The sequence below is a fragment of the Procambarus clarkii genome, chromosome 2, assembly GCF_040958095.1.
Source record: "Procambarus clarkii isolate CNS0578487 chromosome 2, FALCON_Pclarkii_2.0, whole genome shotgun sequence".
In the NCBI taxonomy this organism is placed as follows: Eukaryota; Metazoa; Arthropoda; class Malacostraca; order Decapoda; family Cambaridae; genus Procambarus; species Procambarus clarkii.
In genome coordinates this window covers 11,181,029-11,253,117 of record NC_091151.1, presented here as the reverse complement: position 1 = coordinate 11,253,117, position 72,089 = coordinate 11,181,029, and the positions used below count along the sequence as shown (strand labels likewise).

Sequence of the window (72,089 nt, the reverse complement as noted above, 5' to 3'; positions counted from 1 at the left end):
CCGCCCGCTGCCTCCACTGTCCGCCCGCCGCCTCCACTGTCCGCCCGCCGCCACCACTGTCCGCCCGCCGCCGCCACTGTTCGCCCGCCGCCGCCACTGTCCGCCCGCCGCCGCCACTGTCCGCCCGCCGCCGCCACTGTCCGTCCGCCGCCACTGTCCACCACCGCCGCCAAAGCCGCCACGGTCCGCCCGCCGCCACTATCCGCCACAGCCGCCACTGTCCGCCCGCCGCCACTCTCCGCCCGCCGCCACTGTCCGCCCGCCGCCACTATCCGCCACCGCCGCCACTGTCCGCCCGCCGCCACTATACGCCACCGCCGCCACTGTCCGCCACAGCCGCCACTCTCCGCCGTACAGCCTCCCCTCTCTCCGTTAGTACATAATTATAATTGTTAGTAAATAATAAAAGAAATATAAATTATTAGATTTTTTTTACCCTTAAATTGGTTTTAATATTTAAATTGAAAATAATAATACAATATAAAATATAATAAAAATAATATAATATAAAATATAATTTAATTTCAAGAAATTTAACTTTAAACACAAAGATGTGAAAAGGGTTCAGATTATTGGCTCAAACCTTTCATAAGAGATTCATATTGGTATATGAATGGATTATGAATGTCTCATGTTAGGAGTGTAAAGTTGCCACAACATCTCAAATTAGTGTTAGATACATATGTCTTGGTTATAAGTTTTGGAAACCTATTTAAGTCCACACACAATATCGTATCTGATACGATAAAACAAACGTTTCCAATACTTTCAAATACTTTCCAGATATGTTGTGGCAACCTAAAATTGTTTGCTGGGTAGTGACCTTACATGTAGCCCTAGTGACCATACAGGTATCCCTAGTGACCTTACATGTATCCCTTGTGACCATACAGGTATCCCTAGTGACCTTACATGAAGCCCTAGTGACCATACAGGTATCCCTAGTGACCATACATGTATCCCTAGTGACCATACATGTATCCCTAGTGACCATACAGGTATCCCTAGTGACCTTACATGTATCCCTAGTGACCATACAGGTATCCCTAGTGACCTTACATGTATCCCTAGTGACCTTCCGTGTACCCGTATAATAACCTCATAAGAGTGGGTCACTTTACTCGTGTAACAAAGACTTATATTCATGTTTGAAATTTTATTTCGGATATTTTGGGAATATTTTTCATAATTAAAGAACTTTTTGAGAAATATCGCGACCGTTATTGGCGAGACGGGGTGACGTAGTGGAGTACGATTGGTGGAATGTATTGGTACAGCGAATGCTGACCAATCAGCTCTCAGCAGCGTTTCTCTACAGGGTTGAAACCCGGAGGGAGAGCATCACACCCCGAGGGTCACTGAATTGATGTAATTGGCATCAGCGCTCTCTGTTGCATGCAATATTGAGGCGGTGGACCCGACTGCTGGTCCAAGTTATTCAAGATTTTCGGTCACTGAGGACCATGTCTGCGTTGTGAGAGGGGCGGCCAATAGGTATGACACCTGTCTGACCTTGTTGCTCTGGTCCGGGACGGCTCTTAACCCCACGTGTCTGACTCCCGTAACGGCTCTGTGTGAGCAGGAGAAGAGGCAGCCATAACTTTGTCTAAGCGAGGAGTCTGGCGGCGTTAGTGGCTCTAACAGTGCCGGGATGACGGCTTCCTGTCCCTTCTGTCACTACCAGAGTGGTAGTTACTGGGGCGATTCTACCAGCCTGAGAGTGCTGGTCCCTGAGTAACTCTACCAGCCCGAGAGTGCTGGTCCCTGAGTAACTCTACCAGCTGTAGAGTGCTGGTCCCTGAGCAACTCTACCAGCCTGAGAGTGCTGGTCCCTGAGTAACTCTACCAGCCCGAGAGTGCTGGTCCCTGAGTAACTCTACCAGCCCGAGAGTGCTGGTCCCTGAGCAACTCTACCAGCCCGAGAGTGCTGGTCCCTGAGTAACTCTACCAGCCTGAGAGTGCTGGTCCCCGAGTAACTCTACCAGCCCGAGAGTGCTGGTCCCTGAGTAACTCTACCAGCCCGAGAGTGCTGGTCCCTGAGCAACTCTACCAGCCCGAGAGTGCTGGTCCCTGAGTAACTCTACCAGCCCGAGAGTGCTGGTCCCTGAGCAACTCTACCAGCCCGAGAGTGCTGGTCCCTGAGTAACTCTACCAGCCCGAGAGTGCTGGTCCCTGAGCAACTCTACCAGCCCGAGAGTGCTGGTCCCTGAGTAACTCTACCAGCCCGAGAGTGCTGGTCCCTGAGTAACTCTACCAGCCCGAGAGTGCTGGTCCCTGAGCAACTCTACCAGCCCGAGAGTGCTGGTCCGCGTTAAAACTGTCACCTGCCTCTCTCGAGGAATTTGGCAGAAGGTTCCTTGAATAATAATTCAACATAATACAAAAATATATTTGCCTTCAGTAGAAATATATGTGTGGATGCATAGGAATGGTTTATGGTTTTAAGCTTCATTTTTTATCATTTCTTTATTTTTCATTATTTTCATTATTTATCGATGATTTCTGTGATGCTTTTTAAGATTTCTCTGGTGATGGTCTGAATGTGAGAAGAGATTATATGTTCCTTGATGGAGCCCTGTTGTTTGTACAAACAACAGGGCTCCATCAAGGAACATATAATCTCTTCTCACAACCAGACCATCACCAGAGAAATCTTAACAAACAACACAGAAATCATCGATTGGTACAGCGATAGCAGGAGACCCATCTGCGAGGCACTACACATCAAAAAGTCAACACCAGCAATCAACAGCCAATTAATGCACAACTATATTCTACCCACTTCAAGACCCCGAACCAACATAGAAGCAGCAAGAGGAAGTATGGGTCAATAGGCCTTCTGCAGTTACTACCAATTTTATGTTTTCATTTCCCAATTTATACCCATTGATTCGTGTTCTGGCATAGCTGTCACGTCACCCAAAACTTTTGTGCCATATCACCACCCAAAACGAGTATAGGTTTGCTGTATTTTATGTGTAAACTAAGTCTTTGAAAATGGCTACTGTAGGATGGTGAACATCTCAGAAAGTAGGTTAACCTGGGGTGGGACAGGCGTCTGGTGATGAGGTAGATTGCGTTATGAGCATCAGTATTCTCAATCCTCCCATCCATCCTCCTAAAGTCGGCGATTTTCTTATCAAGGACCTCATCGATGCCTTTCAACCCCAGGGGAGCTCCTAGGAGTGTACTGTCTTCAGGTTTAGTTATATGGATATTTGGCAGAAGACCCTCTATTCTCTCTATGATGCCCTGCTTGGAACATATTATTTCACATTTAGAAGGGTTCAGGGTGAGGGCCTAAAACTGCACCTTGCTCCTGGATTTTTCTGATGTCCTCCAGAAATATAGGTGTATTTGCGGCGGTCGGACACCATGGCCTACTCTGCCAAAGCAATCCACATCAAAAGAGACCAACCCACCATAAATACCCAAATTACGGAACCATTCACTCTACCCACCATGAGAGTAATACCAAGACCTGAACATGAAGATGCCAACATAGAAGACACTGCTCCACATGCTACGCCCACTACACCTGATTAATCTCTGTATGTGCTTCGTCCTCTACTTTCGCCTTTTTCCTTTACGTCTTACTTCCCTCCTCCCCCCCCCCCGTCCCCCTTCATGCATTATTCTTGTCCCATTTGTTTAGGTCTACTTGTCTTCACCTGACCCCTTAATGGTATAAATCAACACGCCTTGTATTTTCTTATCACTTGAGAATGAACCTTGTAGGTTCGAGACGTTGTGTAAATTTTATAATAAGTATTATACATTGCATTGATAAATTTAATTTTCATACATTTCGATTTATTTTAATTTTTATTTATTTATTTTTTATGACATTGCATTGGAACTGATCTATGTTGTTTACCATGCCGTTCATTTCGTGAGTATAAGTATAGATGCCATACATGTGACAGGTAAAAACATGATTTAAAAAAAAAGCGCCATCTGTAGCACGTAAGAGCAACTCACGCTATCTATATAAATAAAAATGGAAATAATCGTTTGTTCATAATCGCTAATCTCCGAAAGTTCTTCACCGATTGCTTTGAAATGTTCACACAACGTTTCATTGGTATCTGAGCGGGTTTTTATATACATACTATATAGATGTCGTGTCTGTGATGGGAAAAAGCTTGATTTTTTGGAAAATTGTGTTTTTCATGTGAAGGAAATCTCTCAAACCTCTTTACCGATTGCTTTGAATTTTGACACAACGTTGCATTCGAATAGGCGCGTGTTTTTATATACCTGCTATATACATGCCTCACCTGTAACAGGAAATTTTTTTTTTTTTTAAACAGCGCCATCTGTTGGACGTAAGAGCTACACAAGCTGTAATCTCCAAAATCTCTTCACCATTTGCTTTGAAATTGTGACACAATATTCCATTCGAAGACGCGCATGTTTTTATATACCTACTACATTGATGGCACACCAGTGATAGGTAAAAACATGTTTTTTTGAAAAACAGCTCTATCTGTTGCACATAATAGCCACATACACAAACACGATACTAAATATGCTACAATTTTATTTCAATGTTTCCGCTTGCATTGATAAATGAAATTTTCATAGAATACGATTTACTTTATTTTTATTTAATTTTTTCGTGTGACATTGTGTTTGAATTGAGTTGTGTTGTTTGACATGCCGTTTATTTCGTAGGTATAAGCATAGAGGCAACACCTGTGACAAGTAAAAACATTCTTTTTTTAAGAAACAACGCCATCTGTTGCACGTAAGAGCAACTCACGCTCTCCTAAATATCTTACGATTCCATTTCAATGTTTCCGATTGCACTGACAAATTTAATTTTCATAGATTTCGATTTATTTAATTTTTATTTCAATATTTTGTGTGACATTGCATTGGAATTGAGCTGTGTTGTTTACTGTAACGTTCATTTGGTGGGTATAATATTTTTTTTTTTATATTTTACCTGTTTTCATTAGTTTTTTTAACCTTTTTCCTTATATTTCAGTGATGGGAACATCAGATCATTTGATGTTCCCAATTCCCTGATACACTCATCAGGGAATTGAGAGGGGGAATGGTAGGGAGGACGAGGGGATGGTGGTGTGGGGAATAGTTAAGAAGACGAGAGGACGGAGGAGTGGGGGGATGGTGGGGAGGACAAAGGAACGTGGTAGGGGGAATAGTGGGAAGGACTGGGAGACCGGGGAAGGTTCCCGGGCCACAGCAACGCGTGGCTGGGTACAGCTAGTATATATGTATATATATAAATATATAATATATAATATTTAATATATATATATATATGTATATATATATATATATATATATATATATATATATATATATATATATATATATATATATATATATATATATATATGTGAACAAGCCTGAATGGTCCCCAGGACAATATGCAAATTCACTTCTGGGGTGTGAGTTTTCAGTTATATATATATATATATATATATATATATATATATATATATATATATATATATATATATATATATATATATATATGTATATGTATATATTATTAAATATGACCGAAAAGGTAAGATTAATAATTCTAACACGAATTTTCTCAATCTTTCGTACATTTCTTTTCACTGTTGGAGGTAAATCAAAAATCAATTCTCCAAAATTCATTTTTATTTCTAGTCTGACGCGACACGAGCGCGTTTCGTAAAACTTATTACATTTTCAAAGACTGTAGTTCACAAACACACAACTGAATAGAACTTACGCATCTCCGATTTTATATCTACATTTGAGTGAGGTGGAATGGGTGATGTGGCATTAACACTAGACAGAACAAGAGGTGGCATTAATAGGGTATTAATTTCATCAACACAAGACAGAACAAGAGGTGGTATTAATAGGGTATTAATTTCATCAACACAAGACAGAACACGAAACAATGGGTATTGAATAGAAGTGTTTGTAGAAAGCCTATTGGTCCATATTTCTTGATGCTTCTATATTGGAGCGGAGTCTAGAGGTGGGTAGAATATAGTCATATGGCAGTCAACAGCCAATTATTGCACAACTATATTCTACCCACCTCTAGACTCCGCTCCAATATAGAAGCATCAAGAAATATGGACCAATAGGCTTTCTACAAACACTTCTATTCAATACCCATTGTTTCGTGTTCTGTCTTGTGTTGATGAAATTAATACCCTATTAATACCACCTCTTGTTCTGTCTTGTGTTGATGAAATTAATACCCTATTAATGCCACCTCTTGTTCTGTCTTGTGTTAATGCCACATCACCCCTTCCACCTCACTCAAATGTAGATATAAAATCGGAGATGCGTAAGTTCTATTCAGTTGTGTATTTGTGAACTAAAGTCTTTGAAAATGTAATAAGTTTTATGAAACGCGCTCGTGTCGCGTCAGACTAGAAATAAAAATGAATTTTGGAGAATTGATTTTTGATTTACCTCCAACAGTGAAAAGAAATGTACGAAAGATTGAGAAAATTCGTGTTAGAATTATTAATCTTACTTTTTCGGTCATATTTAATAATATATGTCTACAGGAAAGACTGCTACCAAAATATACTAGTATATGTATATATATATATATATATATATATATATATATATATATATATATATATATATATATATATATATATATATATATATATATTATTAAATATGACCGAAAAAGTAAGATTAATAATTCTAACACGAATTTTCTCAATGTTTCTTATATTTCTTTTCACTGTTGATGGTAACTGAAAAATAAATTAATTTTTATTTCTAGTCTGACGCGACACTTGAACGCGTTTCGTAAAACTTATTACATTTTCAAAGACTTTAGTTTACACACACACAACTATGACTGAACAGAGTTTAAAACAGCTTCGATTTTATACATGAATTTGGGTGAGGTGATATGTTACAACAGTTTTGAATGAGGTGAAAACAAACTTTCAACACAACACAGAACACGATACAATGGGTATATTATTTTGTAAGTTAAAGGGAAGAATGGAAGTAAGTACAAAGGGCCTATTGGCCCATATTTCTTGATGCTTCTATATTGGTGCGGAGTCTTGAAGTAGGTAGAATATAGTTGTGCATTAATTGGCTGTTGATTGCTGGTGTCGACTTCTTAATGTGTAGTGCCTCGCAGATATCTAGCCGCCTGCTATTGCTGTATCTATCGATGATTTCCGTGTTTTTTGTTAAGACTTCTCTGGTGATGGTCTGGTTGTGGGAAGAGATTATATGTTCCTTAATAGAGCCCTGTTGCTTATGCATCGTTAATCGCCTGGAAAGAGATGTTGTTGTCTTCCCTGTATACTGAATTATTTGAGGCTTACAGTCCCTAAATGAGCATTTGAAGGCATAGACGACCTTGGTCTCTTTTAAAGCGTTCTGCTTCGTGTCTGGAGAGTGTCTCATGAGTAGGTTGGCAGTTTTCTTGGTTTTATAGTAAATTGTCAATTGTATCTTCTGATTTTTGTCTGTAGGGATAACATTTCTATTAACAATATCTTTCAGGACCCTTTCCTCCGTTTTATGAGCTGTGGAAAAGAAGTTCCTGTAAAATAGTCTAATAGGGGGTACAGGTGTTGTGTTAGTTGTCTCTTCAGAGGTTGCATGGCGTTTCACCTTCCTTCTTATGATGTCTTCAACGAAACCATTGGAGAAGCCGTTGTTGACTAGGACCTGCCTTACCCTACAGAGTTCTTCATCGACTTGCTTCCATTCTGAGCTGTGGCTGAGAGCACGGTCGACATAAGCGTTAACGACACTCCTCTTGTACCTGTCTGGGCAGTCACTGTTGGCATTCAGGCACATTCCTATGTTTGTTTTCTTAGTGTAGACTGCAGTGTGGAAACCTCCGCTCCTTTCCATGACTGTTACATCTAGAAAGGGCAGCTTCCCATCCTTCTCCATATCATAAGTGAAACGCAACACAGAATTTCGCTCAAATGCCTCCTTCAGCTCCTGCAGATGTCTGACATCAGGTACCTGTGTAAAAATGTCGTCAACATACCAGCAGCATATGGCCGGTTTCAAGTTCATGTCGACTAAGACTTTTTGCTCGATGGTACCCATGTAGAAGTTTGCAAACAGGACACCTAGGGGAGAACCCATGGCGACCCCATCTACTTGCTTATACATGTGTCCATCCGGGCTCAAGAAGGGTGCCTCTTTAGTACAAGCTTGGAGTAGTTTCCTCAGAATGTTTTCTGGTCTGTCAAGAGGAGTACAGGCCGGATCACGATACACTCTGTCAGCTATCATCCCGATTGTTTCATCCACAGGTACGTTGGTAAACAGTGATTCTACGTCCAACGAGGCCCTTATCCCTGTGGCCTGTGTTCCCCCCCAGTAAGTCAACAAATTTCTTTGGAGACTTCAGGCTGAAGGCACAAGGGACATAAGGAGTCAGCAAGCCATTGAGTCGTTTCGCCAGTCTGTTCGTGGGTGTGGGTATCTGGCTGATGATTGGCCGAAGTGGGTTTCCAGGCTTGTGTGTCTTGACATTTCCATACGCATATCCAGGTTTATATTCCCCAATAATCTTTGGCAGGTGGAGTCCGGATTTCTTGGCGTTCACAGTTTCGATCAATTTGTTGACCTTTGCTTTCAATTCGGCTGTAGTGTCCTTCGTTACCCTTTGGAATTTTGTATGGTCAGAGAGTATGAGATTCATTTTCGCCAGATATTCGTCTTTTTTAAGAATGACGTATATTGGCGACATGTCACCTCTCCTGATAACTATCTCCTTGTTCTCACGAAGGCTCTTAGCTGCCGTTTTGAGCTCGGCGGACAGTATGGTGCTTTTGTAGTTGGCAGGGACATGGCAGGGACCCCCCTACCCCAGAGACATGGCAGGGACCCCTACCCCAGAGATATGGCTGGGGACCTGCCTATCCCAGAAACATGGCATCGACCTCCCTACACCAGAGACATTTCAGAGACCCCCCTACCCCAGAGACATGGCAAGGACCCCCCACCCCAGAGACATGGCAGGGACCCCCACCCCACAGACATGGCAGGGACACCCTTCCCCAGAGACATGGCTGGGACCCCCCCTAGCCCAGAGACATGGCGGGGACCCGGCTACCCCAGAGACATGGCAGGGACCCCCCTACCCTAGAGACATGGCTTTGACCCCCCTACCCTAGAGACATTGCAGGGACCCGCCTATCCCAGAGACATGGCTGGGACTCCCCTACCCCCAGAGACATGGCTGGGACCCCGTACCCCAGAGACATGGCGGGGACCCCCCTACCCGAGAAACATGGCAGGGACCTCCTACCCCAGATCAACCCGTTCTCGCACTTTCTTACAGTCAATATTGACTTATTAAAACGTGCATATGTGACATACTAAACATACTAGTTTACCTTTGAAAAGCTTCTTCACATACTAAGAAGTTTAGGTAAGGTCGGTGTTTTCTATGAAACTTTTCAAGGTAAACTAGTACGTTTAGTATGTCACTTATGCACGTATTTAATAAGTCAATATTGACTATACGAAAGTGCGAGAACGGGTTGCCCAGAGACATGGCTGGGACCCCGTATCCCAGAGACATTGCGGGGACCCCCCTTACCCCAGAAACATGACAGGGACCCCCCTACCCCAGTGACATGACTGGGACCCCCTACCCCAGAGACATGGCAGGGACCCCCTCACCCCAGAGACATAGCGGGGACCCGCCTATCCCAGAGACATTGCTGGGACCCCCCTACTCCAGAGACATGGCTGGAATCCCTGTACCCCAGATATATGGCAGGGACCCCCCTACCCCTGTGACATGGCTGGGACCTCCTACCCCTGTGACATGGCCGGGACCCCCTACCCCAGAGACATAGCGGGGACCCCCTACCCCAGAGACACGGCAGGGACCCCTCTACCCCAGAGAAATGGCTGGGACTCCCTTACCCCAGAGACATGGCGAGGACTCCCCTACCCCAGAGACATGCCAGAGACCTCCCTACCCCAGCGACATGGCTAGGACCCCCCTACCCCAGAAATATGGCTGGCACCCCCCTATCCCAGAGACATGGCTAGGACCCCCTACCCCAGAAACATTGCGAGAACCCACTACCCCAGAGACATGGCAGGGACTTCCTACCCCAGAGACATGGCAGGGACTCCCTACCCCAGAGACATGGCTAGGATCCCCCCACCCCTGAATCATGGCAGGGACCCCCCACCCCAGAGACATGGCGGGGACCCCTTTACCCCAGAGACATAGCTGGGGACCCCCCTACCCCAGAAACAGGGCAGGGACCCTCCTACCCCAGAGACTTGCCTGGGCACCACCGAGTCAGTAATTGATTCAGTATAATTATTAGATTCTCACGACCAGAGACATTGTTACTCTGTGAGCACCACCAAGAGTGCCGGTAGCTGAGCGGACAGAACACTGGACTCGTGATCCTGTGGTCCAGGGTTCGATCCAGGGCGCCGACGAGAAATAATGGGCAGAATTTCTTTCACCCTGATGCACTTGTTACCTATCAGTAAATAGGTACCTGGGAGTTAGTCAGCTGTCACGGGCTGCTTCCTGGGGGTGGAGGCCTGGTCAAAGACCGGGCCGTGGGGACACTAAGCCCCGGAATCATCTCAAGATAACCACAAGACGAGCAGTACCCACAGACAAGACCCAACTCCAATAGTGTTGTCAGAGACTATACCCAATGCTCTTTTAATTACTTGTTATGTTGATTAGCGTAAACATCACTCATAATGGAGTTGATAACGTAGTGTGCAATTATAAATCACGAAAAATTAATATAGTCACAAATGTTTGGCTGACCATTTCGTTCATGCGTGGCGGCTCACCTTCATTTTCAATTATATTTTCGACTTATCCGGTGAAGTGTCCGTTATTGATGACTCGTTTCTACGGCACCCATTATTGCTTGATTGAGTTCCTTGTTAACCTTCTGTAAAATGGAGGTGTGTGTGTGTGTGTGTGTTTACTAGTTGTGTTTTTACGGGGGTTGAGCTTTGCTCTTTCGGCCCGCCTCTCAACTGTCAATCAACTGTTTTTTTTTACTAACTACTTTTTTTTTTTCCACACCACACACACACACACACACACCCCAGGAAGCAGCCCGTTACAGCTGACTAACTCCCAGGTACCTATTTACTGCTAGGTAACAGGGGCATTCAGGGTGAAAGAAACTTTGCCCATTTGTTTCTGCCTCGTGCGGGAATCGAACCCGCGCCACAGAATTACGAATCCTGCGCGCTATCCACCAGGCTACGAGGCCCCTGTGTGTGTGTGTGTGTGTGTGTGTGTGTGTGTGTGTGTAACTACCTAAGTGTAGTTACAGGATGAGAGCTACGCTCGTATTGTCCCGTCTTCCCAGCACTCTTTGTCATATAACGCTTTGAAACGGTCTTGGCCTCCACCACCTTCTCACCTAACTTGTTCCAACCGTCTACCACTCTGTTTGCGAAAGTGAAACTTCTTATATTTCTTCGGCATTTGTGCTTAGCTAGTTTAAATCTATGACCTCTTGTTCTTAAAGTGCCAAGTCTCAGGAAATCTTCCCTATCGATTTTATCAATTAATGTTACTATTTTGTATGTAGTGATCACATCACCTCTTTTTCTTCTGTCCTTTAGTTTTGGCATATTTAATGACTAACCTCTCCTCGTAGCTCTTGCCCTTCAGATCTGGGAGCCACTTAGTAGCATGTCTTTGCACCTTTTCCAGTTTGTTGATGTGTTTCTAAAGATATGGGCACCACACAACAGCTGCATATTCTAGCTTTGGCCTAACAAAAGTCGTAAACAATTTCTTTATTATATCGCCATCGATGTATTTAAAAGCAATTCTGAAGTTAGAAAGCGTGGCATAGGCTCTTCGTACAATATTCTTTATGTGGTCCTCAGGTGATAGTTTTCTATCTAGAACCATCCCTAGATCTCTTTCTTTATCAGAATTCTTTAAAGATTTCTCACATAATATATAGGTTGATTGGGGTCTATGTTCTCCTATTCCACATCCCATAACATGGCATTTATTAACATTAAATTCCATTTGCCAAGTGGTGCTCCATATACTTATTTTGTCCAGGTCATCTTGAAGGGCATGACAATCATCTAAGTTTCTTATCCTTCCTATTATCTTAGCATCATCAGCAAACATGTTCATATAATTCTGTATACCAACTGGTAGATCATTTATGTAGACAATAAACATCACTGGTGCAAGAACTGAACCCTGTGGTACTCCACTTGTGACATTTCACCAGTCCGATACATTGCCTCTGATCACTGCCCTCATTTTTCTATCAGTTAGAAAATTTTTCATCCATGTTAGAAGCTTACCTGTCACCTTTCCAATATCTTCCAGTTTCCAGAACAACCTTTTATGTGGAACTCTGTCGAAAGCCTTTTTTAGGTCCAGATAGATGCAGTCAACCCAACCATCTCTTTCCTGTAATATCTCTGTTGCTCGATCATGGAAACTGAGTAAATTCGATACACAGGATCTTCCAGATCGACTTGTGTGTGTGTGTGTGTGTGTGTGTGTGTGTGTGTGTGTGTGTGTGTGTGTGTGTGTGTGTGTGTGTGTGTGTGTGTGTGTACTCACCTATTTGTGCTTGCGGGGGTTTAGCTCTGGCTCTTTGGTCCCCCCTCACAACTTTGGCCCTAACATATCTACATTTAAAGCTGTGTATGGAGTCAGCCTCCACCACATCACTGCCTAATGCATTCCATCCGTTAACTACTCTGACATTGAAAAAGTTTTTTCTAACGTCCCTGTGGCTCATTTGGGTACTCAGTTTTCACCTGTGTCCCCTTGTTCGCGTTCCACCAGTGTTGAATAGTTTATCCTTGTCTAACCTGTCAATTCCCCTAAGGATTTTGTAGGTAGTGATCATGTCTCCCATTATTCTTCTGTCTTCCAGTGTCGTAAGGTGCATTTCCCGCAGCCTTTCCTCGTAACTCATGCTTCTTAGTTCTGGGACTAGTCAAGTGGCATACCACTGAACTTTTTCCAGCTTCGTCTTGTGCTTGACAAGGTACGGGCTCCATGCTGGGGCCGCATACTCCAGGATTGGTCTTACATATGTGGTGTACAAGATTCTGAATGATTCCTTACTCAGATTCCTCGCATATGCAGCAGACGTAATTTTTTTATGTGGGGCTCAGGAGACAGGTTTGGTGTGATATCAACTCCTAGATCTTTCTCTCTGTCCGTTTCATGAAGTACTCCATCTCCTATTCAGTATCCTGTGTCTGGCCTCCTGTTTCCACCGCCTATTTTCATTACTTTGTATTTACTCAGGATGAAGCTTAGCAGCCATTTGTTGGACTATTCATTCAGTCTGTCTAGGTCATCTTGTAGCCTCCTTCTATCATCCTCTGTTTCAATCCTCTTCATAATTTTTGCATCATCAGCAAACAGTGAGAGAAACTAGTCTATACCCTCTGGGAGATCATTTACATATGTCAGAAACAGTATAGGTCCAAGGGTTGACTCCTGCGGGACTCCACTTGTGACGTCTCGCCATTCAGAGACCTCCCCCCTCACAGTGACTCGCGGTCTTCTGTTGCTTAGGTACTCCTTTATCCAATGGAGTACCTTCCCTTAGACTCCAGCCTGCATCTCCAGCTTTTTCACTAGCCTCGTGAGTGGTATTGTGTCAAAGGCTTTCTGGCAACCAAAAAATATGCAGTATGCCCACCCCTCTGTTTCTTGACTGATTTTTGTTGCCTGGTCGTAGAATTCAATTAACCCTGTGAGGCAGGCCCTGCCATCCCTGACCCCATGTTGATGCTGTGTTACAAAGTTCATTCGTTCCAGATGTCCCACTAGCTTTCTTCGTACAATCTTCTCCATCAGCTTGCATGGTATTCAAGTTAGCGACACTGGCCTGTAGTTCAGTGCCTCCTGTCTATCCCTTTTCTTGTATATCGGGACTACATTAACCGCTTTTCCTATTCCTGGCAGTTCCCCTATTACCAGTGATTTGTTATTCACTATGGGGAGTAGCAGGCACAGTGCTTCTTCTCCTTCCTTTAGTATCCAAGGGGAGATTCCATCTGAGCCTATAGCCTTTGTTACATATAACTCTAGTAGAAACTTCCTTACTTCCTTACTGGTAATCTCAAACTCTTGTAGTGGTTCCTGGTTAACTATTCCCTCTCTTATCTCTGAAATTTCTCCTTGCTCTAAGGTGAAGACCTCCTGGAATTTCTTATTCAGTTCCTCACACACTTCCTTGTCGTTTGTAGTGAATCCTTCTGCCCCCTATCCTTAATTTCATTACCTGTTCTTTACTCTTTTTTCTTCTGGAGTGGCTATGCAGCAATATAAGCTGAGTATTTTCCTTGCTTGCGATGTCATTTTCGTATTGTCTTTCTGCCTCTCTTCTCATCCTAACATATTCATTCCTGGTACTTTGCTTTCTTTCTCTGCTGTGTGTGTATGTGTTTGTGTGTGTGTGTGTACTCACCTATTTGTGCTTGCAGGATCAAGCATTGACTCTTGGATCCCGCCTTTTCAGCCATTGGTTCTTTACAGTAATGACTCCTGTCCCATTTCCCTATCATACCTAATTTTAAAATTATGAATAGATTATGCGCGCGCGCGCGCGCGTGTGTGTGTGTGTGTGTGTGTGTGTGTGTGTGTGTGTGTGTGTGTGTGTGTGTGTGTGTGTGTGTGTGTGTGTGTGTGTGTGTGTGTGTGGGCGGGGTAGAGATGGATATTGACAACACTCCGCTTGTATCTGTTAGGGCACTCACTACTAGCATTAAGGCACATGCCCAAGGTGATTTCCCTCGTGTAGACATTAATGTGAAACTCTTCATTATTTTCCAAGCCTGATCCGGTTGTGGGTGGGAGCCGGTCGGCCGAGCAGACAGCACACTGAACTTGTGATCCTGTGATCCCGGGCACTGGCGAGAAACAATGCGCAGAGTTTCTTTCACCCTATGCCCCTGTTACCTAGCAGTAAAATAGGTACCTGGGTGTTAGCCAGCTGTCACGGGCTGCTTCCTGGGGGTGGAGGCCTGGTCGAGGACTGGGCCGTGGGGACACTGAAGCCCCGAAATCATCTCAAGTTAACCTCAAGATAACCGAGATCTGTTTAGTAAAAGCATCTTACCTTCTCTCACCATCCTGTCATGAATCTGTACACAGAACTTTGTGTTAAAGCATCCTTCAGCTGCATAAGGCGCTCATTATCAGGTGAGTGGATAAATAATCCAGTCCGTACTCCTAAGGTTTCCCAACATCAAGAAACTGTCGCACTAAGGTGACCTTATCCTAACCTACTAGAGGACTCAAAACAGAAAACAGGACAGAATGTAAATTTCGCGAGCTTCTACCATTCTATAGTTCGACGATTTTTGGCCTTAGGTTGGGTATATATGTCAAAATGCGACGATCTATTAGGAGGACGGGTTTACCCAATAATCAACATACCTACAGTAGACGTCTAATGGCACTATTGCATAATTTCACCAATTTCACTTAGCCAATTTCAACAGTTAATGGGTTGCAACAGCAAGTGCCAAAAGATGCGGACTTCACCTGTCAATGGTTGCTAAAAAGTACGAGCATTGAAAGACATTTTGAAGGTTCAAGACCACAAACTTAATTCCATCACAGACCGGGGATATTCTAACTGATCAATGACGGTTTTCCTCAGGAAGCGAAACTTTACTAAACACTGTCAAGACCACATATCATTTAACTCAAGTAGTTACCGGTGTATGCAAAATACATCATTTAAAACTATCTGTCAAATGGACAGTCGAAAGGTCATGCACAATACGTTACAATAAGTCACAGAAATGACATACACAGACATGATGGTAACTAAGGATGTGAAGACTTCCACTCATCCCTACTGAGCAAAGCAAAGCTCGAAGTCAGACGCAAAACATAACTACTGCACAAGAAAGTCTGAGGAAAGTACTACACAGGAAATTTGTGCATCAATCTTGAATGTTCCCCAAGCCAACCGCATCAGAAAACTCTTGACCCCTTGAAGGATTCGTACCAAGTAAGTCAGGGCCTCCATGCCCCTTGGCGTGTCCAGTACTATAACCACTCTTGATCACCACTACGATTTTGTCCCCATTGCCTCAGAGACACTTGGTGACTGGGATAAAAGTGCTGCAAGTTTTTTTGAGGAACTGGGTTCTAAGCTAACTGAAAAACCTAGAGACTCTACAGCAGCCAGTGTCCTCTTTCAGCGTCTTAGTGTGGCGATCCAGAGAGGAAATGCTCACTGCTTCCATGGTTCCTGCCCTCCATCTAAGGAAATAGAGGAACTCTATAACCTGTGACACGAATCCTTGTATCCTGCATGTAACCAATGTTGTAACCCTTTTTGTGTAATGCAATTGGAAATAAAATAAAGTTAGACGTATATATACATTCATATGCAAAAATAATGGGGGTGGTACGAGAAGAAAATATCAAAATGTTCAGTGAGGACCCATAAGGTCTTCTCTGAGTACTCTTTATTTTCTTCTCGGAGGCTATGGGTCTCTACAATCATTTTGAGGAGGGATATTGAGGCATACCACCAGAGGTGGTACCCCTCAACATCCACTACACCATACTCAGAGGTCTAAAGATTCTGGTGGGGGGGGGGGTAAATACCCTGGAATTCCCACCTCTTTAGGGCTCTAAGTATGGTGTAGTGGATACAAGTGCGTACCTGCCATTTTGATGGCCAGGGTTCGAGTCTCCTGGTGGGTGTGTGTGTCTAAAGTTCTACCTGGTTAGAAGGGATGCAGTACTCAGTGCGGTTCATCACCTTTTTCCTTCCCTCTATCCATTTGTAAACTCATGCTACAGCAAGTGTCTAACTCTGCTATTCGAGGAACATGAAATTGAATCACAAGAAGGTGTCCAACAGGGTGACCCCTTGCTTCTTTTCTTTTCTGCCTAGTCATCAAGGAATTCACCGATAACCTGTCCAGTGAGCACAATTTTTTTTTTTTTTTGGACGATGGTACTCTACCTGGTTCCCCAGCCTCACTCTTGGACGACATAAGAATAATTCAGGTGCAAGGAGCAAGTCTAAGCCTCACCCTGATTTCTTGCTAGTGCGAAATAACCTCCACCAACCAGCACATAATAGAGCGAATAAAGGTTGTTTTGCCTGATATTCATACAATCAACCCTGAGGACAGCACACTCCTAGGTGCTCCTCTTGGAGGGAATGCCATCGACGAGGTTCTTGGTAAGAATATCACTGACCTGAAGTGGATGAACGAGAGGATTGAAGACATCGATGCTCATGATACACTTTACCTCATCATCAGATGAGTGTCCCTCCGCAGGCTGACCTACTTTCTAAGATGTTTGCCATCTTCCAACAATATTAAATTAGAAGGGTACGACAGCTAACTGAAATCAATGCTAGAAAAAGCCCTCAATCTTTCTCTCAGCGACTCACAGTGGAAACAGGCCTCCCTTCCTGTCAGACTCGGGGGCCTTGGCGTGCGCACAGCAACACAAATTGATGTACCAGCGTTCCTGTCCTCTGTAGTGGCGTCTGACAACTTAGTGAAGGAAATCCTACCTGAGCACCTAGTTCATCGGGCAGGGGTACATGATCCCAGCTTCACAGACTGCACAACCAAATGGGTCTCTCTCGCAGGACCAGCACCCCAACCACCGCCTTCTGAAGCCCATAAGCAAACCAGCTGGGATCACCCCATTGCCGACCAAGAAGCTGCAACAACACCACATAACACTGCTCGACATAGAGCTGTAGCAGCTTCCCATGCAGGTGACGTCCTATTAGCAACCCCAATGTCAGCAACCGCCACCCGTCTCACACCGCAGGCCCTCCGAATTGCCGTGGCTCTCCTCCTCGCTGCCCCAATCCACACCAAATACAGGTGTATTTGTAGCGAGGCAGAGGCCGACAGGTACGGACGGCATGGTCTTCTCTGCCAAAGGACAGGAGGATGGCATGCAAGACACGGCGAGGTTAACGATATTATAAACAGAAGCCTTACCACAGCCGGTTGTCCAGCAGAGAGAGAGCCCCGTTACCTAATGTCCTGCAACTCTGATGAGCCTGTCGGTCGCCCAGATGGAATCACGGTGAACCCCTGGAAGAATGGTAGACAGTTGGTGTGGGACTACACTTGCGTTTCAACTTTAGTCTACACCTATGTTGACTTCAGTGCTACACAAGCAGGAGGAGCTGCCAATCACCGGGAAGCAGCCAAGTCACGTAAATACAGAGACCTTGAGCACCACTACAATTTTGTCCCCATTGCCTCAGAGACACTTGGTGCCTGGGGTAAAAGTGTTCAAGGTGTTTTGAAGGAACTGGGGTCCAAGCTAATTGAAACAACTAGAGACCCTAGAGCTGGCAGTTTTCTCTTTCAGCGCCTTAGTGTGGGGATCCAGAGAGGAAATGCTCACTGCATCCATGGTTCCTGCCCTCCATCTAAAGAGCTGGAGGAGCTCTGCAACTTGTGACAAGTAGCCTTGTACCCTGCATGTAACCAATGTTGTAACCCTTTTTGTGTTATGACATTTTTCAAAAAAAGTTAGATATATATACACACATATCAAAAGAATAGTGGTAGTAGGAGAAAAAAATATCAAAGTGTTCAGTGAGGATCCACAAGATCTTCTCCGAGTACTCTTTATTTTTATTCCGAGGCTATGGGTCCCTACACTTGCATCAGAGGTGGTACCCCATTTAGGTTTAAAAAAAATATACATATATATATATACATATATATATATATATATATATATATATATATATATATATATATATATATATATATATATATATATATATATATATTATTAAATATGACCGAGAAAGTAAGATTAATAATTCTAACACGAATTTTCTCAATCTTTTGTACATTTCTTTTCACTGTTGGAGGTAAATCAAAAATCAATTCTCCAAAAATAATTTTTATTTCTAGTCTGACGCGGCACGAGCGCGTTTCGTAAAACTTATTACATTTTCAAAGACTTTAGTTCACAAATACACAACTGAATAGAACTTACGCATCTCCGATTTTATATCTACATTTGAGTGAGGTGGAAGGGGTGATGTGGCATTAACACAAGACAGAACAAGATGTGGCATTAATAGGGTATTAATTTCATCAACACAAGACAGAACAAAAGGTGGTATTAATAGGGTATTAATTTCATCAACACAAGACAGAACACGAAACAATGGATATTGAATAGAAGTGTTTGTAGAAAGCCTATTGGTCCATATTTCTTGATGCTTCTATATTGGAGCGGAGTCTTGAGGTGGGTAGAATATAGTTGTGCAAAAATTGGCTGTTGATTGCTGGTGTTGACTTCTTGATGTGTAGTGCCTCGCAAACGTCAAGCCGCCTGCTATCGCTGTATCTATCGATGATTTCTGTGTTGTTTACTAGGATTTCTCTGGCGATGGTTTGGTTGTGGGAAGAGATTATATGTTCCTTAATGGAGCCCTGTTGCTTATGCATCGTTAAACGCCTAGAAAGAGATGTTGTTGTCTTGCCTATATACTGGGTTTTTTGGAGCTTACAGTCCCCAAGAGGGCATTTGAAGGCATAGACGACGTTAGTCTCTTTTAAAGCGTTTTGTTTTGTGTCTGGAGAGTTTCTCATGAGTAGGCTGGCCGTTTTTCTGGTTTTATAGTAAATCGTCAGTTGTATCCTCTGATTTTTGTCTGTAGGGATAATGTTTCTATTAACAATATCTTTCAGGACCCTTTCCTCCGTTTTATGAGCTGTGGAAAAGAAGTTCCTGTAAAATAGTCTAATAGGGGGTATAGGTGTTGTGTTAGTTGTCTCTTCAGAGGTTGCATGGCTTTTCACTTCTATTCAATATCCATTGTTTCGTGTTCTGTCTTGTGTTGATGAAATTAATACCCTATTAATGCCACATCTTGTTCTGTCTTGTGTTAATGCCACATCACCCCTTCCACCTCCCTCAAATGTAGATATAAAATCGGAGATGCGTAAGTTCTATTCAGTTGTGTATTTGTGAACTAAAGTGTTTGAGAATGGAATAAGTTTTACGAAACGCGCTCGTGTCGCGTCAGACTAGAAATAAAAATGAATTTTGGAGAATTGATTTTTGATTTACCTCCAACAGTGAAAAGAAATGTACGAAAGATTGAGAAAATTCGTGTTAGAATTATTAATCTTACTTTCTCGGTCATATTTAATAATATATGTCTTCAGGAAAGACTGCTACCAAAATATACTAATATATATATATATATATATATATATATATATATATATATATATATATATATATATATATATATATATATATATGCGAAAAAATCACTGAGAATTGGGAAAGGGAGATGAACGGTTCGGCCGATCATAGCCGTTGTCGACACCAGACTGACAGAGAGAAACAGAGGAAGGGAGGGTGGAGGCAAACAATTGGGACCTGACCACCCATGCCCAGTGAAAAATTTACGCAGAAGCAGGTTTAGAGTAGCTTAGAATAGTCAGAAGGATACAGCGGTCAGAGAATAAGTATGGAAGATTAAACAAAAAGCCTCATTGAACAAACATAATATATGATAATAATATTGCATTGAGACATTTTCACTCCCTATCATAGATTTTTCATTAACATTTGAACAATGTTTTAACTTAATAATGAGTCAGGTTTGTACATACCAGAACGAATATTTAGAAGATTTAGACTCTGAGTGATTAGAGCAGACTCATTCAAATTCCGGTCCACGAAGCCGCTGCAATTGGTAATGCTTTTCCTCCTCCCCAATTATTAGTGTAGTCACACCAATTTTGTATGTAGATACAATGCATTAGACGTTTGAGCAGTTCTAATGCTATAAGCATTTTGGGACAAACACAATTGTAACAATTTTCCAGTTTGTCAAAGGTACACAGACGAATCATTGCAGGGTATCGAATACACACAACCTGCTGTGCCTGGGGAATTTTGTATTAAATTGGACTTGATCGTACTATTATTGAACTCCAAATTGACATTAAAGTTCTTAAAAACCGAGGAAATTTTTTCAAATCCTATCGCATAAGGTACCACCAATGAGTTTCTAATTTCTGGTCTAGCTATGGGGACATGATTATAAAACGTACGTTTAGCTTGCCTTAACGAGCAATCCAAAAACATCTTAGGGTACTGTAAACTCTTCCCTATTTCATATATTTTAGCAGTATTTTCATAAAAAAATCTCACGGCTGCATACCTTCAAACTTTGAAGAAACATTCCTGAAAATACTGCCTGTTTAACTTTACTATGATGATTTGAACAATAATGAACAGACGACCCCACGTTGGTAGGTTTCCTATACACATTAAATTTGAACCTTCTATTGACTCTATGAATCATAATATCTAAAAACGGAGGAGTACCATTCTCCTCATTCTCACATTTGAATAGAATTGAAGGTACCAAAGAATTAGGTTCATTAAGAAATACTGTTTGGTCGTGGTCACCCTTTCCGCATACAAATGATCAGTGTTTCGTGATCGTCAATTTCATATATATATATATATATATATATATATATATATATATATATATATATATATATATATATATATATATATATATATATATATATATATAATAACAAAAACAGGAACCTCTTTAAGCACCAACGTATATACCAAGCCCACCAACATAGGATTATGCCTGAACGGTAGAAGTGAGTGCCCCCAAAGATACAAAGCCAGTGTTCTCAATGCTTATATTCGTCGAGCGCTTACCCACTGCTCTGAATGGAGCAACGTGAGTAGAGAGTTTGAAAGAGTAACTCAGGTATTGGTGAACAACGGATATAGCAACGCGGAAATAAACGCTGCTATAAGAAGACACTTGGACCGTTGGTATAATTCAGAACCTAGAACAGAAACCACAACACCCCCAATAAAATTATATTACAAATCAACCATGCACAGTGAACATATAAAAGAGGAAAGAATAATGAAAGAAATAATCCGTAAAGGAGTAAAAAGCACTACTCCTAACCAAAACATAAACCTGATAATATTCTACAAAACCAAGAAGACTTCCGAACTCCTTATCAAAAACAGCCCGAAGCCGACGGAGAACCCTCTACAGCAGTCAAGCGTTGTATACATGTACACTTGCCCCCACGAAGGATGTAACCTTCAATGTAAGTACATAGGTATGACGTCGACCAAGCTGACGAGGCGTTTGACATGCCATCTTCAATCTGGTGCCCCTAGGAATCACATGAGACAAGCCCATGACATTACTCTAACAAGAGAAATGTTGAACAAGAATACTTGCATAATAGACAAAACCCAAGATTCAAGAAGATTACAAATTCTTGAGGCAATTCACATAAGAATAGAGCGACCTACCATGAACACCCAAATCACGGAACTATTTACTCTACCCACCATGAGAGTAAGGACAAGACAAGAACATATCGATGCCAACACAGAAGACAATGTCCAACATAACAGGCCAATTACACTGGATTAATCTTTGTGTTTAGATAGGAGATGCCTCGTATGGGCCAATAAGCCTTCTGCAGCCCCTATGTTTATCCCTTATGTATCCCCCCATGTTTTCACCTTCATTGTATTATCACCTGACCTAATGCGGGTATAAAATCAACTAGTATTGTAAGATCTGTTCACTTGAGAATGAACCATGGAGGTTCGAAACGTCGTGCAAATTATACAAATAAGTGTAATACACTCTATAGTAAATCACTTCTTTTCTTCACCTTAAAAGTACGAAAATGAGTTTTGGAGAACTCCTATTTCAATTAAGCCCTGATGCTAAGAAAATAGTTAGAGGGATAGAAGCCCTAAACCAGAAAATAATAAATACAGAATATGCGGTCATATTCAATGAAACATGTTTGAAAGAAAACCTGCTGCCAGTATACACCAATATATATATATATATATATATATATATATATATATATATATATATATATATATATATATATATATATATATATATATATATATATATATATGTCGTACCTAGTAGCCAGAACGCACTTCTCAGCCTACTATGCAAGGCCCGATTTGCCTAATAAGCCAAGTTTTCATGAATTAATTGTTTTTCGACTACATAACCTACCTAACCTAACCTAACCTAACTTTTTCGGCTACCTAACCAAACCTAACCTATAAAGATAGGTTAGGTTAGGTTAGGTAGGGTTGGTTAGGTTTGGTCATATATCTACGTTAATTTTAACTCCAATAAAAAAAAATTGACCTCATACATAATGAAATGGGTAGCTTTATCATTTCATAAGAAAAAAAATGGAAAAAATATATTGATTCAGGAAAACTTGGCTTATTAGGCAAATCGGACCTTGCATAGTAGGCCAAAAAGTGAGTTCTGGCTACTAGGTACGACATATATATATATATATATATATATACAATACAATACAATTTTATTTAGGTAAGGTACATACATACAATAAATATTTACAAGGAATGTTTGACTTATAGGTATAGCTAGTACATACAATGCCTAAAGCCACTATTACGCAAAGCGTTTCGGGCATATATATATATATATATATATATATATATATATATATATATATATATATATATATATATATATATATGTATTCGTGTATACTGGCAGCAGGTTTTCTTTTAAACATGTCTCATTGAATATGACTGCATATTCTGTATTTCTTGAGGTTATCTTGAGATGATTTCGGGGCTTTAGTGTCCCCGCGGCCCGGTCCTCGACCAGGCCTCCACCCCCAGGAAGCAGCCCGTGACAGCTGACTAACACCCAGGTACCTATTTTACTGCTAGGTAACAGGGGCATAGGGTGAAAGAAACTCTGGCCATTGTTTCTCGCCGGCGCCTGGGATCGAACCCAGGACCACAGGATCACAAGTCTAGCGTGCTGTCCGCTCGGCCGACCGGCTCCCTATTTACTATCTTCTGATGTCGAGCTTCTATCCCTCTAACTATTTTTTTAGCATCAGGGCTTAGCTGAAAGAGGAGTTCTCCAAAACTCATTTTCGTAATTTCAAGGTGAAGAAAAGAAGTGAATTACTATAGAATGTATTAAACTTATTTATACAATTTGCACAACGTTTCGAACCTCCATAGGTCATTCTCAAGTGAAAAGAATTTTCAGGACTGGTTGATTTTATACCCGCACTGGGTCAGGTGATACGACAATAAAGGTAAAAACATGGGGGGATACATAAGGGATAAATGGGGGGGGGGTGAAACACAAGAACATAAGAATAGAAGTAACTGCGGAACCCCTATTGGCCCATGCGAGGCAGCTCCTATCTACATACAAAGATTAATCAAGTGTAATTGGCCTGTTATGTTGGACATTGTCTTCTGTGATGGCATCGTTATGTTCTGGTCTTGTCCTTACTCTCATGGTGGGTAGAGTAAATAGTTCCGTGATTTGGGTGTTCATGGTAGGTTGTTCTATTCTTATGTGAATTGCTTCAAGAATTTGTAATCTTCTTGCATCTTGGGTTTTGTCTATTATACAGGTATTTTTGTTCAACATTTCTCTTGTTAGGGTGATGTCATGGGCTTGTCTCATGTGATTCCTGGAGCCACGGGATTGAAGATGGCACGTCAAACGCCTCGTCAGCTTGGACGACGTCATACCTATGTACTTAGATTGAAGGTAACATCTTTCGTGGAGGCAAGTGTACATGTATACAACGCTTGACTGCTGTAGAGGGCTCTCCGTCGGCTTCGGGCTGTTTTTGATAGGGAGTTCGGAAGTCTTCTTGGTTTTGTAGAATATTATCAGGTTTATGTTTTGGTTAGGAGTAGTGCTTTTTACTCCTTTACGGAATATTTCTTTCATTATTCTTTCCTCTTTTATATGTTCACTGTGCATGGCTGATTTGTAATATAATTTTATTGGAGGTATTGTGGTTTCTATTCTACAGAACAGAAACCATTATAGAGACATATATATATATGTATATATATATATATATATATATATATATATATATATATATATATATATATATATATATATATATATATATATATATATATATATATATATATTAGTATATTTTGGTAGCAGTCTTTCCCGTAGACATATATTATTATATATGACCGAAAAAGTAAGATTGATAATTCTAACACGAATTTTCTTAATATTTCTTATGTTTCTTTTTACTATTGATGGTAATTGAAACATTAATTCTCCAAAATTCCTTTTTATTTCTAGTCTGACGCGACGCTTGAACGCGTTTCGTAATAACTTATTACATTTTCAAAGATTTTAGTTTACACACACACAACTGTAACCTGAAAACACTAAACAGAGTTTTACTTTTGCTACCATTAAACAGCTTGTCTTATATACTCGCACTTGGGTGAGGTGATATGTTACAACAGTTTTTGATGAGGTGATCCTCATCCAAAACCTCTTCATTGGTACAAATTAAAGTACATACCAAAGTACATACTTTGGTACATACCCAAGACACATTACAAGCAGAATTTATTGCGGAAGGAGGAAAGAGTCGAGGCAATTACAGAAGCACCATACTGTCCTCCGAGCTCAAAGAGGCTGCTAAGAGCCTTCGTGAGAACAAGGAGATAGTCGTCAGAAGAGGTGGCACGTCGCCAATATACGTCATTCTTAAAAAAGACGAATATCTGGCGAAAATGAACCTCATTCTCTCTGACCAAACTAAATTCCAAAAGGGTAACGAAGGACACTACAGCCGAATTGAAAGCAAAGGTCAACAAATTGATCGAAACAGTGAACGCCAAGAAATCCGGACTCCACCTGCCAAAGATTATTGGGGAATATAAGCCTGGATATGCGTATGGAAATGTCAAGACACATAAGCCTGGAAACCCACTTCGGCCAATCATCAGCCAGATACCCACATCCACGTACAGACTGACCAAGCGACTCAACGGCCTGTTGACCCCTTATGTCCCTTGGGCCTTCAGCCTGAAGTCTCCAAAGGAATTTGTTGACTTACTGCGGGGAACACAGGCCGCAGGGATAAGAGCCTCGTTGGACGTAGAATCACTGTTTACCAACGTACCTGTGGATGAAACAATCAGGATGATAGCGGACAGAGTGTATCGTGATCCGGCCTATGCTCTTCTTGACATACCAGAAAACATTCTAAGGAAACTACTCCAAGCTTGTACTAAAGAGGCACCCTTCTTGAGCCCGGACTCCACCTGCCAAAGATTATTGGGGAATATAAGCCTGGATACGCGTATGGAAATGTCAAGACACATAAGCCTGGAAACCCACTTCAGCCAATCATCACCCAGATACCCACATCCACGTACAGACTGACCAAGCGACTCAACGGCTTGTTGACCCCTTATGTCCCTTGCGCGTTCAGCCTGAAGTCTCCAAAGGAATTTGCTGACTTACTGCGGGGAACACAGGCCGCAGGGATAAGAGCCTCGTTGGACGTAGAATCACTGTTTACCAACGTACTTGTGGATGAAACAATCGGGATGATAGCGGACAGAGTGTATCGTGATCGGGCCTATGCTTTTCTTGACATACCAGAAAACATTCTAAGGAAACTACTCCAAGCTTGTACTAAAGAGGCACCCTTCTTGAGCCCGGATGGGCACATGTATATGCAAGTAGATGGGGTCGCCATGGGTTCTCCCCTAGGTGTCCTGTTTGCGAACTTCTACATGGGTACCATCGAACTAAAGGTCTTAGTCGACATGAACTTGAAACCGGCCATATACTGCAGGTATGTTGACGACATTTTTACACAGATACCTCATGTCAGACATCTGCAGGAGCTGAAGGAGGCATTTGAGCGGAATTCTGTGTTGCGTTTCACTTACGAGATGGAGAAGGATGGGAAGCTGCCCTTTCTAGATGTAACAGTCATGGATAGGAGCGGAGGTTTCCACACTGCAGTCTACACTAAGGAAATAAACATAGGAATGTACTTCAATGCCAACAGTGACTGCCCAGACAGGTACAAGTGGAGTGTCATTAACGCTTATGTCGACCGTGCTCTCAGCCACAGCTCAGGATGGAAGCAAGTCGATGAAGAACTCTGTAAGGTAAGGCAGGTCCTAGTCAACAACGGCTTCTCCAATGGTTTCATTGAAGACATCATAAGAAGGAAGGTGAAACACCATGCAACCTCTGAAGAGACAACTAACACAACACCTGTACCCCCTATTAAACTATTTTACACGAACTTCTTTTCCACAGCTCATAAAACGGAGGAAAGGGTCCTGAAAGATATTGTTATTAGAAACGTTATTCCAACAGACAAAAATCAGAAGATACAATTGACGATCTACTATAAAACCAAGAAAACGGCCAATCTACTCATGAGAAACTCTCCAGACACAAAACAGAACGCTTTAAAAGAGACCAATGTCGTCTATGCCTTCAAATGCCCACGTGGGGACTGTAAGCCTCAAAGAATTCAGTATATAGGCAAGACAACAACATCTCTTTCCAGGCGATTAACGATGCATAAGCAACAAGGCTCCATTAAGGAACATATAATCTCTTCCCACAACTAGACCGTCCACCAGAGAAGTCTCAACAAAAATGCACGGAAATCATCGATAGATACAGAGATTGCAGGCGGCTTGATATCTACGAGGCACTACACATTAAGAAGTCGACACCAGCAATCAACAGCCAATTAATGCACAACTATATTCTATCCACTTCAAGACTCCGCACCAATATAGAAGCATCAAGAAATATGGGCCAATAGGCCCTTTGCAGTTACTTCCATTCTTCCCTTTTACTTACAAAATATTATACCCATTGTTTCGTGTTCTGTCTTGTATTGAAACTTTGTTTTCACCTCATCCAAAACTGTTGTAACATATCACCTCACCCAAATGCAGGTATAAAATCGAAGCTGTTTAAACTCTGGTTAGTTATAGTTGTGTGTGTGTAAACTAAAGTCTTTGAAAATGTAATAAGTTATTACGAAATGCGTTCAAGTGTCGCGTCAGACTAGAAATAAAAATAAATTTTGGAGAATTGATTTTTCAGTTACCATCAACAGTGAAAAGAAATATAAGAAATATTGAGAAAATTCGTGTTAGAATTATTAATCTTACTTGGAGGTATTTGAACCTGTACAACAGGTAGAGCAGTGTCAGTTTTTGCTAGTGAGTCTGCCTTTTCATTACCATCTCTGCCAATGTGACTTGGTATCCAATTTAGGGTGATTGACAGCCCTCGATTTTGGGCATCTTTTCCTATATGTTGAATTTCTGTGAGGAGTTGTATATTATCTCTCTGCTGACTGGATAACAATGCCTGGAGCGAAGATTTAGAGTCGGTATGAATGATGACATCATGTAAATTATTCTCAATTGTATAGTTTATTGCCTCCTTCAGGGCATATAATTCTGTTTGCAATGTTGAGCACCCACTATTCATGCTCCAGTAAGCTTCATGGTTGGTAGTGTAAACTGCTGCCTCAGCAGAACCTTTTTCTTGATCAACTGATCCGTCTGTGAAGATGTGAGTCGTTGTGGGTCTAGAGATAGTTTCCATTTGTTGCTCTATTACTTCCTTGAGCCTCTGCGGGTCACATGCTGATTTTTTAACTGATAATCTTTCAATGATTATCTTTAGAGTCGATTCTTCCCATAGAGGAGGCTGTCGAAAGTGTTGATATGATCTATCTTCCCCTTTGTTTTTAATGGTCCATTTCAGGTCCATTTTCTCTAAAATCTTGACCACATTATCCATCCATGAGCTTGTTCTATACTGTAGGTTTTTATGAAAGATTTCTGTATGCTGTCTTTGATTGACAGCCTGGCAGTTGTTCCAGTAAGTTTTCCTATTATTGTGGCTATTCTTTGTTTCATCCTGTTTTCTAATGCTGGTAAATTTGTTTCCATTCTAAGGTTCTCTCTACGCGTCCATATAGGTGCTCCCAGCATTGTTTGCAGAGCATCATTTTGAGACACTTCCAGTTTCTCCCATTGGTTATCACTGAGGGATGTAAGAGCAGGAGCAGCATAGTCGATGAGTGACCTAACTGCTTGAACGTAGTACATTTTGAGTACTGGTAGAGATGCACCATCTTTAAGACTGGTCAGAGAGCGCAAAGCTGAGTTTCTGGCTTTACAGCGTTGCCGAAGATATTCAATTTCTTGAGTGAATTTCAACTGGTTGTCTATTATGATTCCTAAGTATTTAAAAGAGGTAACCCACTCAATTTCATGTCCTTGTATTGCCAGTCTGATGTCTTGAGTTCTCATTTTAACGGCCATTGCTTTTGTTTTATTGCTGTTTATTTTCACTGCTATACGTTCCGCTTCCCTGCTGATAATATCTAGGCATTTTTGTGCATGGTTCCTTGCACCTTTGCCATTGATGATGACCACAAAGTCGTCTGCATAGTTAAGAAGATTGGCTTTTGGTAACTTGAGCTTCATGAATTGTTCCATGAGACAGTTGAAGAGGAAGGGGCTTAGTATTCCTCCCTGCGGAGTTCCATTTTCCAGCCTCTTTGAGGTCGATATTTTTTCTTGGAATTTGACTTTAGCTTCTCGGTTAAGCAGGCTTCCTTTGGCAAAGTTAAGAGCCTGTCCTTTGATTTCCTTATCCACAAGGCAGCACAGTGTAGCTGGAGCACTGGCTAACTCGAAGGCTTTTTCAATGTCAAGAAAAATAAGGAAAGTATTAATAAAAATAAAATAAATAAGGAAAAAAAGGTTTGTCATTGATTTGATCCAGGAGGGAGGTAAGCCATTCTGTGGTTCCAACACCTTTTCTGTAAGCAAACATATTTTGGTGTAGTGGATTGGCTTTCCATTCAGTTCGATTAAGGGCCATTCTTTCTGCAGTTTTGGACAGACAGCTTGTTAATGAGATGGGTCTTGGATTTCCTGGGTCTTTAGGTTTTGGAATGGGAACTATAATTGCACTGTTCCAAGAGAGTGGTCGGGTTCTTGTCACCCATACTCTGTTGATGAGACTCAAGAAGGCTTCTTCACCCTTTTCCCCATAGCTTGGCTAGCATGTTGTAAGTGATTTTGTCCTCGCCTGGAGCTGTATTTTTTGTTTTCTTTGTAGCACTTCTGAGTTCTTTCAGATTGAAAGGTTGGTCTAGTTCGTCAGGTAAGGCTAAAGCATCATCTATTTTTTCCATCTTGCTGCTTGAAGTCTTTGTTGGTGAGTCGGAGTTGCTTGAGGAAGTTGAGTGGAACTGGCTCTTGAAGCAAATAGATTTGCTAGCCTTTCTGCTTCTTGCTCTGGATGAACATAGTGCGGCGGAGCAGGAGGTGATTTTCCTTTGGCCTTGTTGATCTGCCTCCAGATGTCGCCCAAGGACGTATGCTGATTTAGCTTGGCACACCACTCGAGCCATTTTTCTTCTCTGATTTTTGCTGTTTCTTCGTGCACATGATCTCAGACAGTTCTAAGAAGTCCTAGATTAGCTTCGGTTCTATCTCTTCTGAAATTCTTTCGTGTACGATTTAGTCTATTATGTAGCTCCTTGATCCTATCACAGTAATACCAATGGTCCTTATGTTGTTGGGTAATTGTTTTCCTCTTGGGGATGACGTGATTTGCTGCTCTCTGTATTGTATTTACTAAATCTTTTTCCATTTCTTCGGTGTTGTCAGGAGGAGTGTAGTTTTGGTGCCAAGTTTCGAGAGCTTCCTGAAACTTCGTCCAGTCTGCCTTGATAAAGTCCCATCCGGGCTCGGGAGCTGGAGGTCTAGGAGGTAGTGCTATATTAATAACTGTTTTTGTAGCAAAGTGGTCACTGGTCAGAACATGATCAACTGACCAATGACACAACTCATAAATACTGGTGGAAACAAACGTGAGATCCAACTTTCCCCCACCAGTGTGGGTTGGTTCCATCGAATTAAGCAGACTGATTTCTGGCACTTCATCCAAAAGATGTTCAATATGTTTTCCGTTGGCGTCGGTTCTTGGTGAATCAAGAAGTAATTCACTATGAGCGTTGAAGTCACCAGAGATGATAGTAGGTGTAGTGACTGCTATTTCAAAGATTACTAGGAGATCCATGTCATGTTCTCTCTGGCTCTTGTATACATTGAAAATGGACAGCGTTGAGTTCCTCATAGTGAGCTTAACTCCCATAATGTCGACGTTCTCGCCACAGTTGGGCAGGTCTGTGATTGCCGTGGCATTTATATGATTTGTTACTGGAATTGAAATGCCTCTGGTGCCACCTTGTGCCATAGGGCAATGGATACCTTGATATCCTGGGATATTGATAAATCTGCCAGTCCTGGTGAGTGTTTCTTGGAGTAGAACAATATCAATGCTATCCTTGAGAAGCACTGCTCTGAGTGTTTATGCTTTGCTTTTGAATCCTTGAATATTCCCTTGTATAATTTTGAGATTGTCCATTTTTCCGTTTATAGTGGAATCATTGAAAACATGGTTTTTACAGTACTGGTTTTCCCGACCGTTTGTGTCTTCTTGGCTGGAGTGGAGACTTTCTTCTTGGTGGGTGAGGAGACTCCTGGTTGGGCCGAAGTGCCCCTGCTACATCCAGCCACTGGGGCACCCGATGATGCAGGGATCATCATTCCTGCCTGGGAAGTCCCGGAGGCAACGGCAGGCATGTTCACCCTGCCGCCCCGATCCATTCTGTTGCTGTCTCCCAGTGGAGCAGCGCCCCCCTGCCCCCTCCAGTTGTTGGAGGCCCCGTCATTGCCCAGACCAGAAGGACCCGGCGCGCCAGACTGTTGCTGATCTTCATTTATGCGGACTTGCCGAGGGGTGTACCACTGGCTTTTTACCGAGGGTCTGGTCGATTGGGGTCTCAAAGTTGTTACTTTGGGATGCTGGGTTGATCCAAAAGCTAGTATTCTTTTTACCCCTTTCTGGACATCGTTTGTTTCAGGCGTGATGTGTATCCCCGCAGTTCGGGCATTTTGCTTTCGCTTGTCTGCCTTCTTTGTGCAGATTCTTGCATATGTCGGTATTATGGAGCTCGCTACATACACCACATCGTTCCGGGCCTCTGCAGTCATCTTTGTGGTGGCCGAAGCGCTGACATCTGTAACAGCGCATGGGTTCTGGGTTGTACAGTCTCAGCCTGAGTTGACCATAGATGCCAACACTCAGTGTTGATGCGAGGTCCTTTTATTGTTACGAGGACCTGTCTTGTTTCAATAATGTTGTGCATGCATCTTTCCGCCGTTGTGACATTTGGGCATTCTAGGAGTCTGTTTGCATGAACTTCGACCGGGAAATTTTGAACTATCATTTTGGTGATTTTTTCTTCTGGTTTCAGTTCCACTAGGTGTTCTGTGTTCCTGAGGTTTGTGATTATATCCGGATTAGCTGTGGATATGTTATATCTACCTCTAATGTCGGGCTTGGCTCCAAGATCTGATCCTGGATTATTCTTTTCCAGTGCGGCAAATGAAAGCATAAGTGGGACCATCCACTGGTTTTTTGGTCTTGAATATGGTCCTTGGCATTGGTTTGGGTGCTGCTCTTGAGTTCTGGTTGGCTTCTAGTTTGGTTTCTTTTGACGTTTCTTCGGTTCTTCTTCGTTTGTTTGTCTTTCCGTTGCCTACAAGTTGCCACGGTGCTTCGTTTAGGGTTGGGTCGTCTTCAGCAATTTTCCTTGCTCTTGCTACTATATCACTGTGTCCTTCTGACGTTAATAATTCAAGAAGGATGGTTAGGAAAGTCATATCCTGGGGGGACATGGTTACACTGTACTAAAAAACTATGCTAACATTAAACAGCTTGTCTTATATACTCGCACTTGGGTGAGGTGATATGTTGCAACAGTTTTGGATGAGGTGATCCTCATCCAAAACCTCCACTTGATGCTTTTATATTGGTACGGAGTCTTGAAGTGGGTAGAATATAGTTGTGCATTAATTGGCTGTTGATTGCTGGTGTTGACTTTTTGATGTCAACAAAAACATCAAAATCAGTCAACACCAGCAATCAGCAGCCAATTAATGCACAACTATATTCTACCCACTTCAAGACTCCGCTCCAATATAGAAGCATCAAGAGGATGTATGGGCCAATAGGTCCTTTGCAGTTACTTCCATTCTTTCCTCTCACTTATCCAAGTAATACCCATTGTTCCGTGTTCTGTCTTGTGTTGTTCAAAAGTTTGTTCACCTCATCCAAAACTGTTGCAACATATCACCTCACCAAAGTGCGAGTGCCAGGAGCACTTTGGAACTGGTGTAGAGAACACCTTAACCACTCGACCATCACGACCGGATAAAAGATGATGGTAGCCGAGGCTATTTCCCTATCATCCCACCAGCACTCTGTTGGTAATCTTGGGTATAGTATTTTATCAAATTACCTCATTCTTTGGGGCACACGTGAGGAACACAAATGCGAACAAGCCTGAATGGTTCCCAGGCATATATGCAACTGAAAACTCACACCTCAGAAGTGACTCGAACCCATACTGCCAGGAGCACTTTGCAACTGGTGAACAGGACACCTTAACCACTCGACCATCATGACCGGACAAAAGAAGATAGCAGCCGAGGCTATTTCCCTATCATCCCACCAGCACTCTGTTGGTAATCTTGGGTATAGTATTTTATCAAATTACCTCATTCTTTGGGGCACACGTGAGGAACACAAATGCGAACAAGCCTGAATGGTTCCCAGGCATATATGCAACTGAAAACTCACACCCCAGAAGTGACTCGAACCCATACTACCAGGAGCACTGTGCAACTGGAGTACAGGAAACCTTAACCTCTCGACCATGTCCTGTATATGAGATGCAAAGTGCTCCTGGCAGTATGGCTTCGAGTCACTTCTAGGGTGTGAGTTTTCACACCCCAAAAGTGTGAAAAGTTTCTCTCCCAGAAGTTTGTCTCTCTCTCAGTACTAGTGCACATGTCGTCCATCACCATCCTCTCTACCATTTTTCTTATATCTCATCGCTCGTTTGTGTTTGTTTTGAAGGAGATGGTAGAGGTCGTGTTCCTCGTCTGAGGTCCCACCAAATGTTTGCTTCAGGGACCATTCAGTGTCGTTCTCTATCAAATTTAAAGTTGAGTGGGAGTTTGAGAGCACCAGCCCGCCATCCACTCTTCTCTCTCTGTATCTGTCTGTATGACTCTCTCTCTCTCTCTCTCTCTCTCTCTCTCTCTCTCTCTCTCTCTCTCTCTCTCTCTCTCTCTCTCTCTCTCTCTTTGCCTCACACCCTTTCTCCTTTCAGTTCTCTTTCCCTTCCACCCTGTCTCTTCCAGCAAGTGCTTACTTGCACAATAGTTTCTCTATCAGCTATCTCACCCTGTCAGAGTAAAAGAGACAAATGAATGTGTGTGTGAATATATGTACGTATATATATATATGTGTGTGTGTGTGTGTGTGTGTGTGTGTGTGTGTGTGTGTGTGTGTGTGTGTGTATATGTATGTGTATCTATATAAATAAAAATGGAAATGTTCGTTTGTTCAAAATCGCTAATCTCCGAAAATCCTTAACCGATTGCTTTGAAATTTTCACACAAAGTTTCATTCGCATCCGGCCAGGTTTTTAAATACATACTATATAGATGTCATGTCTGTAACGGTAAAAAACATGCTTTTTCTGAAAAACTGTATTTTTTCTTATGTTTTTCATGTGAGAGAAATCTTTAAAACCTCTTTACCGATTGCTTTGAAAATTTGACACAACGTTGCATTCGAATAGGCGCGTCTTTTCCTGTATATACTATATACATGCCTCATCTGTGACAGGAAAAAAATGTTTTTTTGAAAAACCACGCCATCTGATGGACGTAAGGGCTACACACGCTGTAATCTTCGAAAGTTCTTCAATAATTGCTTTGAAATTTTGACACAACGTTGCATTCAAATAGGCGCGTCTTTTTATATACCTACTATATAGATGTCACCCCTGTGACAGGTAAAAACATGGCAACATAATGGCACATAATGGCAACATGGCACATAATGGCAACATGCACATTATTCCAAATATGTCACGAATTCCATTTCAATGTTTCCGATTGCATTGATAAATTAATTTTTATAGATTTAGATTTATTTTCATTTTGATTTAATTATTTTGTGTGAATTGCGTTGAAATTAAGCTGTGTTGTTTACCATACCTTTCATTTCGTGAGTATAGTTTTTTTCATATATTCATTTCATTTTTTAACTGTTTTTATCATAATTCAGTGATGGGAACATCAGATCACTTGATGTTCCCAATTTTCTGATGGGAACATCAGACCATTTGGGAAGGCATCGGACGAGGGAGTGGGGAATGGTGGGGAGGACGAGGGGACGGAAGTGAAAGATAGTGGGGAGGACGAGGGAACAGGGGAGTGAGGAATCGTTGGGAGGCCGAAGAGACGGGTTAAGGGGGAACGGTGGGGAGGACTGGGGGACAGGGAAGGTTGCTGTGGCTCAGCAACGCGTGGCCGGGTACTGCTAGTAAAGTATATATGGAAGCTGATCACAATAACATGTCACCTTTGTAAATGCACATTAATGACACTATGTAAAAGACACATCGAACACTTTATGTAGGGCATATGTAAATCTGTGTATCTATGTATTTACATATGTAGGTTAGCTTAGCTTTTTTAACAACCTGTCCTCTTAAAAAGAACGTCGCTTTTGGCCGTTTGCCCGTATGGCCGAATTTGGACGTAATTTGAAAATGAAAAAAAAATGAAAATAAATTTGGGATTTCTTTTTGCAACAACAGTAAGTTAAGGGTCCTCTGATAGGTTAGGTGGGCAGGAAATTCTCATAAAGTTTCAAAACGTTATGAAAAACGTTAATTTAAAGTGTCCTCTTATAACCTCTGCGCGTAGGCCGGACGACTCAAATAGAAAACGGAACAGAACGTCACTTTTGTGAGTCGATTTCATTTCAAATTACGTCCAAATTTAGCCATATCGCGCATACGGGCCAAAAGTGACGTTCTTTTTAAGAGGACGGGTTGTTTTTAAAGCACCGAATCACCTTCTGTGGTTAATTGTTCAATAAACCTCTGAACTATATGTTTAACACATCTCTAACCCTGTCCATGGAGGACAGAATAAAATGTATATATGCTAGGTAGCATTGTAAATGTGTGGCCACGTCTGTGGTAGAAAAAAAAACTCTGTCTATCTTTCTCACTCCCGTCTGCTCTCTCTCCCTCTGTCTCTGTCTACCTCGTCTGCTCTCTCTCCCTCTGTCCCTGTCTACCTCGTCTGCTCTCTCTCCCTCTGTCCCTGTCTACCTCGCCTGCTCTCTCTCCCTCTGTCTCTGTCTACCTCGTCTGCTCTCTCTCCCTCTGTCTCTGTCTACCTCGCCTGCTCTCTCTCCCTCTGTCTCTGTCTACCTCGTCTGTTCTCTCTCCATCTGTCTCTGTCTACCTCGTATTTTCTCTTCCTCCTTTCCTCCTGTTCTCTTTTCTTTTTGTCATCTCTCCTTCCTGCTCTCCCCCCCCCACTCTTGGTCACTAACTCCGTTACAGTCTTCTTCCTATTCACTCTCCCGTTCTCTCCTTCTTTTCCGTTATCTCTCTCAATCTCTCTCTCTCAATCCCTCCCATTCTTTCACCCTTCCGTTCTCACTCTCTCTCTCCCTCCTCGTTCTTTTTAACTCCCGTACCACTTTATTGACGTTGATTGCTGTCGTTAACAGCTAAATAATCAGGTCGAAACACTCTATGGACGTTCCATCCCACATTTCATTAGTCACAGAATTTTTTGATAGTCTCAGATGCAGCCAATCCTATATAAGGTGGGTCATGTGGAATCACTCCCAGTCCTCCTATAACATTCGGCCTACAATAAAAAATCACCATGCCAGGTTATGTGAGGTTAGGCCCAGGTGTCTGGTGTCCATCAGTGGGCAGACAGATAGACAGTCAGATATTATCTTTTACATGAGTAAATTGAGCATTCTGTAACAAGGAGTAGATGATTCCGGCAATTATAGGCTTCGAGCTCTCCTTCCCACTAGTCATATGAGGTTTCAAGAATCTAATTTACAGTTTGAAGAACACTTAAACTGTAAATTGTCAAACATATCAATTATTTTGTTAACAGCAAAATTAAGAAATAGTTACCGCATGCCTTGATATATTTGGTTGGGGTTGAATAAATCGGGATTGACTACAGCACACTCGGGTCAGGTCCTGAAGAAGTGTAATGCATTTAACTGAGATTACAAGGGCTTAAATTAATCTCGTCCTTTATCCTCCAATCGACTGGTTTTCACGTTCCAGAATGACTGGATTGTGCTCTAGTATATCCCCATTAGCGTCCATGTAGGAAATTGGCCATTACCACTTCGCTCTCTTGTTCCTTCAATTTACTTATTTCTTTGAAAATAGTCTAGTTCATTACGACTACCTTGTGGCCTTGTTCGGAACTTAACTTAAGTTAGCTTAGAACTTTACTTAACTTAAGAACTTAAGTTACCTTAAGTATATCCCAGTATAATTAAATATCCATTCCAGAGATTAGAAGTTTTTCTTAAGAAGAAAAACTTAGAAAACTTTATTTACAGGCTCTTCAAAGTACAGGAACAGCTGATGCCAAGATGGAGGTAAGAAAACAGACAAAATGACATAATATAGAGGAATATTAACAAGGAATTCAGAATATCAATTGCGAAACAATTGGTACTAATTTGATAAGTTAAAATTGGGAAACAACATGGTAAATGCCGATTTTTAAATTGGGTTGAGGATTCATGGAACAATTCACGGGTTGGATTCACTCGAGGGATCGTCTCAAGTATTGGTTAGATATATATGTGTGTGAGTTAGATTGTGTGTAAATAAAAGTTTCCTCGCAGGCTTCAACAGACCTTCTGAAGTTTGCTCTGTTCTCTTATTCATTTATTTGCAGGATTTTCTACTGATGTTTGGATAAGCTCATTTAGTATTTCTTCAGAACTCATTCTTCTCATCTATAGGACTTGTCTGGTGGGGATCATTATGACAGTCAGCCGCGCATAAGAAACTGAATTTACCCAGTTAATGAGTCTATCAGGATAAAAAAATTGGTACGATATCTCCAACATCGATCTTCATTACTTTGCACGAAATGGAGTTAAACTCTTGAAATCCTAAACTCTAAACACTTCCTAGACCATTCTCTTAGTATACCAAAATCCCCTTGTAGTTTATTTGGAATCTTCTCAGTGTCATCATTAAAAAATTATAACATGGACTTGGACTTATAATTATAATTATAACATGTCTCCACTTGGACGTCATTCACAGAAATCAGCAAGAGAATGTGAAGATTCCTGTTGTATTATAATCTATTGCCACTGTGGCAACTTTTCTTTCCTCGTTGCATATAAATCTCTATGCGCTTGAGCACTCACACGCACGCGCGCACACCTGCAACTTCCTGACACCAGAAGCTGAAGGTGTGGTGAGATGAGGAGATGAAGAACTTCCTAATGGGAATAATAAGGAAACAGAACTCAGAGAAAAGACTATACAGGTGATGATGGATTATGTCACTCAAAAGTGACATGAAGCTGCAGACAGGTTTATCCCTGTCCAAAGGAGGAGAATTAAAAGCAACAGAAGAATCCGTGGATCAATCAGGAATGTAAGCAAGTGAAGCAATTGAGTACAACAATACTAAGAAACTACAGGAATAGCAGAACACCCAAGAGCAGGGAGAGATACCAGTGGGAAAGAAACGAGTACTTCAGAGTGTGGAGAGAAGCAGAGAGACAGTATAAAAATGACATCGCGATCAAAACTAAGACCCAACCAAAACTGCTCCACAGCCACATCAGGAGGAAAACAGCAGTGAAGGAACAAGTGACGAAACTGAGAAAAGGGGAGAACAGAAACACAGAGAATGATAAGGAGGTGTGTGAAGAACTCAACAAGAGATTCCAGCAGGTCTTCACAATAGAACAAGGAGAAGTCCCAGCACTAAATGAGGAGGCAAACCAAGCAACCTTGGAGGAATTTGAGCTCACCAGTGATGAGGTCAAAAGGAATCTTTCGGAAATGAGTGTGACAAAGCCTGTTCGTCATGATAGAATCTCACGGTGGATTCTAAAAGGTGCTGAGGCACTAAATATGCCACTCTCAATGGTCACTGGAAACAGGAGACTTACAGGAAAGCTGGACGACAGCTAATGTATTTCCATTCCCAATATGCAAAAAGGGTGACAGGCAAGGGGCGCTGAACTACACGCCAGTTCCTTAACTTGTATATCATGCAAGGTGGTGGAGAAAATCGTGAGGAAACGGCTCGTAGAGCATCTGGAGGGAAATAGCTTTGCAACACACCACCAGCATCGGTTCAATAATGATTAATCGTGTCTGACAGGCCTAACAGAATTCTATAACCAAGCAACAAAAATTAGAGGAAAGAGAAGAGTGGGCAGACTGCATTTACTTGAATTGTCAGAAAGCCTTTGACATCAGCAGGAGAACCAGGCAGGAGTAAAAGGGAAGGTGCTCCAGTGGATAAGGAAGTATTTAAGCAACAGGAAACAGCGAGTAACTGTGAGAGGGGGGAAACGTAAGAATGACGCGATGTCACCAGCGGAGTCCCACAGGGTTCTGTTCTTGGACCCATCATGTTTCTAATATATGTAATCGATCTTCCAGAGGGTATAGTCTCATTCCTCTCAATGTTTGCTGATGATGCAATAATTATGAGAAGAATCAAGACAGATGAAGATAGAGACTATAGGACGACCTGGAAAACTGTAGGAATGGTTTAGAAAATGGCTGCTAGAGTTCAGATCAGGAAATTGTAAAGTAATGAAATAAGGCGAAGGGAGCAGGAGGCTGAACACAAGGTACCATCTGGGAAGTGATATCCTACAAGAGTCAAACCAGAGAGAAAACTCTGAGGTTGATATCACACCGAACCTGTCCCCAGAGGCTCACATCAAAAGGATATCAACAGAGGCATATGGAAGGTTGGCTAACATAGAAACAATCCTTAGAATCCTGTGTACGGAATCGTTCAGGACCTTGTATACCACTTTTTCAGACCAATTCTGGAGAATACAGCTCCAGCCTAGAGTCCATACCTAGTTAAAGACAAGGCAAAGTTAGAGAAGATTCAGAGCTAGGCCAGCAGACTAGTCCCAGAACTGAGAGATATGAGCTACGAGGAATGGCTACGAGAGCTGAACCTCTCGTCCCAAGAATGTTAATGAAACTGAGTGATTGGGAGGTTACTGGTACCAATTACGAGACAACGTCTTGAGGTTGCTGAGGCTCTGGTTCACAGGTCAAGTTCCTGATAACGAGAGTGGTTTGAGCAGATGGTATATCAACAGAATACAACAGAAGAGTTATTGGAGACATGATAACCACCTACAAAACTCTCAGGAGAATTGACTGGGTGGACAAAGACAAATTGTTTAGCACGGGTGGAACGCGAACAAGGGAACAAAGGCGCAAAATTAGTACCCAAATGAGCCACAGAGACATCAAAAACATTTTTTTTCAGTGTCAGAGTAGTTAACAAACGGAATGCATTAGGTAGTGATATATTGGAGGCTAACTCCATACACAGTTTCAAATGTAGATTTGATAGAGCTCAATTGGCTCCAAAACCTGTACACTAGTTGATTAACAGTTTAAAGGCGGGACCAAAGTGCCAAAGCTCAGCCCCTGCAAGAACAACTAGGTGAGTACAACTAAGTGAGTACCAGCATGGAACCAAAAAACACAAAAAACATAGGAAAGGTGCAAAAAAATTGTCATGATTCGTTTTTGATTTACGGGGACTGAGCTATGAAGAAAGACTTCGGAAGTCTATCTAACTATACTGGAGGAAAGAGGGAAGAGGACGGACATGATAACGATGTACAAAATACTAACGGGGAGACTGATAAAATAGATATATAAGCAATGTTCAAATTAAAGAAAAGAAGAACGAGATGATTTATATGGAAATTGGAAACACAGATGACTCACCATGTTGTCAGAAGGAACATTCTGGCATTCTCGATATTTGGATGTTCTTCAAAATATAATACAAGTCCTCAGGAATATCATAGGTGCGTGTATTCACCTAGTTGTGCTTCCGGGAGTTGAACTTTGTTCTTTCGGCTCGCCTCTCAACTGTCAGTGAACATTTTTTTTTCACTCACACACACACACACACACACAGGAAGCAGCCCGTAACATCTATAACTATCAAGTATCTATTTACTGCAAGGTAACAGGTGCATTAGGGTGAAAGAAACTCTGCCCATTTGTTTTTTGCCACCACCGGCAACGAACCCGGACCTCAGGACTACGAATCCGAGGCGATGGCCACTCAGCAGTAAGGCCCCCTGTGTGTATGTACTTACCTAGTTGTGCTTGCGCGGGTTGAGCTCCGGCTCTTTGGTACCCCCTCTAAACTGTCAATCAACTGGTATACAGGTTCTTGAGCTTACTGGGACCTATCATATCTACACACACACACACACACACACACACGCGCGCACACACACACACTCACACACACACACACACACACACACACACACACACACACACACACACACACACACACTTAAACACACACACACACACACACACACACACACACACACACACACACACACACACACACACACACACTTAAACACACACACACACACACACACACACACACACAAACACACACACACACACACACACACACACACAAGGGGCACATGCACTAGGGGACACAGGTGGAAACTGAGTGCCCAAATGAGCCACAGAGATATTAAAAAGAACTTTTTTAGTGTCAGCGTGGTTGACAAATGGAATGCATTAGGAAGTGATGTGGTGGAGGCTGACTCCATACACAGTTTCAAGTGTATATATCATAGAGCCCAATAGGCTCAGAAACCTGTACACCTGTTGACTGACGGTTGAGAGGCGGGACCAAAGAGTCAGAGCTCAACCCCCGCAAGCACAACTAGGGGAGTACAAACACACACACTCGGGAGCCGGTAGCCGAGCGGACAGAACGCTGGACACATGATCCTGTGGTCCTGGGTTCGATCCTGGGCGCCGGCAAGAAACGACGAGCAGACTTTTTTCACGCTCTGCCCCCTGTTACCAAGCAGTAAATAGGTACCTGAGAGTTAGTCAGCTGTCACGAGCTGCTTCATGGGGTTTGTGTGTGTGTGTGTGTGGTGTGGAAAAATAAGTAGTAGTAGTAGAAACAGTTGATTGACAGTTGAGAGGCGGGACGAATGAGCAGAGCTCAACCCCCGCAAGCACAACTAGATGAATACAACTAGGGTAATACACACACACATCCCCAGGAAGCACCTCGTAGCTGCTGTCTAACTCCCAGGTATCTATTTACTGCTAGATGAACAGCTGCATCAGGGTGAAAGAAACTATGCCCATTTGTTTCCGCCTTAGTTGGGGATCAAACTCGAGCCACTAGAACTACGACCCCATTGCGCTGTCCACTCAGCCGCTAGGCCCCACTAATAAGTCTGTGTACTCACCTATTTGTACTCACCTATTTGTGCTTTTCAGGATCGAGCATTGACTCTTGGATCCCGCCTTTCCAGCTATCGGTTGTTTACAGCAATGACTCCTGTCCCATTTCCCTATCATACCTAGTTTTAAAAGTATAAATAGTATTTGCTTCCACAACCTGTTCCCCAAGTGCATTCCATATTTCCACTACTCTCACGCTAAAAGAAAACTTCCTAACATCTCTGTGACTCATCTGAGTTTCCAGTTTCCACCCATGTCCCCTCGTTCTGTTATTATTACGTGTGAACATTTCATCTATTTCCACTTTGTCAATTCCCCTGAGTATTTTATATGTCCCTATCATATCTCCTCTCTCCCTTCTTTTCTCTAGTGTCGTAAGGTTCAGTTCCTTCAGACGCTCTTCATATGCCATCCCTCGTAACTCTGGGACAAGCCTCGTCGCAAACCTCTGAACCTTCTCCAGTTTCTTTAAGTGTTTCTTCAGGTGGGGGCTCCATGATGCCGCAGCATACTCTAAGACGGGTCTCACGTAGGCAGTGTAAAGCGCCCTAAAAGCCTCCTCATTTAGGTTTCTGAATGAAGTTCTAATTTTCGCCAATGTAGAGTACGCTGCTGTCGTTATCCTATTTATATGTGCCTCAGGAGTTAGATTAGGTATGACATCCACTCCCAGGTCTCTTTCTCGAATCGTTACAGGTAGACTGTTCCCTTTCATTGTGTACTGTCCCTTTGGTCTCCTGTCACCTGATCCCATTTCCATAACTTTACATTTACTGGTGTTAAACTCCAGTAGCCATTTCCCTGACCATTGCTGCAACCTGTTTAAGTCCTCTTGGAGGATCCTACAATCCTCGTCTGTCACAACTCGTCTCATTAATTTTGCGTCATCCGCAAACATTGACATGTATGATTCCACTCCTGTAAACATATCATTTACGTAAATTAGAAAGAGGATTGGTCCCAGCACCGATCCTTGAGGTACTCCACTTGTTACTGTTCCCAAGTCAGACTTCTCGCCCCTTACCATTACCCTCTGGCTCCTTCCTGTTAGGTAGTTCTTCACCCATACTAGGGCCTTTCCGCTTACTCCTGCCTGCCTCTCAAGTTTGTATAGCAGTCTCATGTGCGGTACTGTATCAAAGGCCTTTTGGCAGTCAAGAAATATGCAGTCTGCCCAGCCTTCTCTGTCCTGCCTTATCCTTGTTACTTTATCATAGAATTCTAAAAGGTTTGTTAGGCATGATTTCCCTGTCCAGAACCCATGTTGGTGCTTGTTTACAAACCCAATGCTCTCCAGGTGCTCAACAAGTCTTATCCTAATTATTCTTTTACGTATTTTGCAGGGGATGCTTGTCAGTGATATGGGTCTGTAGTTAAGTGCCTCCTCCCTATCACCTTTTTTGAAAATCGGTACGACATTTGCCTCCTTCCACCAACTGGGCAATTCTCCCGACATAAGTGACTCATTAAAGGTCTTTGCCAGAGGCACGCTGAGAGCCTGCGCTGCCTCTTTAAGTATCCACGGTGATACTTTGTCTGGTCCAACAGCTTTATTTGCATCCAGTGTTGTCAACTGTTTCATTACCTCCTCTGCTGTCACCTCTATATCTGATAGTCATTCATCTTGGGTAATCGCTTCTAACAATGGGAGCTGCTCAGGCTCGGTTGTGAACACTCCATGGAATTTTGCATTCAGTACCTCGCAGATTTCCTTGTCGCTTTCTGTATATGCCCCTTCTGTTTTCCTCAGTCTTGTCACTTGGTCATTTACCGACATCTTCCTTCTTATATGGCTATGTAGTAATTTAGGTTGCTTTTTCGCTTTGACTGCAATAGCATTCTCATAATTTCTTTCCGACACTCGTCTTATGTTAATGTAATCATTCCTAGCTCTGTTACATCTAATCCTGTTGTCCTCTGTCCTTTGTCTTCTGTACTTCCTCCACTCCCTCCTGCTTTTCACCTTTGCTTCCTGACACTGTCTATTAAACCATGGGTTATTATATTCCCTCCTGCTTTTTTCCTTTATTGTTGGAATAAATCTCTCTTCAGCCTCCATGCATTTCAATATGACTTGGTTCATCATACCTTGCACTGTTTTTCCTCTAAGTTCTTCCTCCCACTGCACTTCTCTCAGGTAGTCCCTTATCCTTCTGTAGTCCCCTTTTCTGTAATCAAGTCTCATTTCCCGGACCTCTTGTCCTTTGGTCACAATTTTAAGCTCCATCATGTAGTCAAAGACTAGGACACAATGGTCACTAGCTCCTAGTGGTATTTCATGTTCCAAATGCTCGATGTCTTCTACATTCTGGGTGAAAATGAGATCTAATAGGCTGGGTGTATCCCCTCCTCTTTCCCTAGTATCTTCTTTCACATGCTGTGTTAGGAAATTCCTGTCAATAACGTCTACCAGCTTCGCTACCCAGGTCTCCTCCCCGCCATGGGGATTCCTCGTTTCCCAGTCTATCTCTCCATGATTTAGGTCCCCCATGACCAGCAGCTTCGTTTTCATTCTATGCGCTATAGTTGCTGCCCTCTGCAGTTCATCTATACATGTCTTGTTGCTGTCCTCGTACTCCTGCCTGGGCCTCCTACTGTTTGGTGGGGGATTGTAGAGTATCAAGATTACAATCTTCTTCCCATCCACTGTCAGAGTTCCATGTACGAAGCTCGTGCTTTCATTGGTACCCGGATTTTCCAGCTCATCAAACTTCCATTTCCGCTTTATTATTAGTGCCACTCCTCCTCCCTGTCTCTGTGTCCTTTCATTTCTTATCACCTGGTACCCCTCTGGAAAGATTGCATCCGAGATCATGCCATTTATTTTAGTTTCCACTATTGCCACTATGTCTGGGTCTGCCTCACTAACTCTTTCTTTTATCTCTTCTGCTTTATTGGCTACCCCATCAGCATTGGTGTACCAAACCTTGAGACTCTTCTTGAAAACTCGGGTGTCAGAGTTCCCCCTTTCACTGGGGGTCTGGGGGGGAACTGGGGGGTGTCTGGGGGGCGAGTGGGGGCTGTGGGGGTGAATGGGGGGGGGATGCTAGGGGGGGTGCCTGGGAGTGCCTGGTAGGCGAATGGGGTCTGGGCATCTAGGTGGGTAGGAAGGGCATAATGGGTCTGAAAGTTAGGGGTCTGAATAGCATAGGGGGGTTGAGAAATAGAGTGAGACTGAGAGTCAGATAGAGGTTGAGAGGTTGGGGGGAGAGAGATATTGAGGGCTGAGAGGAGAATGGAGCATGGGTGCTGGGAGTGGAAGAGAGGGTGTATTAGTTAGGGGGGAATTGGGGGTAGGTGGGGGTTTTGGGGTAGAAGAGGGGGAAGAGGGAGATGGGGGAAGGTGTTAGGGGGTCACAATGTGAGGGGGTTAAATGTGGGCTGGAGGTGCATAGGAGGGGTGAGGGTTGGGTGGGGTTTGCGGGTGAGTGTGTGTGTGTGTATGTGTGTGTGTGTGCGCGTGCGCGCGCACGCGCGCGTGTGTGTGTGTGTGTGTGTGTGTGTGTGTGTGTGTGTGTGTGTGTGTGTGTGTGTGTGTGTGTGTGTGTGTGTGTGCACTCACCTAATTGTGCTTGCAAGGGTTGAGCTCTGGCTCTTTGGTCCCGCCTCTCAACTGTAAATCAACTCGTGTACAGATTCCTGAGCCTACTGGGCTCTATCATATCTACACTTAAAGCTGTGTATGGAGTCAGCCTCCACCACATTGCTTCCTAATGCATTCCATTTGTCTTCTACTCTGACACTGAAAAAATTCTTTCTAACGTCTCTATGGCTCATTTGGACAATCAATTTCCATCTGTGTCCCCTAGTGCGTGTGCCCCTTGTGTTAAATACTCTGTCCTTATCTACCCTATCAATTCCTCTGAGAATCTTGTATGTGGTGATCATGTCCCCTCTAACTCTTCTGTCTCCCAGTGATGTGAGGTTTAATTCCCATTGACTCTCCTCATAGCTCATATCCCTCAGTTCTAAGGCAAGATTTACCCTCCCTGAACTCATGTTGATGGGTTGTCACGAAGTCCCTTCTCTCCAGATGTGTTTCTAGGTGTTTTCTCACGATCTTCTCCATCACCTTGCATGGTATACAAATTAAGGACACTGGCCTGTATTTCAGTGTCTCTTGTCTGTCTCCCTTTTTGTATATTGGGACTACATTAGCCGTCTTCACATATTTCTGCTAGGTCTCCCGTTTCCAGTGATCTACTGTACACTATGGAGAGTGGCAAAGAAAGTGCTCCTGCACACTCTTTCAATACCCATGGTGAGATTCCGTCCGGCCCAACAGCCTTTCTCACGTTCAACTCCAATAGGTGCCTCTTGACCTCTTCTCTTGTAATTTCGAACCTTTCCAAGGTCGCCTGGTTTGCTGCCACCTCTCCTAGCGCCGTGACCTCTTCTTGTTCTAGAACCTCCTGACCTCCTGGAACCTCTTGTTGAGTTCCTCACACACATCTTTGTCATTCTCTGTGTAACTGTCCTCACCCGTTTTAAGTTTCATCACCTGTTCCTTCACTGCCCTTTTCCTCCTGATGTGACTGTGTAATAGCTTTGGTTCGGTCTTGGCTTTATTAGCAATATAATTTTCATAACTTTTCTCAGCTACTCTTCTCACACTAACATACTCGTTCCTGGTTCTCTCGTATCTCTCTCTCTACTTTCTGGTGTTCTGTTAATTCGGAAGTTCCTCCACGCCCTTTTCTTCAGCTCCTTTGCTTTCATACATTCCCTATTAAACCACGGATTATTCTTTTGCTTCTTTGTTTTTTCCTGTTGGGCTGGGATAAACCTGTTTACTGTCTCCTGACTCTTTTGTATGTGTGTGTGTGTGTGTGTGTGTGTGTGTGTGTGTGTGTGTGTGTGCGTGTGTGTGTGTGTGTGTGTGTGTGTGTGTGTGTGTGTGTTTGTGTGTGTGTACTCACCTAGTTGTGTTTGCGGGGGTTGAGTTCTGGCTCTTTGGTCCTGTCTCTCAACCGTCAATCAACAGGTGTATAGATTCCTGAACCTATTGGGCTCTATCATATCTACACTTTAAACTGTGTATAGAGTCAGCCTTCACCACATCACTTCCTAATGCATTCCATTTGTCAACAACTCTGACACTAAAAAAGTTCTTTCTAATATCTCTGTGGCTCATTTGGGCGCTCAGTTTCCACCTGTGTCCCCCTAGTGCGTGTGCCCCTTGTGTTAAATAGCCTGTCTTTATCTACCCTATCAATTCCCTTGAGAATCTTAAATGTGGTGATCGTGTCCCCCCTAACTCTTCTGTCTTCCAGCGAAGTGAGGTTTATTTCCCGTAGTCTCTCCTCGTAGCTCATACCTCTCAGCTCGGGTAGTAGTCAGGTGGCAAACCTTTGAACCTTTTCCAGTTTAGTCTTATGCTTGACTAGGTATGGACTCCATGCTGGGGCTGCATACTCCAGGATTGGCCTGACATGTGGTATACAGAGTTCTGAATGATTCTTTACACAAGTTTCTGAATGCCGTTCGTACGTTGGCCAGCCTGGCATATGCCACTGATGTTACAATCTTGATATGTGCTGCAGGAGACAGGTTTGGCGTGATATCAACCCCCAAGTCTTGTTCTTTCTCTGACTCCTGAAGAATTTCTTCTCCCAGATGATACCTTGTATCTGGCCTCCTGCTCGCTACACCTATCTTCATTACATTACATTTGGTTAGGTTAAACTCTAACAACTATTTGTTCGGTTGTAAGCCGAACAAATGTTGGCTGTTGTGTGTGTGTGTGTGTGTGTGTGTGTGTGTGTGTATGTGTGTGTGTTTCAATCATCCTCGGTTTCTCTCCTCCTCATAAATTTTCATCATCAGCAAACATTGAGAGAAACGAGTCTATACCCTCTGGAAGATCATTTATATATATCAGAAACAGTATGGGGCCAAGGACTGACCCCTGCGGGACTCCACTTGTGACGTCACGCCAATCTGAGACCTCACCCCTCACAGTGACTCGTTGTCTTCTGTTGCTTAGGTACTCCCTTATCCAACGGAGTACCTTCCCTGTCACTCCAGCCTGCATCTCCAGCTTTTTCACTAGCCTCTTGTGTGGTACTATTTCAAAGACTTTCTGGCAATCCAAAAATATGCAGTCTGCCCACCCATCTCTTTCTTGCCTGATTTTTGTTGCCTGGTCGTAGAATTCAATTAGCTCTGTGAGGCAGGACTTGCCATCCCAGAACCCATGTTGATGCTGTGTTACAAAGCTCCTACGCTCCAGATGTCCCACTAGCTTCCTTCGCACAATCTTCTCCATCAGCCTGCATGGTATGCAGGTTAGGGACACTGGCCTGTAGTTCAGTGCCTTCTGTCTATCCCCTTTCTTGTATATCGGAACTACATTAGCTGCTTTCCAAATTTCTGGCAGTTCCTTTATTGCCAGTGATTTGTTATACACCTTGGAGAGTGGTAGGCACAGTACTTTTGCTCCTTCCTTTAGTATCCAAGGGGAGTTTACATCTGGGCCTATAGCCTTTGTCACATCCAACTCTAGTAAACACTTCCTTACTTCCCCACTGGTAATCTCAAACCCTTCCAGTGGTACCTAGTTAACTATTCCCTCTCTTATCTCTGGAATTTCTCCTTGCTCTAAGATGAAGACCTCCTGGAATTTCTTATTCAGTTCCTCATACACTTCCTTGTCGTTTGTAGTGAATCCTTTTGCCCCTATCCTTAATTTCATAACCTGTTCCTTTACTGTTGTTTTTCTCCTGATGTGCCTGTTCAGCAATTTAGGCTGGTCTTTGCCTTGCTTGCGATGTCATTTTCGTATTGTCTTTCTGCCTCTCTTCTCAACCTGGCATATTCATTCCTGGCACTCTGGTATCTTTCTCTGCTCTCAAGTGTCCAGTTATTCCCATAGTTTCTTCACGCCCTTATTCTTTGCTGCTTAGCTAGCCTACATTTCTGAATAAACCATGGGTTTATCATCGTCATTTCACTGTTTTCCTTTTGGACTGGGACAAACTTGTTTGCTGCGTCCTTGCACATCTGCGTGATGTAGTCCATCATGTCTTGGGCCGTCTTTCCCCTGAGCTCAGTTTCCCATGCTATGTCTGTTTGGAATTTTCTTATCTCTTCTTAGTTTCACTTTTGGAAAGCCAGCCACTTGTTTTCAGTACAACCCTCGAGTTCAATAACCCTTCTTCAATCCGGTACTCAAACGCCAGTACACTGTGGTCACTCATTCCTACTGGTGTCTGAAACCCGATTTCTCTTATTTCGGAGTCGTTCAGACTGAAGACTAGGTCGAGTCCCTTGTGTTAAATAGCCCGTCTTTATCTACCCTGTCAATTCCTCTGAAAATCGTGTACGTGGTGATCATATACCCCCTAACTCTTCAGTCTTTTAGCGACGTGAGGTTTAATTCCCGTAGTCTCTCCTCGTAGCTCATACCTCTCAGCCCGGTACTAGTCTGGTGGCAAACCTTTGAACTTTTTCTAGTTTGGTCTTATGCATGACTAGATATGAACTCCATGCTGGGGCTGCATACTCCAGGATTGGTCTGACATAGGTGATATACAAAGTTCTGAATAAATCCTTGCAGAAGTGTCTAAATGCCGTTCTAATGTTAGCCAACCTGGCATATGCTGCTGATGTTATCCTCTAGATATGGGCTTCAGGGGACCGGTCTGGCGCGATATCAACCTCCAGGTCTTTCTTCAACCTTCCCAAATGACACCTTGTAACTGGCCTCCTGCTCCCTACACCTATCTTCATTACATTACATTTGCTTGGGTTAAACTCTAACAACCATTTGTTCGACCATTCCTTTTGTATGTCTATGTCTTCTTGAAGCCTCAAGCAGTCCGCCTCTGTCTTAATCCTTCTCATAATTTTGGCATCGTCAGCAAACATTGAGAGGAATGAGTCTATACCCTCTGGGAGATTATTTACCTATATCAGAATCAGGATAGGACCGAGTGCAAAGCCCTGTGGGACTCCACTGGTGACTTCACGCCAATCTGAGGTCTCACCCCTCATTGTAACTCTTTGCTTCCTATTGCTTTGGTATTCCCTTATCCACTGGAGCACTTTACCAGTTAAGCCTGTCTCTCCAGCTTATGTACCAGCCTCTTATGGGGGACTGTATCAAAGGTTTTCCGACAGTCCAAAAAAAAAAAAAATGCAGTCTGCCCCTCCTTCACTTTCTTGCTTAATCTTTGTCACCTGGTCGTAGAATTCTATTAAGCCAGTAAGGCAAGATTTAAACCCCCTGAACCATGTTGGCGATTTGTCACGAAGTCCCTTCTCTCCAGATGTGTTATTAGATTTTTTCTCACGATTTTCTCCATCACCTTGCATGGTATAAAGTTAAGGACACTGGCCTGTAGTTCAGTGCCTCTTGTCTGTCACCCTTATTGTATATTGGGACAACATTAGTCGTCTTCCATATTTCTTCCTGCTATTCACTATGGAGAGTGGCAAGCAGATTGACTCTGCACACTCTTTCACGACCTATGGTGAGATCCCGTCTGAACGAACAGCCTTTCTCACATCCAGATCCAACAGGTGTCTTTCGACCTCATTTCTCGTAATTTCGAACCTTTCCAAGGCCGCCTGGTTTACTGCCCCCTCTCCTAGTGCAGTGACCTCACCTTGTTCTATTTTGAAGATCTCCTGGAACCTCTTGTTGAATTATTTACACACCTCCTTGTTATTCTCTGTATACCTGTCCTCGCCTGTTCTAAGTTCTCATTACATGTTCTTTCAATGTTGCTTTCCTCCTGATGTGACTGTGGAGTAGCTTTGGATCGGTCTTGGCTTCGCTTTCTATATAATTTTCATAATTTGTCTGTGCTTCCATTCTCACACTAACATACTCATTCCTGGTTTTCTGGTATCTCTCTGCTTTCTGTTGTTCGGTTATTCCGGAAGTTCTTCCATGCTCTTTTGGTCAGTTCCTTTGCTTCCATACATTCCCTATTAAACCATCGATTCTTTTGATTCTTTTTGGGCCGGGATAAACCTGTTTACTGCCTCCTGACACTTTTGGGTGACATAGTCCATCATATCATGTACTGTCTTGACTCTGAGATCTGTGTCCCATGGTATATCCCTTAGAAAACTTCTCATCCCCTCATAATTCCCCTTTCGGTATGCCAGCCTTTTGTTTCCTAGTTCTTTTTTTTGGGGAGATCATTCCTAGCTCTACCAGGTACTTAAAGATCGATACACTGTGATCACTCATTCCCAAGGGGGCTTCCATCTTAACATCCCTTATATCCCACTCATTGAGGGTAAAGATCAGATCGAGCATAACTGGTTCATCTTCCCCTCTCATTCTTGTCGGCCCCTTGATGTGTTGGCTTAGATGATTGTGTGTATGAATGTGTGTGTGTGTGTGTGTGTGTGTGTGTGTGTGTGTGTGTGTGTGTGTGTGTGTGTGTGTGTGTGTGTGTGTGTGTGTGTGTGTGTGTGTGTGTGATGTAACCGTGCACCCGCTCTCTCTGAGAAAGTCAGCTATGAATTTATAATACGTAAGATTAAAGCGAAACAATCCAGGGAAGGAAGGGCGAGGAATTAAGTTTTAGAACCGTTTTCTACGTAATAAATCACAGACTACTGTTCATGTGATATACGACGAACTCCTAATACTTTCAAACGATTTATCACTTTATTTCAGTTCTTTTAAATGTCTATTTTTATACAGTATCGAAGCTCTCTCTGCTTCCTCTCCTTCTACTGATACTCCCGCATGTCTTAAACTAGCACATCTTTCTATTACGTTTCCTACTATTCCTGCTACCTTGCTGGGATGTCTTTAATATCTTATATTTTCTTGTATCTTCATATCCTAATGTTTTTTCATTGGTTTCTCTTTATATTACAGTTTTTCTTGTTTAATTTAATTTTGCTTCATTTCCTATTTTTTATTCCTGTTATTACTATTAACTTTAGAGCTATTTTATCAACAAATTTGTTTATAAGTTTGCTTTAAATGATGGCGTGAAAAACATATTACAGTTCCAATAATTGTCTGCTTATTACCTGTCATGTGAACCTTTGTCTTAATCAGATAGATTTCTCAAGTTACTACTTTATTCATTATAAGTTAGTGGTTTAAAATATAACATGTATTTACTTAACTCGTAGTTTTGTAAATGTTCTGAAGAATTTGGTTTAATATAAATTAAATTCTAGGGATACTCATATAGTTTTTTAACACTTTCACCTAATTTATTATTTCACATGTTTGAGAATAAATACATCATATTAACATTTCCAAACCTAACATAACCTAACGTAATGTAACCTTAACCCAGCGTAACCTAAACCTAACCTAACCGTGGATAGGGAGTAGCTAGTAACACTACTTAGTGGTTTTGAAGTGATAACCTGCATGGTACTTCTCCATAAGGACAGGTTGCTTAAGAACCAGTGAGAACCACTTCCAGGCCTCTCTCCCCCCCTCCCACCGGCAGCAAATCGCCCAGAGAGGCATCTAAAACTTTTTGCTGCGGTGCTGTGGACATTTAAACCCTTTCACGAAGACTTAATTTGCCCAATATTTCTTCTCCTTTATACGACCTGTGCTTGTGTTTTTCATTCACATGTTGTGGCGACTTGCCTAATAGACACGAGGTAAATGATTATATAAATATCACTTAAACATACTGTGTGATGGAAAAACCAAACTGTGTGATGGTGAGTTTTCAGGTAACAATTACGAGACAACGTGGTGAGGCTGCAGGAGCTCTGGTTCACGGGTCAAGTTCCTGACAACGAGGCCGAGAGTGACCTCAGCAGATGGTAAAGCCACGGCGACGCTGCTGACGAAAGTCAGGACAAGACTCAACGAAAGTGGTAAGAATTAATTAAGGGGACTAAACTCTACCAACATGGGAGGTCCGCGACTGTTCAATACGATTCGACTCCACGTAAGGGGTATAACTAGCCGACCCCTCACAGTGTTCAAGAGAGAACTCGATAAACATCTCCAGGGGATACTAGATTAACAAGGCTGTGACTCATACGTCAGGCTGCGAGCAGCCGAGTCCAACAACCTGGTTGACCAGTCCAGCAACCCGGAGGCCTGGGCGATGACCGGGCCGCGGGGACGTAAGGCCCCGAAAGGAACACAAATTAACCACAAGGTAACAAGGTATCCAAGGTATCGTTATGTTCCGGTCATGTTCTTACTCTCATGGTGGTACAGTGAATAGTTCAGTAATTTGGGTATTCATGGTACGTTATTAATTTTTTATGTGGATTGCTTCAAGAATTTGTAATCTTCTTACATCTTGGGATTTGTCAATTATACAAGTGTTTTTATTCGCCATTTCTCTAGTTAGGGAATTAAATAAAAAAATAAAATGATGAATAAAAACACTTATATAATAGAAAAAACCCAAGATGGAAGAAGATTACAAATTCTTGAAGCAATCAACATAAAAATTTAACAACCCACCATAAATACCCAAATCACGGAACTATTTACTCTACCCACCATGAGAGTAAGAACATGACCAGAACATAGCGATACCATTACAGAAGACATTGCTCAACACAATAGGCCTATTACATCTGATTAATCTTTGTATGTGCTTCGTCCCCTTGATTTTTCCTTTATTCTACTAGTTTTTTCACCTGACCCCGTACTGGTATAAATCTAATGCGACTTGTATTTTTTTATCACCTGGGAATGAACCATGTAGGTTCGAAACGTTGTGCAATTATATAGTACGTGTAATACATTCTATAGTTATTTACTTTTTCTTCACCTTGAACATGACTTTTGGAGAACTCCTCTTCCAACTAAACCCTGCTGCAAGCGAACTAGTTAGAGGGATAGAAGCCCCTAACCAGAAAATAGTTAATACAGAATATGCTGTCATATTCAATGAGACATGTATAAAAGAAAACATGATGCCAAAATACACCAATATATATATATATATATATATATATATATATATATATATATATATATATATATATATATATATATATATATATATATATATATATTGTGACGGTAAAGCGTTGGTGTTCGGGTGTTTCAAAAGCTGGGGGCAGGGCCTCGTCACATCACAAAAAAAAAGAAAAAAGTTTGTCTTTTCGTCTGTGGTAAGGTAATGGGAAGACACACAAAACACAAGTATATAAACAATGAAATTTTAATTACTCTAGAAAACAAGACATGAATAAAAGCAATCTCATAAAATGTAGGACAAGTCAACAAACAAAATAACATGAATAATCACTGGCAAATGAAAAGTTACGCTAAGACAAGTTACAGTGATAGCAAAATAAATTAAATAATGGGTGCTGGAATACTGGCTTCAAGCTGTCACCTCCCTTAGTACACGAAAGCCAAGGCTTTGTCTACCAGCGAGAGATGTCAACTTCATGGAGCACAAAGATATTCTGACGAGTCTGGCGTGCTGCTGCCCAGACGTCGACTCGCGGTGGTGGTGGTGAGTGCAGGTGCAACGAGACACCAGCCAATTAGCAACAGGCAGGCAGAGGATAAGCAGTTTGCTGGTTACGGCGGGCTGTGGCCAGGTGTCGGTGTGTGCATGGTACGATTTGCTTCCTGGGCAAAACGTTTGGCGATACTGGTGGACGTATCTTCTACATAGTATCTTGTATGTACGACGTAATGATGTAGGGAAGAGCAGGCTCAATCTCTCTTGAAAGAGATTATCGTCACAATATATATAAGTTGTACCTAGTAGCCAGAACGCAGTTCTTGGCCTACTATGCAAGGTTCGATTTGCTAATAAACCAAGTTTTCCTGAATTTCAATAATTTTCGATTTTTTTCTTATGAAATGATAAAGTTATTCATTTCATTATGTATGAGTTATTTTTTTTTAAATTGAGTTACAACTAACGTAGATATATGACCGAATCTAACCAAGCCTACATAACCTAACCTAACCTATCTTAACCTAACCTAAACTAACATAACTAAATCAATAATTTATGTTTTTAATATTATATAATAATGTGTGTGTGTAAATTACGAAAGTTAACACGTGATGTAAAATGTGACAGTGTCAGACCACGGAGGAAGAATTGAAACTGGAATTTCTTTCAAGTACTTTCGTATTTAATAATATATCTTCAGAAAGGTGAGGATTCGCACCCAAAGATCCCTCTCCTTTCTGAAGATGTATTATTAAATACGAAAGAATTTAAGGAAATTCCTGTTTCAATTCTTCCTCCGTGGTCTGACACTGTCATAATATAATAATAATATTTTAAATAAACCAATTGGAAACAATTTATTAAAAATATAGATAATTACTCGGCCTATTAGGCAAATCCGGCCTTGCATACTAGGCCGAGAAGTGCGTTTTGGCTACTGAGTACGAAATATATATTATATATATATTATATATATATATATATATATATATATATATATATATATATATATATATATATATATATATATATATATATATATGTCGTGCATGTATGTATGCATATATATATGCAAGGCCCGATTTGCCTAATAAGCCAAGTTTTCATAAATTAATTGTTTTTCGACTACCTAACCTATCTAACCTAACCTAACTTTTTCGGCTACCTAACCCAACCTAACCTATAAAGATAGGTTAGGTTAGGTAGAGTTGGTTAGGTTTGGTCATATATCTACATTAATTTACCTCCAATAAAAAAAAAATTGGCCTCATATATAATGAAATGGGTAGCTTTATCATTTCTAAGACAAAAATTTGAGAAAATATATTATTTCAGGAAAACTTGGCTTATTAGGCAAATCGGGCCTTGCATAGTAGGCCAAGAAGAGCATTCTGGCTACTAGGTACGACATATACACACACACACATATATATATATATATATATATATATATATATATATATATATATATATATATATATATATATATATATATATATATATATATATATATATATATTGGTGTATACTGGCAGCAGGTTTTCTTTCAAACATGTTTCATTGAATATGACCGCATATTCTGTATTTATTATTTTCTGGTTTAGGGCTTCTATCCCTCTAACTATTTTCTTAGCATCAGGGCTTAATTGAAATAGGAGTTCTCCAAAACTCATTTTCGTACTTTTAAGGTGAAGAAAAGAAGTGATTTACTAGAGTGTATTACACTTATTTGTATAATTTGCACGACGTTTCGAACCTCCATGGTTCATTCTCAAGTGAACAGATCTTACAATACTAGTTGATTTTATACCCGCATTAGGTCAGGTGATAATACAATGAAGGTGAAAACATGGGGGGATACATAAGGGATAAACATAGGGGCTGCAGAAGGCTTATTGGCCCATACGAGGCATCTCCTATCTAAACACAAAGATTAATCCAGTGTAATTGGCCTGTTATGTTGGACATTGTCTTCTGTGTTGGCATCGATATGTTCTTGTCTTGTCCTTACTCTCATGGTGGGTAGAGTAAATAGTTCCGTGATTTGGGTGTTCATGGTAGGTCGCTCTATTCTTATGTGAATTGCCTCAAGAATTTGTAATCTTCTTGAATCTTGGGTTTTGTCTATTATGCAAGTATTCTTGTTCAACGTTTCTCTTGTTAGAGTAATGTCATGGGCTTGTCTCATGTGATTCCTAGGGGCACCAGATTGAAGATGGCATGTCAAACGCCTCGTCAGCTTGGTCGACGTCATACCTATGTACTTACATTGAAGGTTACATCCTTCGTGGGGGCAAGTGTACATGTATACAACGCTTGACTGCTGTAGAGGGTTCTCCGTCGGCTTCGGGCTGTTTTTGATAAGGAGTTCGGAAGTCTTCTTGGTTTTGTAGAATATTATCAGGTTTATGTTTTGGTTAGGAGTAGTGCTTTTACTCCTTTATGGATTATTTCTTTCATTATTCTTTCCTCTTTTATATGTTCACTGTGCATGGTTGATTTGTAATATAATTTTATTGGGGGAGTTGTGGTTTCTGTTCTAGGTTCTGAATTATACCAACGGTCCAAGTGTCTTCTTATAGCAGCGTTTATTTCCGCGTTGCTATATCCGTTGTTCACCAATACCTGAGTTACTCTTTCAAACTCTCTACTCACGTTGCTCCATTCAGAGCAGTGGGTAAGCGCTCGACGAATATAAGCATTGAGAACACTGGCTTTGTATCTTTGGGGGCACTCACTTCTACCGTTCAGGCATAATCCGATGTTGGTGGGCTTGGTATATACGTTGGTGCTTAAAGAGGTTCCTGTTTTTGTTATTAGTACATCCAAGAATGGCTGGCAGACTGTTATTTTCACTATTTTCATGTGTAAATCGGAGTACTGACTCTCTCTCTAGGTGTCTTTTTAGGTCAATTAGTTCATCTGAGTCTTTTACTATTACGAATATGTCATCTACATAACGGCAGTATACAGTTGGTTTTTGTCTGCTACTGAAGACCCTGAGACATTTAAAATTAGACATACCTGAGCCACACTTGAAAAGTCTTCTCGAAGCATGTACAAAGGAAGCCCCTTTCATCAGTCCACAAGGAGACATGTATTTACAAATAGACGGAGTAGCAATGGGCTCCCCCTTAGGAGTTTTATTTGCTAATTTTTATATGGGAACCATCGAAGATAGGGTCTTCAGTAGCAGACAAAAACCAACTGTATACTGCCGTTATGTAGATGACATATTCGTAATAGTAAAAGACTCAGATGAACTAATTGACCTAAAAAGACACCTAGAGAGTGAGTCAGTACTCCGATTTACACATGAAAATAGTGAAAATAACAGTCTGCCATTCCTGGATGTACTAATAACAAAAACAGGAACCTCTTTAAGCACCAACGTATATACCAAGCCCACCAACATAGGATTATGCCTGAACGGTAGAAGTGAGTGCCCCCAAAGATACAAAGCCAGTGTTCTCAATGCTTATATTCGTCGAGCGCTTACCCACTGCTCTGAATGGAGCAACGTGAGTAGAGAGTTTGAAAGAGTAACTCAGGTATTGGTGAACAACGGATATAGCAACGCGGAAATAAACGCTGCTATAAGAAGACACTTGGACCGTTGGTATAATTCAGAACCTAGAACAGAAACCACAACTCCCCCAATAAAATTATATTACAAATCAACTATGCACAGTGAACATATAAAAGAGGAAAGAATAATGAAAGAAATAATCCGTAAAGGAGTAAAAAGCACTACTCCTAACCAAAACATAAACCTGATAATATTCTACAAAACCAAGAAGACTTCCGAACTCCTTATCAAAAACAGCCCGAAGCCGACGGAGAACCCTCTACAGCAGTCAAGCGTTGTATACATGTACACTTGCCCCCACGAAGGATGTAACCTTCAATGTAAGTACATTGGTATGACGTCGACGAAGCTGACGAGGCGTTTGACATGCCATCTTCAATCTGGTGCCCCTAGGAATCACATGAGACAAGCCCATGACATTACTCTAACAAGAGAAATGTTGAACAAGAATACTTGCATAATAGACAAAACCCAAGATTCAAGAAGATTACAAATTCTTGAGGCAATTCACATAAGAATAGAGCGACCTACCATGAACACCCAAATCACGGAACTATTTACTCTACCCACCATGAGAGTAAGGACAAGACAAGAACATATCGATGCCAACACAGAAGACAATGTCCAACATAACAGGCCAATTACACTGGATTAATCTTTGTGTTTAGATAGGAGATGCCTCGTATGGGCCAATAAGCCTTCTGCAGCCCCTATGTTTATCCCTTATGTATCCCCCCATGTTTTCACCTTCATTGTATTATCACCTGACCTAATGCGGGTATAAAATCAACTAGTATTGTAAGATCTGTTCACTTGAGAATGAACCATGGAGGTTCGAAACGTCGTGCAAATTATACAAATAAGTGTAATACGCTCTATAGTAAATCACTTCTTTTCTTCACCTTAAAAGTACGAAAATGAGTTTTGGAGAACTCCTATTTCAATTAAGCCCTGATGCTAAGAAAATAGTTAGAGGGATAGAAGCCCTAAACCAGAAAATAATAAATACAGAATATGCGGTCATATTCAATGAAATATATATATATATATATATATATATATATATATATATATATATATATATATATATATATATATATATATATATATATATATATATATATATATTAGTATAGGTTGGTAGCAGTCTTTCTTGTAAACATATATTATTAAATATGACCGAAAAAGTAAGATTAATAATTCTAACACGAATTTTCTCAATATTTCTTATGTTTCTTTTCACTGTCGATGGTAATTGAAAAATCAATTCTCCAAAATTCATTTTTATTTCTAGTCTGACGCGACACTTGAACGCGTTTCATAATAACTTATTACATTTTCAAATACTTTAGTTTACACACACACAACTATAACCTGCAAACACTAAACAGAGCTCACCTATGCTATCATTTAAACAGCTTTCATCTTATATACCCGCATGTGGGTGAGGTGATATGTTACAACAGTTTTGGATGAGGTGAACAAAACTTTCAACACAAGATAGAGCAAACTTTCAACACAAGACAGAACAAGAAACAATAGTTATAAATTGAGTAAATTAAAGGGAAGGATGGAAGTAACTGCAAAGGGCCTATTGGCCCATATTTCTTGATGCTTTTATATTGGTGCGGAGTCTTGAAGTGGGTAGAATATAGTTGTGCATTAATTGGCTGTTGATTGTTGGTGTTGACTTCTTGATGGGTAGTGCCTCGCAGGCGATTAACAGTGCATAAGCAACAGGGCTCCATTAAGGAACATATAATCTCTTCCTACAACCAAACCATCACCAGAGAAGTCTTAACAAACAACACAAAAATCATCGACAGATACAGCGATAGCAGGCGGCTTGACATCTGCGAGGCACTACACATCAAGAAGTCAACATCAGCTATCAACAGCCAATTAATGCACAACTATATTCTACCTACTTCAAGACTCCGTACCAGTATTAAAGGGTACAGCTAGTATATATATATACTAGCTGTACCCGGCCATGCGTTGCTGAGCCACAGTAACCTTCCCCTTGTCTCCCAGTTCTCCCCACCATTCCCTCTTCCCCGTCCCCTCGTCCTCCCAACCATTCCTCACTCTCCTGTCCCGACGTCCTCTCAACCATTCCCCATTTCCCCGTCCCCTCGTCCTCCCCATAATTTCGTCCCTCCCCCATCCTTGATATCCTACCCACTATCCTCCACTCCACCGTCCCCTCGTCCTTCTAACCATTCCCCACTCCACCATCCCCTCGTACTCTACTCCATCTCCCATTCCCCCATCCCCCGGGCCTCCCTATAATTCCCCTCTCCCCTGTTCCCTCGTCCTCTGCACCATCCCCCCACTCTCCTGTCTCCTTGTCCTTCCCATCATTCTCCATTTCCCTGGCCCCTCGTCCCCACAATTCCCCACCCCCCGTATTCTCGTCCTCCCCACCATTCCCTACTCCCTCGTCCGATGCCTTCCCAAATGATCTGATGTTCCCGTCAGAAAATTGGGAACATCAAATGATCTGATGTTCCAATCACTGAAATGTAAGAAAAACAATTAAAACCAATATGTAAAACAATGAAGAAATAAAAAAATTAACTATTCTCTTGAAATGAACGGTATGGTAAACAACATAGCGCAATTCCAACGCAGTGTCACAAAATAATTAAATCAAAATGAAAATAATTCGAAATCTATGAAAATTCAATTTATCAATGAAATTGGTAACATTGAAATGGAATCGTAACATATATAGTATAGCGTGAGTTGTTCTTACGTGCAACAGATGGCGCTGTTTTTCAAAAATGCAGGTTTTTACTGTCACAGATGTGTGGCATCTATACTTATACTCACGAAATGAATGGTATGGTAAACAACACAGCTAAATTCTAACGCAATATCACACAAAATAATTAAATCAAAATTAAAATAAATCGAAATCTATGAAAATTCAATTTATTGATGCAATCGGAAACATTGAAGTGGAAATCATAACATATTTAGTATAGTGTGTGTGTGTGTGTTGCCATTACGTTCAACAGATGGTGCTGTTTTTTCTTTAAATTATGTTTTTACATGTCACAGATGTGGCATCTATACAGTAGGCATATAAAAACACGCGCATATTCGAATGGAATGTTGTATCAGAATTTCAAAGTAATCAGTGAAGAACTTTGGGAGATAACAGTGTGTGTTGCTCCTACGTCCAACAGATGGCGCTGTTTATAAAAAAAAGCATGTTTTTTCCCGTCACAGGTGAGGCATGTATGTAGTAAGAATATAAAAATATGCGCCTATTCAAATGCAACGTTATGTCAAAATTTCAAAGCAATCGGTAAAGAGTTTTCGAAGATTTCTTTCACATGAAAAACATTTTCAAAAATAGCATGTTTTTTTCGTCACAGACGTGACATTAATATAATATGTATATAAAAACCCGCTCTGATGCGAATGGAACATTGTGTTAAAATTTCAAAGCAATCGGTGAAGAACTTTCGGAGATTAGCGAATTTGAACAAACGAACATTTCCATTTGTATATATATATATATATATATATATATATATATATATATATATATATATATATATATATATATATATATATATATATATATATAAACACAAACTGAATCACAGTGGCCTATGCAAAGCTGGCACACTTCCATGAATGTTTCAAAGATCCGGACAAAGGGGCTACCAGACGGGAGCTGAGAGAAAGTTCAGATATTTGCCACAAGACTGGCTCCTGAACTGAGAAAACTATAAGTCGAAGAGAGGAAGACTTACAGATCTGGAACAAAATATATATGGTCTGAATATCGCTATTAATATATACATATTTATGTACAATTTTAACTGATCCTAGAGTAATTTGATTAGGGAATTCAAGCTATGTAAAATATAACATTGAAATAGTACATACAAGAGAATGATGAGTATGATCACAACATACAAGAGAATGATGAGTATCATCACAACATACAAGAGAATGGTGAGTATGATCACAGCATACAAGAGAATGATGAGTATGATCACATCATTCATGAGAATGATGAGTATGATCACAACATTCAAGAGAATGATGAGTATGATCACAACATACAAGAGAATGTTGAGTATGATCACAACATTCAAGAGAATGATGAGTATGATCACAACATTCAAGAGAATGATGAGTATGATCACAACATTCAAGAGAATGATGAGTATGATCACAACATTCAAGAGAATGATGAGTATGATCACAACATTCAAAAGAATGATGAGTATGATCACAACATACAAGAGAATGTTGAGTATGATCACAACATTCAAGAGAATGATGAGTACGATAACAACAAACAAGAGACAGTGAGAAGCATGATCGCAACATTCAAGATACATGAAAGTAAGAACAAAGTGATCAGTTGTCATAAATTATAATGTAGACGTCCCCAAGTACAAGAACAATAAATACAGTTCTTCCCTTATCCTGAATATTCTCTCTCACGCTCCCACAATACAAAAAAGTACATTTAGATACGCAAGAATGATTTTGTGTATACACAAAACAGCTTGTGTGTGTACAATGTAATCTCCCGCCAACACGTACACATACACTCTCTAAAAACATTTAATATTTGGCGGAGCTGTATAATCCTGAATGTCTTTCCATCTCTGCTTTTTATATATATTTGTCTTTATTAAATATTTTGGGAGCACATTTCTTATAGAAAACTCCTATATTGATCAGTGACATTGTTCAAAAAATACCTTTCTGTTATCTGTGATCATATCTCTAACTTTTGATATAATCTAACTTCTTCATTAGTTTCTAGTATATAATCGAAACCCACAAACTACCTTTGACCTGACCATCGACTTTGTGACCCGTCATATTTAATTCTGCACAAAACACCTTTGACAATTTTGTTTGGCATTCTATTTAGAAAATGTTCGAGCCCAGTAATAAAATTTATGATTTTACTTCTAATACAAACTCGTGGTTTATTTGCCATACCTCTACCGCTCGTCATATTTACTAATGTATTGACACAACCGTTTGGAAACCTTGCAGTTATTCAACTCATTAAACAACATATTTTCAATGCGAGAAGTAACCAAAGTAGACTCTGGCCTAATGTCATCTTCACGATCTCCAACGTTTATGTGGTCAATGTTCAGGGATAGTACTGGGTAGTTACAAACAGGGTGTCCCAAAATGTTCAGGGATAGTACTGGGTAATTGCAAACAGGGTGTCCCAAAAAGTTCAGGGATAGTACTGGGTAATTACAAACAGGGTGTCCCAAAATGTTCAGGGACAGTACTGGGTAATTGCAAACAGGGTGTCCCAAAATGTTCAGGGATAGTACTGGGCAGTTACAAACAGGGTGTCCCAAAATGTTCAGGGATAGTACTGGGCAGTTACAAACAGGGTGTCCCAAAATGTTCAGGGATAGTACTGGGTAATTGCAAACAGGGTGTCCCAAAATGTTCAGGGATAGTACTGGGCAGTTACAAACAGGGTGTCCCAAAATGTTCAGGGATAGTACTGGGTAATTACAAACAGGGTGTCCCAAAATGTTCAGGGATAGTACTGGGTAATTACAAACAGGGTGTCCCAAAATGTTCAGGAATAGTACTGGGCAGTTACAAACAGGGTGTCCCAAAATGTTCAGGGATAGTACTGGGTAATTACAAACAGGGTGTCCCAAAATGTTCAGGGATAGTACTGGGCAGTTACAAACAGGGTGTCCCAAAATGTTCAGGGATAGTACTGGGTAGTTACAAACAGGGTGTCCCAAAATGTTCAGGGATAGTACTGGGTAGTTACATACAGGGTGTTCCAAATTTTTTACGGAATGTACTGGGTAATTACATACCGGGTGTCCCAAAATGTTGAGGGATTGTACTGGGTAATTACATACAGGGTGTCCCAAAATGTTCAGAGATTGTACTGGGTAATTACATACAGGGTGTCTCAAAATGTTCAGAGATTGTACTGGGTAATTACATACAGGGTGTCCCAAAATGTTCAGAGATTGTACTGGGTAATTACATACTGGATGTCTCAAAATGTTCAGGGATTGTACTGGGTAATTACATACAGGGTGTCTCAAAATGTTCAGGGATTGTACTGGGTAATTACATACAGGGTGTCTCAAAATGTTCAGAGATTGTACTGGGTTATTACATACAGGGTGTCCCAAAATGTTCAGGGATTGTACTGGGTTATTACATACAGGGTGTCCCAAAATGTTCAGGGATTGTACTGGGTAATTACATACAGGGTGTCTCAAAATGTTCAGGGATTGTACTGGGTTATTACATACAGGGTGTCTCAAAATGTTCAGGGATTGTACTGGGTTATTACATACCGGGTGTCCCAAAATGTTCAGGGATTGTAGTGGGTTATTACATACAGGGTGTCCCAAAATGTTGAGGGATTGTAGTGGGTAATGTTATGATGCCAGGTAGCTGAGAAACGAGTTTACCTTGAGAGTTATTCTACCAAGTCTGTCCCAACTGAGAGGTTAAGGAGATATAGACCTAGACATTCATATAGTTAATGATCGATTGAATTGGGCAAATAATTTGCAAGCATGGGCAGTGAATAAGAAAATGACTTGACACAAGGTGTGGAGAGTTTGCTGGAGGTGTGAGGCTCGCTTGAGAGGAGCTAGACCCCACTTGAGCACCAGACATCGTGAGGGGAAGCCGCGCTCTGTGTGAGCTCCTGTTAGAGAGGAACCCTTAGTTCATATACCTTCAAGAGGAAGGAAGTGTGCAGACTTTTCAGCTGTGGAATCGAGCTGGAAACGTGTGTGGTCTCAAGTCCTGGACGGCAAGAAGAGTTTGTAAAGCCGTCCTGAAATATTTTCGTTGGGCAACTTGTGAGTGCCCTGTCGAGCATCGGCCAGGAAGCACCCTCAACTAGACAATCTGTGGTAAGGACGATTTTATATAAATCAGTTTATAGTGATTACTTGTAGTTGGTCGTGTGCCCAGCGACAGTAGCGAATGTTTAGTGATATATTAGGCATGTTTTATTAAGGAAGAAGGCATAAATAAGAGAGTAAAGATGGAGGAACAGCCTGGAGGGCGGAGCAACATCCATCTCCTCCAAGTGCTGGCAAGTGACTGAGAAAGCCCAGCTCCTGACCAAGTAGCTGCCCACCGCGGCAGGCGGAGGAACCCCCCAACGGGAGGCAGAGGATGGATTCGTCCTGGATGGGGGAGTCCATACTCACAGCATGTTGGCTGGAAACATTAATTGTGTGGTTTATTTTGTTTATGTGTTTATAGGGAAACATTTTTATTGGCGTGTCGATGGGTTGCTGGTTTGTCTGGGGAAGGAGTTGCTGAGAACTTGGAAGCCAGCAGAGAGGGAGTAGTTGATGAGACTCCAAGGGTGTGGAAGGTACTGAGCTCTGTGGAAGAGCAGCTACACAGTGAGGAGCACGATCTCAAGCTGTGAGAAGAGGAGCAGTGGAATGAAGTTTTACATGCTTCTGTGATACCAGTGGTGAAGCACCATTGTTGCTCAAGGTAGACTTCATGGTGTAGCAGCCGGGAGAGCTGTGGAGGACCCTGGTAGACTGTTGTAGGAAGAACCTGATGATGTCAGGGTAGTGAACTCCCAGATGTGGAAAGGAAGTTCTAATTGATTACTTGTAGGTAGTTGGTAGAGTGTTTGGTTGTCATTAGCGTGCAAGACGCAGTGGAAGGTGAGTGATTGATTACCATTTTTGTGCCAAGGAGTACTTATACTGAAGAATAGACTTACAACCTTAGGCTAGATTACCTGCAGATATATATATATATATATATATATATATATATATATATATATATATATATATATATATATATATATATATATATATATATACAGTGGAACCTCTATTAACGAGTTTAATCCGTTCTGGCACCGAGCTCGTTACCTGGAAAACTCGTCTTTGGAAACAAATTTCCCCATTTAAAATAAAGGAAATAAATTTAATCCGTTCCACTCCCAAAAACATCCATACTTGTATGACTTTTTTTTATGTAAATATAATATTGCACATGTAAATATAAATGTTTTGTTGTAGTGTTTTAATATTTACTTTACCTTATGAAGAGTAGTTGCTGGCTTGAGGGAGACAATGGGGAGGTGGGAAGGAGGAGAGGGGTTATGGTGTGGAAGGAGAATCCACCTCTGAGTCAGGCGGACTCTCTCTTCTTGGGAATTTCACCCAAATTTCATTTCAAATGTCACACAAAGATGCGTTAGACCAGCACCAAATAAAAAACTTCGTTGATTACACTCGTTGTGTCAACAATATAATAGTCTTACCACGAAGATACAATACAATGCCGTTTTCTCAAATAGGCAATGTGGTTATTAAAGAAAACGGAAATTTCATGGCAAACATGTATACAATCCTCAAGTCGATAGGATAAGAATTGGGTTTTATAGAAATATTTGCTCAAATGACGCTTGAGCGCGGTGTTTGGGTGCATTCAAGAGAAAAAAAGTGTGTTACGTTCAAGCGACATATACCTGCGAAAGTGATAACACTTTCATAAAGTGTTATCACAAAGTGATAAATTAATTAAACATTTTCACACACCGGGTTGTCACTGCTTTATCAGGGCAGCTTTTCCAAGAATGCGTTCACCTTTTCAAACATTCCAAACACTTCCCTGATCTCAGTGGAAGAGGCAGCATCCTCCCTTACCTCCTCATTCCCTTACTAATGGTGTAAATTGTTGATGAGGACCTGCCATACTTCCTTGTGAGATCAATCACACAGACACCACACTCATGCTTTGCTATAATTTCCTTCTTTAAATCCACAGTAATTGTGTCTTTCTTCCTCTTGACAACACTATCTTTAGCAAGCAGCTTCTTTGGAGACATCGTGTGTTACAAATTGTAGTCGCAAAACCACTAAAAACCCAAAGAAAAGCTCAAATAAATCCAGAGGGATGCCTGTCGCGTGAGATACAACAACAACACTGGCGTCGGAGGCGTCCGAGAATTTGCGAGAACCCGCGAGACGCTAGGAAGCGCCATGTGGTTTCACTCGTTAATAGAGGCGAGCTCGTCAATAGACAAATTTGCTGCGAGTGGCTTGCTCGTTACTGGAAAAATTCGTTAATAGAGCCACTCGTTAATAGAGGTTCCACTGTATATATATATATATATATATATATATATATATATATATATATATATATATATATATATATATATATATATATATATGTTCTAGGACTGATAGGGTGATTGATCATTGTTGTTTATCAAGGAATATTTATGTTGATGTTTATAGAATTATAGCCATAGGCTGAACTGCCTGCAGATATTTATATGTACCAGAGTTGGTGGCGCCATATCATATTGTATTACATGATTTACCCACTTGGTGAGGCTGATAGTGCAACATTGTCTTATAAGACTTGACCTACTTGATGAGGTTGGTAGTATTAGGTGGTGAGTCAGGAGTTAGGATACCACTTGATAAGCAGATGATAGAGTCCTTAAGGTATTGGAGCGTAACCTGACTACAATAGTATAGAGTGTTGGAGATATATTATTATACGTGTATATGTATTGTCCATGTGCCTTGTCCAGTAAATGTATTCAAATTTGCTGGTGTTTGGCCTTGTCCTAGTGGGGCTTCCCAGAAAATAGGAAAGAAAGAGAAAGAGAGAGAGAGAGAAAGAACCAAGAACCAAAGCTGTGGTCAGCATAGTATGGAATAATATCAAACAAAAGGGGATTGAGGAGATCAGACCACATAAGGAGAGAGTGGGGAGTCACGGCGGCTCGAGTGGGTGTTTGCACGTGACAACGAGGCTAGTGTTGGAGCCGTATCCCCTAAACGTGTGACGCTGAGCCCCTCTCCAAGTGCCAGGAATGCACAGGGTGATCTCCTGGTCAAGTATAAGCACTCTACAGAATTTTGGGTTGGTTGTCCGTAAGGAAGCATGACCAACAACAACATCAACAGCAATATTGTAATAGTAATTACATACAGGGTGTCTCAAAATGTTCCGGGATTGTACTGGGTAATTACATACAGGATGTCTCAAAATGTTCAGGGATTGTACTGGGTAATTATAAACAGGGTGTCCAAAAAGGCTGGCCCCATAGGCAAAGTATAAAAGAAAATCACTGTGTTTGTTATTATATTACATGAATTATCAGTTATTTTATCAGTTACAATAATGATACTTTTCAGTCACAATTCAGTAGTCTTAAGTTACTATACAATAGTCTTAAGTTACAATACAAAAGTCGTAAGTTACAATACATTAGTCGTAAGTCACAATAAAATAGTCTTAAGACACAATACAATAGTGTAAAGTTACCAAACAATAGTCTTAAGTTACATTCAGTTTTTAATGCTTCCCTCGTCGTCACCTCCCCTGACAGTCCCCTCATCTTCCCCTCCACCTTCCCCACCCCTACCACCACCCCTTCCCCACCCCTACCACCACCCCTTCCCCACCCCTACCACTACTCCTTCCCCACCCCTACCATCACCCCTTCCCCACTTCTACCACCACCCCTTCCCCACCCCTACCACCACCACTTCCTCCACCCCTACCACCACCCCTTCCCCACCCCTACCACCACCCCTTCCCAACCCCTACCACCACCCCTTCCCACCCCTACCATCACCCCTTCCCCACCACTACCACTACCCCTTCCCCACCCCTACCACCACCCCTTCCCCACCCCTACCACTACCCCTTCCCAACCCCTACCATCACCCCTTCCCCACCCCTACCACCACCCCTTCCCCACCCCTACCACTACCCCTTCCCAACCCCTACCACCACCCCTTCCCCACCCCTACCACTACCCCTTCCCAACCCCTACCATCACCCCTTCCCCACCCCTACCACCACCCCTTCCCCACCCCTACCACTACCCCTTCCCAACCCCTACCACCACCCCTTCCCCACCCCTACCACTACCCCTTCCCCACCCCTACCACTACCCCTTCCCCCACCCCTACCACCACCCCTTCCCCCCCTACCACCACCCCTACCACCACCCCTTCCCCACCTCTACCACTACCACTTCCCCACCCCTACCACCACCCCTTCCCCACCCCTACCACCACCCCTTCCCCCCCTACCACTACCCCTTCCCCACCCCTACCACCACCCCTTCCCCACCCCTACCACCACCACTTCCCCACCCCTACCACCACCCCTTCCCCACCCCTACCATCACCCCTTCCCCACCCCTACCACCACCTCTTCCTCACCCCTACCACTACCCCTTCCCCACCCCTACCACCACCCCTTCCCCACCTCTACCACTACCACTTCCCCACCCCTTCCCCACCCCTACCACCACCTCTTCCCCACCCCTACCACTACCCCTTCCCCACCCCTACCACCACCCCTTCCCCACCCCTATCACCACCACTTCCCCACCCCTACCACCACCCCTTCCCCACCCCTACCATCACCCCTTCCCCACCCCTACCACCACCTCTTCCCCACCCCTACCACTACCACTTCCCCACCCCTACCACCACCCCTTCCCCACCTCTACCACTACCACTTCCCACCCCTACCACTACCCATTCCCCCACCCCTACCACCACCCCTTCCCTCCCTACCACCACCCCTTTCCCCACCCCTACCACCACCCCTTCCCCACCTCTACCACTACCACTTCCCCACCCCTACCACCACCCCTTCCCCACCCCTACCACCACCTCTTCCCCACCCCTACCACTACCCCTTCCCCACCCCTACCACCACCCCTTCCCCACCCCTACCACCACCACTTCCCCACCCCTACCACCACCCCTTCCCCACCCCTACCATCACCCCTTCCCCACCCCTACCACCACCTCTTCCCCACCCCTACCACTACCCCTTCCCCACCCCTACCACCACCCCTTCCCCACCTCTACCACTACCACTTCCCCACCCCTACCACCACCCCTTCCCCACCCCTACCACTACCTCTTCCCCACCCCTACCACCACCCCTTCCCCACCTCTACCACTACCACTTCCCCACCCCTACCACCACCCCTTCCCCACCCCTACCACCACCTCTTCCCCACCCCTACCACTACCCCTTCCCCACCCCTACCACCACCCCTTCCCCACCCCTACCACTACCCCTTCCCCACCCCTACCACCACCCCTTCCCCACCCCTACCACTACCCCTTCCCAACCCCTACCATCACCCCTTCCCCACCCCTACCACCACCCCTTCCCCACCCCTACCACTACCCCTTCCCAACCCCTACCACCACCCCTTCCCCACCCCTACCACTACCCCTTCCCCACCCCTACCACTACCCCTTCCCCCACCCCTACCACCACCCCTTCCCCCCCTACCACCACCCCTTTCCCCACCCCTACCACCACCCCTTCCCCACCTCTACCACTACCACTTCCCCACCCCTACCACCACCCCTTCCCCACCCCTACCACCACCCCTTCCCCACCCCTACCACCACCACTTCCCCACCCCTACCACCACCCCTTCCCCACCCCTACCATCACCCCTTCCCCACCCCTACCACCACCTCTTCCTCACCCCTACCACTACCCCTTCCCCACACCTACCACCACCCCTTCCCCACCTCTACCACTACCACTTCCCCACCCCTACCACCACCCCTTCCCCACCCCTACCACCACCTCTTCCCCACCCCTACCACTACCCCTTCCCCACCCCTACCACCACCCCTTCCCCACCCCTACCACCACCACTTCCCCACCCCTACCACCACCCCTTCCCCACCCCTACCATCACCCCTTCCCCACCCCTACCACCACCTCTTCCCCACCCCTACCACTACCACTTCCCCACCCCTACCACCACCCCTTCCCCACCTCTACCACTACCACTTCCCCACCCCTACCACTACCCATTCCCCCACCCCTACCACCACCCCTTCCCTCCCTACCACCACCCCTTTCCCCACCCCTACCACCACCCCTTCCCCACCTCTACCACTACCACTTCCCCACCCCTACCACCACCCCTTCCCCACCCCTACCACCACCTCTTCCCCACCCCTACCACTACCCCTTCCCCACCCCTACCACCACCCCTTCCCCACCCCTACCACCACCACTTCCCCACCCCTACCACCACCCCTTCCCCACCCCTACCATCACCCCTTCCCCACCCCTACCACCACCTCTTCCCCACCCCTACCACCACCCCTTCCCCACCTCTACCACTACCACTTCCCCACCCCTACCACTACCCATTCCCCCACCCCTACCACCACCCCTTCCCTCCCTACCACCACCCCTTTCCCCACTCCTACCACCACCCCTTCCCCACCTCTACCACTACCACTTCCCCACCCCTACCACCACCCCTTCCCCACCCCTACCACCACCTCTTCCCCACCCCTACCACTACCCCTTCCCCACCCCTACCACCACCCCTTCCCCACCCCTACCACCACCACTTCCCCACCCCTACCACCACCCCTTCCCCACCCCTACCATCACCCCTTCCCCACCCCTACCACCACCTCTTCCCCACCCCTACCACTACCCCTTCCCCACCCCTACCACCACCCCTTCCCCACCTCTACCACTACCACTTCCCCACCCCTACCACCACCCCATCCCCACCCCTACCACTACCTCTTCCCCACCCCTACCACCACCCCTTCCCCACCTCTACCACTACCACTTCCCCACCCCTACCACCACCCCTTCCCCACCCCTACCACCACCTCTTCCCCACCCCTACCACTACCCCTTCCCCACCCCTACCACCA

General features: G+C 42.7%; 1 protein-coding gene across 1 annotated transcript; it reads left to right on the top strand.

Annotated features, from left to right (window-relative positions):
• The first annotated feature begins 37,481 nt into the window (after positions 1-37,481).
• LOC138365618 (gigasin-1-like) lies at positions 37,482-62,756 on the top strand. Its single transcript, XM_069326102.1, has 2 exons — positions 37,482-37,487; positions 62,250-62,756. Exons 1-2 carry the CDS (start codon positions 37,482-37,484, stop codon positions 62,754-62,756), a joined length of 513 nt encoding a protein of 170 aa, XP_069182203.1.
• The last annotated feature ends 9,333 nt before the right edge of the window (positions 62,757-72,089 follow it).